Genomic DNA, 69425 nt, shown 5'->3' with positions numbered 1-69425 from the left:
ACACGTCTTATTTACAAGTCAATTCTAATCAGTTGTTGAAGAAAATGAGACTTTAATACTAAAAATCCACCTCAGGCTTCCTCGATTTCATTCAGTGTTTGCAGGTCTGCAAAGAGGGAACTGTCCATGGAAAGTTAAGCTCGGGTATTTTGAAAATATTCAAGTGGACCTGCAGGAAATCTGGTTGTTTTAGTCAAGATGATGATAAAATATATTTCCCCAACTATATTTAAGTTGGTTTATTCCCATGGAAAGTTTCCAGTTTTGAAAATTCTCAGCGTACACATGGATGTGAACAAAAAAAGTGGCTGGTTGTCCACATCCTGAAATTTGAAAGATTCCCAAAAAATGTTTACTGACGCAACAAACTCTGTAAATTAAAAATGACTGTCGCGTGTCCGTGACATCATCCTGGCAGTCCTGCCTCATTTTAAAAATCAGCAAAGACGAATCGGATCACAGGCAGACCTAAAGATTCCTCGGGGTCATTTGGTCGCCTGCGATTCACGTCTTGGCCGAGGACTGCTCACAGACAAAATATGTTCGTCAACGAGCCTTTTTCTCTGGACTAAGACGACACAAAGTTCTAAAAATGTGTGTTTTTGTTGAATAAAAATGAGATGAAAAAGTCATGCAAGTACAAAAACGTCCTCCTTGTTTTAGTCTAGAAAGTCCAGTCCTGCTGTCATGTGTTTGTGCCAGCACTTCTTTTACTGTAGCAACGTCACGTCAACGCCACACGTTTGAGATCCTCTGGCTGCTCTCGCACCTATGGCTGAAACAAACAGCGCGATCATGAGACTGGACGTGTGCTCCATTATTTAGAATAGGGCTGCCACAAACGATTATTTTGATAATCGACTAATCACTGATTATTTTTTCGATTAATCGGATCATACGTAAACTGACTGTCCCGGAGAGGAAATGGTAAATGAACTGTACTTACATAGCGCCTTTCTAGTCTCCCGACCACTCAAAGCGCTTTTCACTACATATCTCATTCACACACTGATGGCATTGGCTACGATGCAAGGTGCCAAGTGCTCATCCGTTTTAGGAGCTAGGCATTCATACGCATTCACACACTGATGGCGCAGCCTTCGGGAGCAATTTGGGGTTCACTATTTTGCCCAAGGACACTTCAACATGCAGACCAGAGGAGTCGGGGATCGAACCGCCGATCATCTGATTAGTGGACGACCCACTCTGCCTCTGTCGGGCGCTGTAAAGCTTGCGGACGGAGCCTGACGCCGATTACCACTACTGCGCATGTGCGTCTCTACTAAATGAGTTGTCAACGATTTTGTTCGGCGACATAATCTCGACTAATCGTGGCAGCCCTAATTTAGAAGCAGAGAAAAAGTCACAATGCCTCGTTTTGATGGATGGGAATATGTGCGGGAAGAAAATAAATAATCAATGTGTTAGCTGTGGAAGTGAACTGGAATTAATGAACAAACAAAAAAAAAACTCAAATGTTTTGACAAAAACTGGACTAAAATTTTGAGACTCTTTCAGAAATCATTCCTCATTTTAGTCGACTAAACCTGACTAAGACTAAATTGACAAAATGAACACTGACGGATCCGTCTGTAACTGATCACCTCTCTCTCGTTCCCAGAGTGCGTACTGGAGGAGTGGGATGGCGTTCCTCGCCTGCTGAAGACTCGACACTTTCTCATGAAGTTTATTTTTTTTGTTCGACTGTTTCTAATAAAGACTTTTCTGTAAACTCTGTCGTTGAAAAGAAACTTTATTGGTCACTAATACAGAAACACAAAAGGACTACTGAGCATGCTCCAAACTCAGCTGGTGGCGTCATAGCAACATGTAGGCGGGGCGTATGTGAAAATTGACAGAAGTAACGACGAATCAGAAGAGCGGCTTTGTTTCTCACAGTTAGCTTCATGTGTGTGTGTGTTCAATATTTCTGAGCGCTGTTGATGAGCGCCTCCCTCTCCATCAGCAGCTCTCCATATCTCTGCTGAAGCTCTCGCTCTCTCTCCATCTGCCTCTCCACGTCCTCCCGCAGAGCCTGAAACACACAGACAAAAACAATGAGGTGAGAACAGGTCCCATTCAACACAACGGAAAGAAACTCTGCGAGGTCAGACACAGACAACCTTCAAAATAAAACACCACGTACAGACGAAAGAAAAATATATTTACACATGTAGAATCGTGGAGTGTTGTATGGAGAAGTGCACGGTCTCTTAGATTTTTAAGAGTGAAACTGGTTTTATAGTTGACGTGTCAGATTATCGGTCTATAATCTGATTTACAGGCCGACTGTCCTGCTACAACCTTTCAGTGTTAACGTTGATCAACGTGGAGAATAAAACGGAGACGTGCCTGGTGGAGTTTAACAGAATATTTGTAACTTTGGAAAAAGTACAGATACGACAGATCAAATTATTAATTAACTGTGGAGTCTTAAAAATGTTTTGAGTTTTGTCTGAAGCTACCGCACACTTTTTGCCTGAAAATCAGCCCAAAAGTAAATGGAGTCTCTTTTTTTTTTTCCCCGAAAAAATCGGCAGCGTTGACTTTGACATGCCGTCACGCCCTCTGATGAAAAGTTCTGGTTATGATAACTTTTCATTGTCGAGGCCTTGAGAACACACACGCCAAGTTTCAAACACATCGGATAAAATTCCTAGGAGGAGTTTGTTCCAATGCGACCCCTGGAAATGACCCGAAAAACACTAAAAAGGCCAAATTTGACAAAAATTGGACGCCGCCTGGGGCACCAAGAGACTTTTTTTGTGTCTGGGCATGTTACATACTCCCACCAAGTTTCGTACACGTGGATGAAACCGTGGCAAGGGGCACCCCTGAAAACCCCAAAATGCGTAATTTTACACCCGACTTTGGGAGGGTAGGCAAGTTTTCATGAGTTTTCGTCTAAAATGCGATTTACTGTTAAACGTTAGAAATCCAACAGGGCCTCGCCCAGCATGCCGTGCTCGGGTCCTAAATACACAGAACAGGAAATTTAAACTAAAACCAGATTCATACACTTGAATATCTGCTAGTCCTCATCACATCCACACACTGCACTGTGTAGGCCAATTCACATTAATTCCCATGGAAAGTTTACGACTTGGAATATTTCCATGTGTGTGTACCTCTTGTCTCCGGGGGATGGCAGTGTCTTCCTGTTTCTTCAGCTGAGTAAACGTCTGCAGCTCCGTGGCTGACTGCTCCACCTGGTCGACACAATGAGTATTACACACACACGTTACAATAAATCATTCATAAAATGCTCGTTAATTAAAGTTTCACGGCTCATGTTGGGAGTAAAATTCCTCCAGGTGGAAGTCGTACCTGTTCCCAGAGTTCACTGTGCTGCTTCAGGAGGCCCAGCGCTCTGGACTGGAACCCCCCCAGCAGGATCTTCAGCTTCTTCTCCAGTTTAGCCGCTTTGCGGGCCTCTGCGGTCATGTGACCACGGTTCACCTGTAGAGAGACGGATGGACAGTGACAGGGTCAGTGTTTAGAAGATGAGATCAGCCGTGTGTGTGTGTGTGTGTGTGTGTTCGTACGTCTAGTTTCTTCTCCAGACTCTCGATGCGGTCTTTCTTTGAGGCCAGGTTCGCTCGGGTGTATCGGTTCTGAGAGGGGAGATACAGAACCTGCAGAGAGACACAGAGCGCGTGAACAAACGTTGATTTAACGTGAACAAACGTTGATTTAACGTGAATGTGAAACACTCTCTCACCTGTCCGTAACACTCCTCCCACACCTGGCTGTAGGCCTCCATGCTGAGGTCACCGTGGCCCATTCCCGCCTTCACCACCTCCATCTCTGCTGCCAGCACCGCCTTGGCCTGTTCATCGACATCATTAATAACCACGTATGAACTCCATCAAACACACTATGAACGCTGTGTGTGTGTGTGTGTGTTACCTGCTCCATGTCCTCCGTGCTGACCGGTTTGTACGGGTGTGTTTCCAGGAACGCGATGTGCGACGCGTTGTTCGACGTGGAGGCGGGGCCTCTGCTTTTGCCGCGCTGCAGCTGACTGCCCGCGTTGGCCGACGGGTGGTGCAGGCAGTCGTGATGCAGCATGGTGATCATTTCCTGTTTGATCAGCTCCTCGGCCAGCTGGAGGTCCAAGAGCGGCTCCATGGAGGTGGGACGGAGGACGGACTCGTTCACCTGAAATCATGGCGATAATAAAAACGATAAAACAGAGTCAGTCTGCAGCTGCATTCAGACACGACCCTGTGTTATCTGCCAAAAAACACAGTGAGACGCTCAGACGGAGACCATCTAAACTCTGAAACTCCACCTGTGGTTCCGACTTTGTTTACTTCATGAAGTTTAACTCGGCTGAGCGACAGTGAATGAGAGCGAGCGAGCACCGGCCTCGATAAAGTCGGTAAATCAAATAAAAAGTCGATTGTTTCACAGCGGTTACATTCAGACACACCGCCATGTGCTGCGGTTCCTACTATACTAGAAATTCTACACGACGGTCCAACCGTGGATTACTAAACTACCGGTGCCAGTCTCCGCCTCTGCTCTCCTCTCAGCTTCTCACTGCATGCTACTCCTTTGTAAACAAACCAACATGGAAACTACTGCAACCGAACTACACAGCTGCTGAATGATTGGCTGTTTTCCTGTTACTGGTGACGTCCAGGGATATGATTGGCTGTATGTTTCTGCGGCAAGAACGAACTCCGTGAAGACAGCTCCGCTTCGAGAGAAACTCACTTCAAAACAAACAACAAGCTAAAGTTCTGTCTCGCCCAGACGTGCACGGCTTACAGACAGAAACACGAGACGACGCGCTCACCACGGCAGAAGCACCGGGCCCGAGCAGCGAGTCTGCCGCGTCGTCGTTGTCAGTGGCTAATTTTGCTCAAAAAACCCAAACTCGTTGTTTCAGTCTAATTCTTACTTCAGCAGTCTTCTGTTTATCATGCACCAAACAACATTATAAGTCATTAATAAGTATCTATAACTTGTACAAATACAGTGCAGTTCATAAAAATAATAATAATAATAAAAAAAGGTCGCAGTATCGCGATAATACCCGGAATCGTGACAACTCGACTTCAGATTTTTTTGCTCTGTGTGACACAAACCTCTTTAAAGTCAGTCATGTGATGAAGTACTAGATTACTGATCGGACATCGGACACGGCGAATACTCGAGTACCAGCGGTGTTCAGATTGTTGAGGGTGTGTTTGTTACCTCGGTGGGTCTGGGGAGATTCCTCTGTACGGCAGTGTGTCGCAGCTTCAGCTCCTTCTCTCTTTCAGCATCCCGCTGAGCCTGACACACACACACACACACACACACACACACATTGAATCACTGTTTTGTCTTTGTCCACTTGCTGTGACTCTAAAGTGTGTGTGTGTGTGTGTGTGCGTACCTACCTGCTTGCGTGCTTCGATGTCTGCAGAGTCTTCGACGAATCCCGTGTCCGTCTCCGTCTCTTCGAGCTCTTTCTCTGCGTTTTCCGGAAGAACGATCTCGAAGTCGTTCTTGGGAACAGGAAGTGACATCAGGCCCTGCCGCAGCTGCTGCAGGCTCTCTCTCTGCTGCGGGACGAGCGAGAGAGCAAGAGTTAATTTTCTCTATCACTCTTAATGTCACATGTGTGAAAGAGTGTGTGTGTGTGTGTGTGTTTACCATGTGTTTGGCGTAGGCGGGGTCAGCCAGCTGGTCCTCACTGTTGATGTTCAGTTTGTCTCTGAGCGGCGTGCGGCCGGGGGTCAAACCCGGGGTCACCGGCCCGCGTGGGGTCATTCCTCCTCCTGCTTGAGGCGTCATGCCTTCTTGCCCCGGAGCTTGTCCAGGAGTTCTGTCAAGACACGGCGAACGTTAGCAGCTGGTTTGTCTCACACACACACACACACACACACACACACACACACACACACACACAGTTACCTGAACGGCGTGCTGAGGACGGTGTTCGGCGTCTGTATCTGCTGCCGCTGAGGCGTCACTCCGCTGAAGTCGCTCTCGTGGAGCGGAGTGTTGAGGCCGCCCTTCAGCGGCGTGTCGATGTTGGTCAGAGCCATCAGGTTCTGAGCTTCCTGCGGACGCAGAGAGGCGGGACGTGTTTGACACAAACTGTGTACGCAAGACGACATTTTATATTTGGGAAAACAAAGACATGAATCTCTAAATGTGAGAGTTGGGACCAAAGTTGGTTTAAATCTTTCATGTTTTCAGGTTGGCGTCCTCTCTACAAACAGAACTTATGTTCCGTACACGGTACAACCAGACGGATGATTCAGTAAGACAGCAGGTCACTGCTCATTACGGTGGCAAAATTCCAGGAATTTATGGGAATAAACCTAAAATTCACCAAACAACAAAAAGGGAACTTGAATATATAAAATATATTTTATCTTCATATTATCGGCCGATATTAGGTTTCCCTGTTGTGAACAAACCAAGATACCACTTCTCTTTTAAAAAAAAATATATTTACACCACGGAAAACCCATAAACAATGTCCACCTCAGTTCAATTTTTAGTTTTCAATAGTTCAGAACAAACAAAAACAACTGGCTTCTTTTTCAGTTTATTTCCAGCCGACACACGGGGACTCCTCCTCCTCCGTCATGGGAAACCAAACGTCCTTCGTAGAGGGTCCGATCGGACGGATGCGTAAGGGAGACGAGGACTAAGCTGCCTCAGTACTTTAATCTTTCTAGAATATCGGCAGTGTGCAAACTTGATAAAGTTCCACTTACAAATAAATCTGTTGGAATGTTGAAAATTCCTGACTTTAACTTTCCACGGAAAGTTTCCAGAAACTAAACTTCATCCTTCAATAAACCAGGTGTCCACATGTTCAGTGTGTGTGTGTGTTACCTGCAGTATCCGGTCCTGGACCGCGGGTGTGCGCGGGGTACGCAGCCCCGTTGCCATGGTGTTGGTGACGCTGTACTCCGACAGCAGCGCGGAGGAGGCCGAGTTTCCGCTCTCGCTCTCCTCCGCGGCTTGACGGGCGACCTCGCTGGCGACGCCCAGTTTGACGACTTCCTCCAGCTCGACGTCGCTGATCTGTGAACGAAATATTAGACGTGGATAAACACGGAGCGTGGACGAGGAGCATCGGGTAAACGTGCACAGGCGGCGGTTACCTGCGGGGTCGGTAAAACCAGTTTGGAGCGTTTCTTGGTGAACTCGGCGACGCCGCTCGTCTGCAGGATGGCAGACGGGAGGTCGCTCTCCTTCTTCTTCTTGATCTTCTGCTTGTCTTTCTTCCTCTCCCTCTCCTCCTGCTCACTACCGACGGACAAGAAAACAGTTCATGAATGAAGAAGGTCACCGTGTGTGTGTGTGTGTGTGTGTGTGTGTGTGTGTTCTGCACTCACTTGCGCAGCTCTCCGTCCAGGTGCTGCTGCCTGAGTCTCTTGAAGTTCGGCTCCAGGGCGACGTACTGCTCCATGCTTGTGTCGTAGAAACCCTTCAAGGAAACAAACACGGACTCAAACGTTGTTCTGACGTTGTTGGTTCTGCTTTAACGTTAACCGTTAACGGCGGGTTACCGGTGCAGGTTTCTTTTCAAAGGGGATTTCAGCGTTGTAGTCGACGCCTCTCTTCTTCTTCCTCTTCTTCTGAACGTCGATGCCGGCAGCTCGCAGCTCTCTGCGCTTCTGCAGAGCCGCCAACCGTCTGCAGCACACACACACTCAGTCAGGAAGGTTCTTATTGTTTTTTTTTAGAGCATCAGGTGTTCAGACATGATTAAACGTCTCACCTGGCTTCCTCCAGCTGCTTCTCTCTGGCCTTCCTCTTGGCTTTCTTGCCCTGGGTGTTGGCCAGTCGAGCCCTGGCCTCGGACAGCATCTCCAGCTCATCTATAGACCGTAAGAAGCCACACACACATAACTGATGACGGGTTTGTCCACTGGGTTGGAAAAAGTCTCATCGGTGCGTTAACAGACCTTCGTCCATGTCCACCGGGTCGGGTCTGGCGGGTTTGGTCTCAGGGTTTGGGTCGATCTCTCCTGGTTTTAACTTCCTGGGGTCGTCTCCCACTTCCTCCTCGTTGTCTCTTTGTGCTGCTTTGTCTCTATAAACACACACACACACACTTTGAATGAACAGCATTTAAAAACACACTCCATAACAGCGCGTCACAAGTCGTGTGAAGTCGTACAGCAGGTATTCGTAGTGCTCCAGACACTGGGCGGCGGTGCGTCCTATGATGGGAGCGATGGTCCTCCACTGTGTCGGCATCAGCTTGGCCAGGTGGAGCAGCTTCTCCTCCTCCTCTCTCGACCATTCTGTCTTCTTGATGCTCGGATCCAACCACTCGTACCTGCAGACCAGCGTAGGACGGTGAAAAACTGTTTGAAGGTTGACTTTTTTTTATAAACGTGTGTCGCATGAAGACTCACCATCTGGCTTTGCACTGTTTGGCAGACTTGCGGTGCAGCAGGGACGCGATACGAGACCACTGGTTCTTCCCATATTTCATCACCGCTGCCTTGAGGATCTCATCCTGGATTAAAGACAGACAGGTATTATGTTTCTTCAAACGTCTCAGCATCATGGACAAAGTGACACGAGAGTCCACGTGTGGATGTTTTCCTCCTCAGAGTTTATTCTGTTTATTCTGCTGTCACTGACTTTTAGCTCACACCTGAAACATTTACAGTGTTTACCTGTTCTCTGTGTGTCTGTGTAAAGTCTAGAGATAGCGCCTTTAACTGGATTATTTTTGTAAGCATCAGTAAATATTCTTTGTTATTAATGATATGTTCAGAGTAATCGTGTATCTGGAGATATCTGATGCTTCAAGATGATATTCCTCCTTTTAGAGTTTAATCTCTCGGTGCATATTTAAATTGAGATCTATCTCTTTGTTTTTATTATGTCAGTTCTTATGTCTATCGCAGGACCTGACTGGATTCTGTCTAAAATGTCGGCAGTTTGGAAGTACTTTAAAACCTCTGAGAGCGGTTTGCAATGAATGCAACACCAACATTTCTAGAGGGGGTTCCTCAGCTCAATCGTTTAGCACTTCTGGGTTAATAAGCCGTTTGAAAGCCAAGCATCCGCCTATATACGGGAACAAGGGACGGCTGCAGTTTAGAGCAAAGCTACGCACGGCACCGCAACTCCATCCGTGCCCGACCCGTTTGAAAAAAAGAAAACATTTATGAAATAATAATTATACTAACTGGAAATTCTACTGGGATATTTGAAGGATATTAAATAAACATTTACTTTCTTTGAAAAAACATGTTACATACAAATTTATTCTAGGCTATTTTATGCAATAGTGAAAAATTTAACAACCGCATTTCATATTCGGTTTCGGCCGAAAATTTTCATTTCGGTGCATCCCTATTGGGAACCGAAGGGTGGCGGGTTCAAGTCCAGCATGGACCAAAAAAGATGGAAGGTGGAGACTGGGCACTGCTGAGGTGCCCTTAAGCAAGGCACCAACCCCCAAACTATGAGCCTTTGTACTGTGTGTGTGTTTGGATGTAAATAAAAAAAGATTGAATAAAGTTTTCTTCTTCAGCTGCTGCTGCTTGCATTTCCCTCGGGATCAATAAAGGATATATCTGTTATTCCCTTTGTAATCCAGAGTTTGAGTCCTGAGCATCTTTGACCACAGTTCATAAACACGATGAGCCACACAGCTCATCAGACTCATCGTTAGCTCAGCTGCTAACGTCGCAGACATCTATCAGAACTAAACATGTTGCTAATTATTATTAATTATTGTTATTAGCACGATCAAACTCCTTGGAGGTCGCCGGAAGTAGCACAAACACAACAAACAAGCTAAAGCGGCTAAAACTTCAGCTCATAGACTTTGAATGTAGAGTTAGCATCGTGCTAACTTCAGCTCATAGACTTTAAACGCAGAGTTAGCATCGTGCTAACTTCAGCTCATAGACTTTGTATGTAGAGTTAGCATCGTGCTAACTTCAGCTCATAGACTTTGTATGTAGAGTTAGCATCGTGCTAACTTCAGCTCATAGACTTTGTATACAGAGTTAGCATCGTGCTAACTTCAGCTCATAGACTTTGAATGCAGAGTTAGCATCGTGCTAACTTCAGCTCATAGACTTTGTATGTAGAGTTAGCATTGTGCTAACTTCAGCTCATAGATTTTGAACGTAGAGTTAGCATCGTGCTAACTTCAGCTCATAGACTTTGAACGCAGAGTTAGCTTCGTGCTAACTTCAGCTCATAGACTTTGAACGGAGAGTTAGCATCGTGCTAGCAGCTAGCCGTACCTCCGTGTTGCGCCACACGCCTCCTTTGATCATGATTCGCGGCATCCTGGCGGCTCGGTTCCGTCTCTCCTCTCCTCGGTGAAACTGTTAAGCCCGATTCGGAGCCGGTTCTGCAGGTAAATGACGCGCACAGGTGAGACAAAGTCCAAACACTCTCACGCGACGATGAGCGTGTCGCAGGACTCAACGGCTGCGCCGAAATGTATTCTGGGTGTTATTCTACTGCGAGTGTTACGAGAAAATCTGTACCCCAGCTGATTAGTGTTTTCTGCTTCAGCCTAAATTTAGCGAGTTATACACATTTATATATATTTAGTGATGTTTAAACTAAACACTAAATTAGCTTTACACAATCTCAGCTGTAACATAACCCCGCGTTAGCCCCAAACACAGAGAGTAACGGCTCAGGGGACACTATTCGAAGCGGGAACAAACTTCACCGTAACACCGATTCTTTTCCCCTCTTTTACGGAAGCCCCGAGCGGCCATGCCTTCGTATTTTTTATTGATTTTATTTGTTTTCTCTAACTACCTATATTAAAAAACAGCTAAGAAGAAATAAATAAATAAATAAATAAATAAAGGCTATTTTAATTTGTTTTCCTGAAGATCTCCAGTTATTTATGTCATTATTTTGAAATAACGCACGTTATCCAGAGATCCAGTCTAATTTTACCTGCACTTGGCAATATATTTACATATATATTTAGCTTATATTATATTATATAATATAGCGTGTATAGCTTATATAATATATTTAGCTTACATTGAATATTTAGACTAGTATTTGGGATTTAATAAAATAAACACATAATTTTAGCATCTTAGCCTACAGTTTTTCAGGGGTTAAAGGTGAGTTCCCACTAAACTCTCTGTTTATATATTATATAACCTAAAATCCCCTTAAAGGTCCAGTGTCAGATTTAGGGGGCTGTCTAACTGTATAATCACTTCAAAATAAGTTGTTTTTTAAATGTTTTTGTTACCTTAGAATGAGATTTTTATATCTGCAGTTGCACATAGTTCAGAGTTTGAATCCCCTTGTTATATATTACATCAGACGTAGAAGAGGAAACTTCTTGCTTGGAAGGAACTGGTGACACGAGAGGGTTGCAATCTGCAGCTACAAAGCCAACAGACCGGCCCTTAAATGAAGTGAATGAGCGGAGTTCACGCACAGATTTAGTCCAGGCTCATAACATAGGATAAGTTGCATTAAACAGTGTTTTAAGTCCAGCCTATATTCACACTGAATACCCCAAAAATAAACCAAAAAGCAGTCGGACATCTGGAGCGATGATGTTTTTATTTCAGCTCGGCATCTTGAGGTACATATTTACCGATTTCACACACATGACACCAGGCTACATGTTGTGGTCTTCACACGTTAGCACGACACGTAGAACACTTACATCAACATGACAACAGACATGCACAAACGAGGCGGGGACGGGGGCGAGCGCCGGCGGTGGCGACGGGCTGACTGCACCGACCAACCAGAACGTTCGACCAGAACACAAAGAGAACCGACCAATCACGACGGGTGATATTTACCGACTGACTGACTGTGAGGGGAGACAGAGGAGGGAGGAACAGATGAGAGAGGGGCTAATACCTAAAATATTAAGACGAATCGTAACACTGAGCACCAGAATAAACAATAAATTATGTCTTCAGTATCGACAATAAATATTCATAATCTCATAAATATCCTTTTTTTAATAACATCTGCATACTTTCCCATCAAATATTAACTTACTGCAGTGGACACACACACACACACACACACACACACACACACACACACTCACACCTTTCATTTCCAGTCAGTCCAGTGTTACGAGAGAAATACTGTCACGGGGACACGGGGTCGTCTAAAGGTGGATTAAAGGTGATGCTTAGCTAGTTGGGGGTCACATGCAGACTGATATGTACAACTGTAAACTCCGTCAGTCCCACCCTCCCGTATACACACCCCCTGCCCTTCTTTCTCCTCCACCACCTCCACCTCCACCCTCCAGGTTTGTCTATTTCAGGTCTCCGGCGTCTCCCTGGATGGTCTTTTTGATGCGCAGCAGCATCGTGGTCAGCCACTGGTCCAGACGGGACACCGAGTCGAACTCCTTGACGGCCTCCGTGAACGCCTCACTGTTCTGCTCCTCGTGGGCTTCTAGGAGTTTCTGTGAAGACGAAACATGAAAGTTATGGACCAGCACCACCCAGACGTGATGCTTTCGTCATGCGTGGCATGCCAATGTCAGTGAGGAGCAAAATCATGCTTGTTAATTTACGAAATTCATGCAAGGTGCCAACTGCTTGTCAGTTTTAGGAGCTAAGCATTCACACACCAACGGGAGCAAAGTTGGTGGTTCGACATGCAGACTGGAGGAGTCGGGGATCGAACCACCGATTATCTAAATAGTAGGGATGGGAATCGTTTGGCATTCGATTCCAGAAAGCACAAATTACGTCACGTAACTTCCACAAGAAGTTACGTACGCTCGATTCCAGAAAGCACGACTAATTACGCCACGTAACTTTACGCAAGTTTCTCACGTGCAGTGCAGTCAGTAGTTACAATGTCACCCACTCGGTTCAAACGCTCCAAAGTTTGGCTGCATTTCACCAAAACAGACGGCAACAGGGCGACTTGCAATCATTGCAAAGTGGAGATAACAGCGTCGGGAGGGAACACGACGAACATGCAGAAACATTTGCGCACACAACATGCAATATTTTGAAATGAATGTCGTGTTACTATTATCCAGGCTGTGGGCCTCTGCTGACCTCGCTGTTGGTTTTGTAAGGTCGTGATACTTCTAACTAAACAAAGTTGATGCTGATCAAGCAGTTTGTTTGAGAATCGATAAAGAATCGAATCGTTAAGCAGAACCGATAAAGAATCGAATCGTTAAGCAGAATCGATAAAGAATCGAATAATAAAAATCTGATCAACTCCCATCCCTACTGATTAGTGGACGAGCCGCCCTGACCCCAGCTCGCCCGCCCAGAGGACGACATGAGAAGAATACAATCAGAACAGATCATTTACCTTTAACAGTTTGAGCTCTCTGGAGTCTGAGAAGGCGGGAAACATCTCCTCATACTTCTCTATGGCCAACTGAAACACACACACACACACACACACACACACACACACACGTTTAGTCACTGAAATCCTGATGCTTATTTGTAAATAACACAGGTTGTGTGTGTGTGTGTTACCTTGGCGTTCAGTTCGTCCACTATGAAGTGACACAGTGAAGCCTTGAAGAAATACTCTTTAGCGTTATACTTCAGCAGAGGATTGTCCATGGTGCTCATCGCGACCTGAAACACACACACACACACACACACACACAGAATTTCTTCGTTTCACACACTGGGCAGTAACTTTGCTGAGAAAAGTTCATCTAAAAAACAATGCGATCAAATAAAACAACATGTCAAACACACGTCATGAAGGTGTGTCTTTACCTGCTCATAGATTTCAATAGCTTTCTGGTACTGCTCCAGCTGAGCGCTGTAGTGTCCGACCTTCAGGAGACATTTGTTGGCCGAGCTGAAACACAAACAGAGACGCACACAGGTGAGCGGCGAACGTCTGAGGATGACTCACAAGTCCTCACAGATCCAGTCTGAGTCTTTGTGGAGTAAATCCACCTCTCAGTGTCAGTCCATGTGTCTGGAGGTCTGTGTTCTTCACCTCCTGGGTCCAGACCACACCAACACCTGGTCTCCGTCTTCTGTGGAGTCAAACTGGAGCGTCTTCAGGTCGCTGTCAAGTTTCCTCTTGATCGACTTCCTCTGGAGCTTCGTACTTGTTGATGCAGCACGGGTAACGATGGTGCCTCCACCTGTCTTCATCCACTCCTAATCTTGATGTATTCTAATTTAGATACTTACTGTTACGTGCATGATTACTACTCATCATCACCAACTTGTCTGAACACATTAGAGAATTTAGGAATCAAATATTTTGGTATTTTTGCCTCAAGTTTGACTGAAATAATTAACAGATATTCAAAGTAGCCGCAGGATAATGTTCCACTGATGAACGGACAACTCGTTTGAGGTCACGTTGCTCACCAGGAGACCGAGAAAGTTTGGTACAGACGCCTTCTACAGGTGCACCGTCGAGAGCTCTCTGACTTCACTGACTTCTTCAGAACATCAGCACCATGCAGGACATTTTTCATCAACAGTGCCTGCAGATGTTACACAGCACCTTGAAGGAGCTTGCAGACGGTGCAGGAGCACCACCAGATGAAGAACTCCTAACCTGCTGTAGCACAGCGTAGTTACCTGTTTGATTCTTCTCCCTTGTAGTAGTCTGCTGCCTGCTCGTAGTGGGCGATGGCCTGAAAACAAAACAGCGATGAGAAGATCGTCATTTTTGTTCTAACAAGAAGAAACTGAGCTCAAAGCGCTCGCGTACCTTCTCGATGTCGACCAGCTCGGACTCGTAGACCTCTGCTATAGTGATGTGATGTTTGGCTGCGATGGTAAACCGACCCTGTGACACAGACAGACGGGTTATCAATCACAGAGAGAGGAAGCAGCTCGACGGTGGAGGTGGAGGTGGAGGTGGAGGTGGAGCTTACCATGTCAGTGTAGATGTCGATGGCCTGATTTAGACAGTTGATGGCCTCTGGAAGAAGACAGAGAAGAAAGACAGAGAAGTTCTGAGTCAGTCAGATTAAAACTCTCCGTTTCCTCCCCCGTGTGACTGCTAACCCACTAACCCACAGTGTTTTATTAAGCTCAGCGCGGGAAGGCAGCGCAACCCAGATATCAATTCTTCTTCTAAGAGCAACCCAGGGACGTGTTTAATCTTCCAACAATACCACCTCAGGGTCCGGACTCGCTCCGTGAAGGCTTCCCCTTTTCATCACGCGCCGCGTGTAGGAGTACAAAAGAGAAAAGAGCTGAACACCAGCCGAGGAAAAGCTGTTACTCTGATTACTCGAGTAAAAACAGAAATACCACGGAGTTGGAGCTACACACACACAGCTGCTTATTCACTGATTATATTTTAGATGATTTGTCTTGAAGGATTTAGCAGCATCAGCGATGTAGCTGCTGATCGCAACAACAACAACATCTAAACCATGCAGCGTCTGCAGATGTCTCCTTCTGAGGCAATAAAAATGTTATTATTATTATTACTGTTCCTATTTTCAGGTGATTATACACTCATGAAAACAAAGGTAAAAAGTAAAAAGAGCATCTTGCAGCGTGCACACTGGAGCTTTGATCTGCTGCAGTTAGTTTAGCGCACTGAATCGGAGTCTGGACTTAAGATATGAATGTGTGTTTTGAGGTTTCCACTGCTCGGTAACATCTTGGAAGTCAAAGAAAACAACAATATGACTCATGAACACCTCGCAGAGCTGCATACTGTGTCTCGTGTCTGGCCGCGTTTTGATTAGTTTGGCAAAAACAGACAATTCTGGCCAGTTTTTAGAGTCTGGACACTTTTTTCAAATAGTTCCAAAGGAAAACGACGACAGCCTTACAGATCTATTTATGGATCTATAGATCTGGATCTGCGGCAGCCCGGTGATCTAAGTTCTGACCGGACAGCTCAGTGATACAGAGGAATAACCTGAACCTCAGATCCAGCACGTTCCTGCACCATCCATCCATAATCAATCAGGCCGTGCACGAGAAAGTGACAAAACTCTGCAGAGAGAGCCGATCTAAACGTCACGTGCACACATTATCTGAGCTCCCTGTTGATACGGATCTGTGATTTCATCTCCTGACTGTCGGCAGCAGCAGCGAGACGAGAGTACAGACGCTCACCCTGTGGGTCGGCCTTCTTGTAGGCGTTGCCGGCGTCGACGAAGCTGGTGGCGGAGTCCAGTTTGTTCTGCAGCTGCATGTGGAGCCGAGCGGCCTGACAGAAGGCGTTCCCTGCAGCTACACACACACACACACACACACACACACACACACACACACACACACACACACACGGTCACAGTTTTGATGGGATGATCAAACAATTCTCATTTTTTAAACGGCATGACTGCGCTCACGGCTCAGCATGAGATATTATGTCTGTGGTTTATTTGTCTAAATATGAATCCAGTGTGTGTGTGTGTGCGTGTCTGTGTGTGTGTGTGCGTGTCTGTGTGTGTGTCTCTGTGTGTGTGTTTGTGTGTCTGTGTGTGTGTGTGTGTCTGTGTGTGTGTCTCTGTGTGTGTGTTTGTGTGTCTGTGTGTGTGTGTGTGTGTGTGTGTCTGTGTGTGTGTGTGTGTTTGTGTGTGTGTGTGTGTGTGTCTGTGTCTGTGTGTGTGTGTGTGTGTGTGTGTGTGTGTGCGTGTGTCTGTGTGTGTCTTCGTGTGTCTGTGTGTGTCTTCGTGTGTCTGTGTGTGTCTTCGTGTGTCTGTGTGTGTGTGTGTGTGTGCGTGTGTGTGTGTGTGTGCGCGTGTGTCTGTGTGTGTCTTCGTGTGTCTGTTTGTGTCTGTGTCTGTGTGTGTGTGTGTCTGTGTGTCTGTGTGTGTGTGTAGCTGCAGGCTGGTGAATCATTTCTATTCTGTTAAAATGTCGACTCATTCAAATAAACATGTGTGTGTGTGGGTGGAGTTTGTTTATTTGTGTGCAGATTTATGTGTTTATTATGCAGCATGTGACATATATAGGTGTGTAGGTGTGTGTGTGTGTGTGTGTGTGTGTCACCTACCACTCCAGTTCTTTGCCATCTTAAACATGTTGGCTGCTCTGGCATACATTTCACAGGCGTCCTCCACCTTATGGTTTCCCCTTTAACACACACACACACACATTAGAGACAAAATGAATAGTTTTAACTCATTTTTAAAGTGAAGAAATGTTTAATTTTCTCTTTAATGTTCAAACTATCACACTCTGCATGCAGCGCTGTCCGGCTGAAGGACATCACGGAGGAGGCCAGCTGAGGATACGCTCACCCTGCAGCTGAAACTCTCTAAAAATCGAATAATTTGCCTCTGATGAGACGTAAATCAGGTATTTTATGATGCTGCATGGACAGAAATAAAACTTAAGTGGACTTAAGTTTCACATGTTTGATTCTGTGTCTGATCTGTGGCCACGTGACTGCAGCATGAACTAGTTCACGTAGTGTTGACGTCACTCTCCACGGGACAGAGCTCCGGCTTTCGGCGCAAACTGTGACTTTAATAATCAGGTGAACGGTGTCTCTGTCATTCGTACGTCTGTCCTCACACTATGTAACTTTGAGAAGTACGTAACGCTTCACGGCACTAAGTCACACAGCAGCAACTATTTCACTGATTCTGGTGAAACTGGATCACATTTTATGGAGGAAATGTTTTCTGGTTTTCCCTCTGATGTCCTCCGGCTGCTCCGCCTCAACTCTCTGTGATTTACAGAGTTTATGATGGACAGTGAAGTAAACTGCTGACAGCTGTAGCTGCTGTTAGCTCATGTTAGCTCAGTCTGTTAGCTGCTGTTAGCTCATATTAGCTCAGTCTGTTAGCTGCTGTTAGCTCAGTTTGTTAGCTGCTATCAGCTAATGTTAGCCAAGTTTTGTAGCTGCTGTTGGCTCAGTTCGGTAGCTGCTGTTAGCTCAGTTTGTTAGCTTCTGTTAGCTCAGTTTGTTAGCTTCTGTTAGCTCAGTTTGTTAGCTGCTGTTAGCTCAGTCTGTTAGCTGCTGTTAGCTCAGTTTGATAGCTGCTGTTAGCTCAGTTTGTTAGCTTCTGTCAGCTCAGTTTGTTAGCTGATATTGGCTCAGTTTGTTAGCTCATGTTAGCTCAGTTTGTTAGCTGCTATCAGCTAATGTTAGCCAAGTTTTGTAGCTGCTGTTGGCTCAGTTTGTTAGCTGCTGTTAGCTCAGTTTGTTAGCTGCTGTTAGCTCAGTTTGTTAGCTCATGTTAGCTCAGTTCGGTAGCTGCTGTTAGCTCAGTTTGTTAGCTCATATTAGCTCAGTTTGTTAGCCGGGCTGCCTTGACTGTGAGCTCAGAGCAGCGATGGAGTGGTAGAGTTTGTAACGCAGGAGTTTGGGGCTCTGTAAAGCTCCTCTTCTTTATAGATCTGGATCTGCGGAGGCCCTACGATGAAGAGGAGGTTTACAGGGAATGCTGAATGCTGTCATGCCAGAACCTGAGCTGGGCTAAGCGGGTAATGTAACCTATGCCTTTATGAGCACAATGACAGAGGTGAAGAGGCCAAAGGCGACGCTGACGGAGGAAGCTAAGAAGAGAAAACGGGACAGTGACCGAAGAAGAACGCGGACTGACTTTTAGTCGCTGGCGAGAGCTTCGAGCTGAAACACAGCGGCTCCCCACAACCTGACAAAAGCACTAAATGACCTCGGCGTGCTTGCTTGGGTTTGCTTCACTCGAGGGCTGAGGCTCATTAAAAAAACATTCTGGTACCCATACGGAGAGAACAGATGTGACCCCCTTTAGTTCTCAGGTCTGAGGCCCGTTTACAGAGAGACGTTATCACGTTATTCAACCAGAACACGGAGTTCATGTGACGTTAAAATAAGATGGAAAATATTGATTTCATGAGCGACAGACAGACGTGGATCATCGGTGGCCGAATGACGCCTGTTTGCTCCGTCCACGCTCTTAATCCTGCATAACTTTAAGCCTTAATATAATGTGAACAGGTGAGTTGTATATAAATTCACCCTCAGTACAGTTGTCATGAACGGGGAAATTAGCTACAGAGACCAAAACTGTTTTTTGTACCAGGCTGTAAACATGTTTATTTCTGCTGTCTAACATGGGGACTTATGGAGACTGACTCACTTCTGGAGCCAGCCTCAAGTGGACGTTAGGGGGACTGCAGTTTAAAATAAAACACAACGTGGCGTCTTTAAACGTCTGGTTTCGTCCCAGCATTTAGAGAGAGAGGCCTGCAGACTCATTAATTGATTAATTAAACTCTTAACTGAGCCTCGTGCGTCACTGCAGCTTTGATATAATGTGTTTTTCTTTTTGAAAATCAATCAGCTGACCATCCATCCATCCATCTGATTACATCATATCAGATTTATATCCCAGTGTTTCCATTTCACTTGTAAACATCCGCCCACTCCCACACACACACACACACACACACACACACACACACACACCATGAATAAAAAACCAAACAACCCCCGCATCACCGTCCACTGCTGCACGCTCACGTACCTCCCCCTCCCACACACACACACACACACACACACACACACACACACACACTCCTTTCTCCCGCAGCAACATTAACATTTTGTGTTGCGTGACAGGCCACGACACGCACGCACGCACGCGTCATTATCTGCGATGACAGGTTTGTTTGACGCATCACAAATAAATGAGAATAAATTATTGAATTATCACAGGAACGCAACGTTAAAGGAACATTGTAAGAACATTTGTGCGTGAGAGAAAACGCAGAAGGCTGCGGCGGGCCCTGCGTGATAAAGAGAGAGAGAGGGAGGGAGGGGGAGGAGGTAAACATGGAGACATGGAGGAGAACCGGAGCATCCTTTTTTTACCCGAACATTCCTCCGAGGAAGGATCCGGACGCCTTGACCTTCTTGTCGGCTTCAGCCATCAGCTGCATGGCCTCCTTCTCTTTGCCGGAGTTGTCCATGGCGAGCGGAGTGATGAGGAGGACGGAGGAGGACGGAGGAGGACGGGGCCGATGTTCCGCAGTGAGATCAGAGAGAGGATGGATGAGGCTGCTGCTGCTGGAGGAGGAGGTGGTGCTGATGCTGAGAGGCTGCAGCTCTTCTTCTACGGGGAGAGAGAAAGGTCATACACGGCTCACCGACGCCATCTGCTGGAGGTGGTGTCGCCTCCACCTCCACCCAATGACAGCAGGCTGCACTATATGTGGATTTAAAGGTGCACTGTCACACCTGGCCACCAGGGGGCGGTAACACCTCACACCTGTGATCAGGTGAACGGTGTCTCTGTCATTCGTACGTCTGTTCTCACACTATGTAACTTTGGGCTCCGGGTCGGGAGAAGTACGTAACGCTTTACGGCACTAAGTCACACAGCAGCAACTATTTCACTGATTCTGGTGAAACTGGATCATATTTTATGGAGGAAATGTTTTCTGGTTTTCCCTCTGATGTCCTCCGGCTGCTCCGCCTCAACTCTCTGTGATTTACAGAGTTTATGATGGACAGTGAAGTAACCTGCTGACAGCTGTAGCTGCTGTTAGCTCATGTTAGCTCAGTTTGTTAGCTCATGTTAGCTTCTGTTAGCTAATGTTAGGTCAGTTCGTTAGCTTCTGTTAGCTAATGTTAGCTTATTTTGTTAGCTACTGTTAGCTAGTGATAGGTCAGTTTGTTAGCTACTGTTAGCTAGTGATAGGTCAGTTTGTTAGCTATTATTAGCTAATGTTAGTTTGTTAACTGTTATTAGCTAATGTTAGCTTATTTTGTTAGCTACTATTAGCTAGTGATAGGTCAGTTTGTTAGCTACTGTTAACTAGTGATAGGTCAGTTTGTTAGCTACTATTAGCTAATGTTAGCCCAGTTTGTTAGCTGTTATTAACTAATGTTAGCTCAGTTTGTTAGCTGCTGTTAGCTGCTCATGTAAGCCCAGTTTGTTAGCTACTGTTAGCTAGTGATAGGTCAGTTTGTTAGCTAATGTTAGCCCAGTTTGTTAGCTGTTATTAGCTAATGTTAGCTTATTTTGTTAGCTACTATTAGCTAGTGATAGGTCATTTTGTTAGCTACTATTAGCTAATGATAGGTCATTTTGTTAGCTACTATTAGCTAATGATAGGTCAGTTTGTTAGCTGCTGTTAGCTAATGTTAGCCCAGTTTGTTAGCCGGACTGTGAGCTCAGAGCAGAGTGTTAGTGTTTGTACTACAGGCGTTTTGGAAGAAGAAGAAGAAGAAGAAGAAGAAGAAGAAGAAGAAGAAGAGGTTTACCCGCCCAGGACTCATGAAATTCTGACCTCAAGTGGAGCCGGTACTGTGTCAGAACCACCTTCTTGCCTCTGGTCCAGGAGATCCTTCCTATCTTCCTGCCGTATACGTTTATGAGACGTTATCTTCAGGATTTAGTGAAAATTAGAGCGAAACTTGAATCCATCAGGACACAAACGTCTGCGTGAGCAACCAAGGTAAAACAATGTACTGCGGAGGTAAATAACCAAATAAAACAAAGAATCCACCCACAATAAGAAAGAAAACAGACATCTGCAGGCGGAAGCTGACAGACTCTCAGCTTGAAGTCCCTCCTCCACCTTCCTCCACCATGACAGCTCCAGCACACCGCCCACACCATCGTGCAACAAAGCAAAGTTTTGTGCACTGACACGACGAACGCAGCGGGTTTGACTCGATGTGGCTGACAACAGTAATTACCTCCTTTCCTACGTGGCCTCTTAAGTGCAAGTTAAAACTCAAAGAACATCGACTAATAACACCTCGTTTATTTATTTATGTTTTTTAGACCAAATACTTTTAATAGTCTTTCAGTTAAAATGGCATTCAGTAAATCCAATAAACATTTCAACCGGCGGAGAAATCCAGACAACAAAGCATGCTCAGTTTAATCGCTAAAGCAAGGGGTGCGTTCAACAAGGCGTTTTGTTGGAGAACCTCAGCCACTTTTAAAACGTCCTTTCAACGGGTTAGTGGTGACAGAATAGTGAGGTCGGTTAATCCCAGATATCAAGGCAGCATTGATTCAATGTTGAAATTCCATCAGAATCATCGTTTTTGGTGGAGGTTGAATATTCAAGGATAGATGACCGTAACAATGCTGATAATTCTTTTTTTCAATGCTGAGAAGAGAAGCATTAAATCAATGCTGATAATTCTAAGTTTTTTCAATGCTGAGAAGAAAAGCATTGAATCAATGCTGATAATTCTAAGTTTTTTCAATGCTGAGAAGAGAAGCATTGAATCAATGCTGATAATTCTTAGTTTTTCAATGCTGAGAAGAGAAGCATTGAATCAATGCTAATAATTCTTAGTTTTTCAATGCTGAGAAGCATTGAATCAATGCTGATAATTCTTTGCTTTTTCAAGGTTGCAAAGAGAAGCATTGAATCAATGCTGATAATTCTTTACTTTTTCAATGCTGAGAAGAGAAGCATTGAATCAATGTTGATAAATCTGTTTTTTCAATGCTGAGAAGAGAAGCATTGAATCAATGTTGATAAATCTGTTTTTTAATGCTGAGAAGAGAATCATTGAATCAATGCTGATAATTCTTAGTTTTTCAATGCTGAGAAGACAAGCATTGAATCAATGCTAACAATTCTTAGTTTTTTCAATGCTGAGAAGAGAAGCATTGAATCAGTGCTGATAATTCTTATTTTTTTAATGCTGAGGAGAGAAGCATTGAATCAATGCTGATAATTTTGTGCTTTTACAATGTTATGAAGAGAAGCATTGAATCAATGCTGATAATTAGTTGTTTGTTCAATGTTGAGGTGAGAAGCATTGAATCAATGCTGATAATTCTTTGCTTTTTCAAGGTTGCGAAGAGAAGCATTGAATCAGTGCTGATAATTCTTTGCTTTTTCAAAGCTGAGAAGAGAAGCATTGAATCAATGCTGATTCAATGTTGATTCAGTGTTGGCTATCTGAGATGTTAGCACGCAGAGTGTAGGTTACCTTCACAAGGTTCTCTCGGTTCTCTGCAAAAAGGTTGTTGAACGCAGCTCAAGCCTTAGTCGTATAACTCCAGAATAAAAGCAAAACATGGAAAACGTGTCCGACAAATATCTTCTGGAAGAGATCACTGTACAAAGAGTGATGAGCTTTACATTTTTACAAAAAGAAGGTCGACTTTGCACTCAGAGACAATTTGTTAATAAATCATTTATCATCCTTAATTTATCGTGAAAATAACAATTAATAAATAAACAGATTATCAGTGTGATAACTTTCACATCAAAACAAATAAATCATGCAGCGGCAGCAGCAGACTTTGAGGCTCTTCCACGTCTCACGGGACCATCAGACAGTTTGTGTAGCAGTCGAGAGGAAACTGAAGGGATGTCGCAGAAAACGCGTTAAAAAATAAATAAACTAAAAACAGGTGATTTGTTGACATCCCATTAAAGTTTCTGAGCTCTTCACCTGGTCCAGAAATAAATATCTTAGGCTAACAGTCATGCTGTGATATATAATTACTAAACAGAAACTGCCACTGAGATTAATGTTTGCCCAAAATCTCATCAGTAAATAAATAAATAAGAGAATAATCAAACTTATTGAGGACGGGATAAACGATCCAGTCTACAGCATAAATCTTGTAAAGTACAGACGTTCTCTGTCCTCGGTAATCAGATTAAACTCAGATTGAAGTTTTGAGAGTTGGAAAAACGAAAATCTGAAGCTGAAAGTTAAATTTTGATCAACATATTCAAAATAAAATTAAATAAGAAAAGTTTGAAATAAAAAATCTAAATAATAATCAAACTAAAAATGAAAAAAATAATTGAATCAAACTCACAGAAACTTCTTACGCTTATTTTTATTTTTCAAGATTTTTCAAGTTCAAGATCGAAATTTTCGTTTTTCAGTTCTCAAAACTCTTGGCTCTCTTTTGTCTCCGTACATTCACTGATCTGAAGCGTGTCAACACACTTACATACAGCCTGTTACATGTTATATGGACGACTGTCAGCTTCTAGATGAACAATTAGGTACAAAAAAAACATTAGATGCATTGAAAAACTGTGTGTGTGTTATTTGTCATCCTGGCAAGCGACATTATTTCTAATTCTACGTTCTTTACTTAGATGAACATGAGATGTGGTGGTGTTGTAGGAGGAGGTGAAAGAGGAGCATCATTTACCAACCACTGAAGCACTGAAGTGCCCTTGAGCAAAGCGATTAACCTCCAGCTGCTTCTTCCAGCAGATCAGACCGGGAAGTTTCTGAGAATGAGTGCAAATAAGAAGAAAGGGCATCGCTAACGACGATGAAGGTGGAGGTGCCGGCAGTGATACTGTGTGTACCACTGTGTAACGTCTCTCCATGTAGATAGATAGATAGATAGATAGATAGATAGATAGATAGATAGATAGATAGATAGATAGATAGATAGATAGATAGATAGATAGATAGAGTTGTCATGCAGTACAAACTGTTGGCTTTCAGTTGTCTGTCAAAATAAGAGATGACAGAAACAAAAGACAAAATGGGCTGAAGGACAGCAAAGTGCATGCTTGAATCATGAGTCAAAAAATAAATCATTAAAGCATTCTCCCATTAAAAACAAATTAACAGTCTTCATTAATCCTCGTCAGTGCTTCCCCTCGGATGTCTTTCTTACTTCCTCGTATCTCGGTCTTCGGTCTTCAGTCTTCCTCCGACAGAGTCTCGTGTGGCGTCGATGGTCGGGACTTGCTCTGACCTCTCACCTCTGCCTTCCTGTCCTGCAGGAAGTCTTCGATCTCTCCGGGCAAACACTGGAACCGCTCCTGGAAATCGGCCTCCACGGCCCCTTGCAGCTGGAGAAAGACAATTGGGATTCACAATCACAACAATGTACAAAGAGACAAGGACATGTTAGTGCAGCAGTAAGTACTGTGACAGTTGTGTAGGGATAGATTTATTGTGTCCAGTTGTTGGTAGTGTTGGAGAGGAGGTCCTCTCTGAAGAGCTGGAGGTCTTCAGGAGGTTTGTGAAGGTAGAGAGGGACGCTCAACCAACGGGGAACAACAAGTTTGGATTATCCTGAGCGTACGGGTGGTAGAGCCAGGAGGAGGTAACATATGTCTGTATGAGGACGTTCAAGAACCAGAGACTGCTTTGTAGGGATTTTAATTTAATTTGGCAGGTAGACAGAGGAGCTCGATGAGCAGCAGAGTAACATGTGACCTTGTGGCTTGATTGAAGACCAGATGGGCCGCCGTTTTCTAGATCATCTCAATATCACGTTGTATTGAAGCCCGTCAGGAGGGCGTTACAGTAAATCGAGTCGTGATATGAACATGGCCTGTATCAGGAGTTGGGTGGCATGCTGAGTCATGTAAGGCCTGATTTTACTGACGAACGAATAACTGAGAAGTTAGCTGGTCATCGATCATGACTCCTAAGTTTCTCGCTGCCCTGGTAACGGCGAAAGGTAGGGAGTCAAATTTGATGCTGATGTCATGGTGTATAGGAGGTTTGTCTGGGAAGACGAGCAGTCGAGAGATTCAGCTTGAGGTGGTGTGCCTTCAAACATATACATATATATGTCTGAGAGGCATTCGGAGATCCGTGCGGGTCGTCAGATAGAAGTGTGTGTCATCTGCATAGCGTATAATCGGTGGTGTAAAAAGCAAAGAGAGGAAGTGAAATACACAGGAGATGACTCAGTTTTCAGTCAAAAAACAACAGAAATCTGCCTCGTTAACTTCCTCCCCGTTGAGACAGATTGGCTGTACATTTCGAAAAGGAACCAGCTGTTGTCAGCCATTACTGCCAACGTTATATCACTCAGCGTTGACGTCGGTACTGATCCTCAAACTGTGTGTGGGTGTGCGAGGAAAGGCAAGAGAAGTTCAGAAGGAGGCGATGACAGGAGGCTGTTTTTTGTTTTTTTTTTACCTTTGGTTTCTGGTCTTGTATCTCCTGCAGGAGCTCATTGTGCTGCTCCACCAGCTGATCATGGCGCTTCGCCTGAGTCTCCTCAAGCTGGAAAGAGTAAAACGGACAGTTTGAAGCGTTTTATGAGTGCAGAGATATAGAAACATGAAAGTTTCATCAACATCTCGACAGTAATCAAACCATCAAAAGATGCTTTAACTCTCCGCTCACCCGCTTTATGTTCTGGACGACTTCATTGACGTAGGACTTATTGATCTCGATCTTCTCCCTGGGAACACACAGACGGGTTGAGTTTGAGAAAAGACTAGCAGCTCATGGAGTAGATGAGGATTAATATCGGTGTGTGTCTGTCTGTGTGTTTATGGATCGTACTCTTCGGCCAGATGTTTCTCTTTGGTCTTCGCTTGGTTGATCTTCTCCGTTCTCCTTCGATCCATCTGCCTCTTCAGCTCTTTTTTCTCTCTGCAGCGGCAGGAAACATTGGGAATTTAAAAAAAAGAGAGAGTGGTTAGAAATGTTTGAGTCTGCAGCAGGAAATAGAAACAAGTGGGAGAAGATGCTTCGTGGATGACCCAGAGATGTTCTAATGGCCACAAAATATCGAATATGAAGCCTAATGTTGAACAGATTGGGTTTGGTTTGGCTGTTGATTGTTTTAGTTTAGCTTTAGTTCATGGTAGTTTAAGTTAGCACACAGTTTCATAACACCAAACACCCACACTCATCACAACACAGTATGGTTTGTATAACAAGCGGGGGCTCGTCCAATTTCGAACCTTTAAACTCTAAATATATAACTGTGGGGAGGTTTGTAGCTGGACAGCTGTGCTGTTTGTCTCGTCCTGCTGTAGCAGCACTCATCTCTCTGATTTTGTGTTTTGTGTATCTTAAAGCATTCGACTTTTAACGATGTTCTGGAAATTTCAGATTTGTTCCGTGTCATGGCATCTGACGTTTGACTCGTATGAGAACTCGTCAAGCTAGATCTGTTATTAAAAGTAAGATTAAATATATGTTCTGAGTTTGTCAGACTTAAAGAAGAAAGTGTTATTAACCATCCAGCCAAATCTGAGTGGTTAAAAATATCGACAAGTTTATGAAATTGGGTAAAAATGAATTCTCAGCTCAGGGTGGCCTCAGCGTGTCATCGAGCCACCCCTTTAAGGACCGCCCACAAAATCCTGAAAACTGGTGAAAAACCTCTAACTCCACATCTCAGTAACATATCGTCTCTTCACGTGTTTTCAGCAACTATTTTCCAACATATGTTTGTATCTTACTTGTCACAGATGTCTTTGAGTTTCTTCATCTGGGCGTTGTGACTCTCCTCAGCCAGACTGCTCAGTCGCTCTGTCAGCTGGAGGGAACAGAAATTATATTTTACATTCACGTAACGCAGCTTTCATAGACATCGACGAGGTCAGTGTCAGACTTTACCATTTTAATGTGCTCTCTCTGTAGATACTTCTGACTGTAGTACTGTTCCTGCCGCAGAGCCAGAAGCTGCTGCTGCTGCTCGTCTCTCAGCTGCTGGAGGCGTTCGTCTTTCTCGCTGTCCGAGCACGAAGCTCTGAGGAACATATTCACATGTTTACATAAACACGGATGAGCACGGGGCAGTGTAGACTACAATATCTCACTTCATACACTTCAAACAAAAGAGTGGTGATGGTTTGAGATCGTTGTGTTTTTCTCGGTTATCACACAGAAACTGATGTTTGGAACATCAGGGAGGATGAATTTCAACTTTGTAACATGGTAATTATCAGTTTTGACTTTTATTTTGAAGGTATTAGGCTGATCGTAGCCTGTAATATTGAGAAAACATGAACATTAATCATGTTATTACCCCTTCAACGTCACCACATTAATGCAGATATTGCACTGATGTAACCATTTTATTGTTGGTTGGTAGTTAAATCAACGTCGTGTGACTTTTCTTTCATAAAATAATAGATGAATGTGACGCGTGCACACCTGCTCTTGCTGCACTGTCGGGCCGTCTTCTTGTACTTGTTGTTGAACTCTCGGAGGAGCTCGGAGGTCTTCTTCTGGTGCCTCCTCACTAACTCCTTCAGCTCTTTAAACTGACGTCTCTGCTCCTTCTGGTAAACCTTTGACTGCTGCAGACTCTCGATGGTGCACATGGGGACATCTGTTACCGACAAGTGATCACGCGGCTTAATTTAATCGACCTTTTATAAGAGTTAATAAAACTTATAAGATGAACACTGACCTATCAAAACACTTAACACCAGATCTTCAGTCTTTGCTGCTGGTTTGGCTGCATCTAAAATGTAGAGAACACGTCGTCATCAATAAAATCAACTTACTTTTAGTAACAGGAGCTATTTTTTGTGAGAGGACGCTACCTGTCGTAGCTGCTTGCTGATTGGCCGCGGAGGCTTTGGGCGTTGTGGCGACGGGGGTGTGGCCTACAGGTCCAGAGGCGGGGCTGAGTCCGTTCTCCAGTGGAGCTGATTTCAAGTCGTTCTTTCGCTCTGCAGACGTCTCCACCTCGTCCTGAATAACACCGAGCACAGTTACAGACAGACGCTCCGCTTCAGAGACAAAGACAGAAGAACAGGACCGACCTCGGGCTGCGTTTCCTCCTCCACGTCGTCCAGCGTCAGAGCCGCCAGCTGTTTGGACCTCTGCTCCAGGAGGTTGACATATCGAATGGGGTTGGACAAAGCCTCAATCACATCTGGAGAGGAAGTACAAAGAAACAGATAAAGCTGTCTGTCTCATGGATGTGCTGTAAGATACTGACAAACATATTTGTAGTTGTCATTTGTCTCTTGGACCTTGTCTGTTTTTTGGATTTTGGACTTTGTCTGCCTTCCTTGGGTTTGTTTGACCTTTCTCTTCATGTTTGCCATCTGTGGTCTGTGTTTGGGTTTATTCCTCGTGTTCTTGGTCTTCACACTTCCTTGTGTGTCTTGTCTGTCTCTGTTTTTGTTGTTAATGGTCAGTTCAGTCAGCGAAGAGAGAGTTTATTTATAATGACATGATGCCGCCTCATTTCTGAAGAAACCGTACTCGATGTTAGGTCATTAGTCTCCAAACAAGGAAACATGTTAACCCTTAGTGGCCCAACAGTTAGTCTGACTCTGCAGAGGCTTGTCCGTTATGTATCTGTTGTGTCATGGCAGTGAGACAGTCCTCTGACTTTGGTTAACATCGTAATGAATAAAAATGCTGCATGCTTTCCTGAACACAAACATACAGCTGCTCCATAACCATACTCAGATTTCACACTCTCCCGACAGTGACTTCAAGACGTGTGCACGTATCCACGCGTACTCTGAGATCATGAATCTGTTGAATCTACTTCACCAACCAAGTGCGTCCTTAAATAATCAGGTAGAGTTTTAGGAGTTTGTCTAGAGAGCTGTGAGCGCTCAATAAACAGAAAGAAATCACTGAAATGTTGTTCGTACCTGCGAAGGTGTCTGGGACGTAATCTTTGACCACGATGTAGACAAACACAGCCGGGAGAATCAGAGACTGGTTTTTCTCATTCCTCAATCCAATGTAACGATAACCTGAAGGAAACGTTGATGTCAACATCATCTGGGTTATTTAGGGTGAACGATAATCTGCAGAGAAGAGAGACGAAGTAAAATAAGTACCTGGTCTGATGGCTGAGACTGGAATAATCCGATGACCGATGAACTTCCCTCCTTCTTCAAACGCAGCGATTCTCAGCGAGGCCAGCGTGGGAAGAATCACCTGTCACGACGTGAACAGACAGATCATCACCTTCCTGTTTCTCTCTCTGTCTGTCTCTCTGTCTCTGTCTGTCTCTCACCTTTTTGAAGACGATCGGCTCTTCGTCCCACACTGGGTTGATGGCGTTGTTGTTCTGGGAGGTTTTGGTCTTCAGGGCTTTCCTTCTGGTGTCTGCAGGAAGTCCAAACATCTCCACCTCCACATAAACACCCACCCGCCGCTCAGTCAGAAACTGGCCTGAAATCACCTGAGACAGACAGACAGATACAAACACGTGTCTGTCAGCGAGTGAATACACGCATGTAGCGACAGTCTGGAAGCTGCAGCTGCTGCTGTACCTTCACACAGAGAGTGTTGGCCACGATGCCGTCCACTGTGTTTTCTGTGAAGGGGTCAAAGTGTTTGTCCGGCCGTCTCATGAACTCCGGCTTCAGTCTGTAGCCGCTTCGACCGTTGTACTCGAACATGAAGAGATTCAGCTGCATGGACAAATCTGCAACGGGAAGCTGATGTTAAGTTCAGGATGGCGTCCCAGCGCCTGAAGACACTTTCGTCTGACAGATTCCTGATGTTTGCATCAAGCAATAGATGAGTCCAGAGGACACTGCAGTGAAAAAGTAATTTCACTTCAAGATTTTGGATAAATTTTGGGTAAATTCAGCAACTATGGTGCAATGATTGCAGAGATCGTGGCAACTGCATTATTTAGAGATGGACAGATCGTGTGACGATGGTTTAGCCTCTGGGGGGCAGCGGACAGGTATCCAGGCCAAGACTTCCTCCACAGTCTGATTAGCAGCTTGATCCACACGAATAATGAGGAAGACACATGCCTGCTCATCTCTACAAACTTGATTTCTGCAGACGGATGTAGATGATTAAAAAAAGACGATAGCTGTAGGGTTCTACGATTGTATCCACACAGTTTACCTGCATCCAACCAGACATGACGACTTCTCTGCAATCTCGGCCCCTCGCCTAAAAATTCTGTTTACAGAGATGATGATCTTATAAGCAGTCTTCTAACGTGGCCCTTTCTTGTGACTTTGTGATCATTTCAGCTCGTTATCCCTCCAAAAATATTAAAATAAAGCAATCTAAGGACTTCCGGGGAGGACTTAACTCAACCAAGTCGGTTGAAAACAAAGTGCAACTCGATAAAATTTGTAGTATGAGTGGAGGTAGGAAAAATACGAAGCTGGAAAAACATCAGAAAACTACCCAAAACAGAAGAAACCTCCGAGTAACACATCAGAGGAAGACGAGTTGGACTGGCCACTTTTAGTAAAGACATTCAAGAACTTAAACAAGATTTAAGACACGGACTGTCCACCTTCAAAGACGAGCTGAAAAGAGAGACGAAAGAAGAAATCACGACGCTCACAGCGAATAATAACGAGCGACAAACAACAGAAGGTTTGCATCACCGAAGCCCAGGCAGAACGACGTCCTGCTGGATGTAGGGAAAGATAACCGACCTCGAGGGGAAATAAAATAACCCGCAACCTTTAATAAAGTCTGATGGTAGACTGGAGAAAATCTCGGACTCTCACCTATAGTTTGGTAGTTGAGAGCCACCAGCTGACAGCCGGCGTTCCAGAAGAGCTGAGGCATGAAGTTGGACGAGTCGACTCGGGTTCCTTTCGGATAGATACGACTCAGCTGGGATTTATTATATCTGGTTGACGGAGGGGTTAAAGACAATTCTTAAGAAACTTTTATATCATACATTATGTATGAGAACAAAAGAAAGGCATCAATCACACACCTACAGAGACTTTGAGAGAAAATCCTGAAATTAAAATAAATATTAAAAACTGCCAGGAAGCATCAAAAGAGGGAAGAGGAACATAAAAAGTATGGAGGCGGTTGCCATGGCGTAACTGTTGCCAAGGATACTCCACAAACTCCACTGGTGACTTTGTGAGGTGCTCCAAAGCTTTGGTCTCCACGAAAGACGACATGTGGTAACAGCGAGCTGTCTCTAAACACACACACACACACACACACACACACACACACACACACACACACACACACACACACACACATTTTTCAGCAATTATCTTGGTTTTCTAGATGATTTTTGCAGATTCGTTTCAGCCTTTTGTGATAAAATGCAAGCACCCAATCTCTGCTTGATGATGAAGGTCAAAATGACACACGTCAAATCATCCTCGACACATGAAATGCTGATCCCCATACAGAGAGAGCCCAGGCACGGCATGAAATTGAAGGATTTTCCAGCTTTGTGGGAGAGAGAACTATAAAACAGACTGTGTGTGTGTGTGTGTGTGTCGAAGTGTCGGCGTCTCATCTAGCTGTTCTTACTCTTGGAGGCTTCGAAGGAGTTGAACTTGGTCGGCTGGACGTAGTTGACCAGAGTCGACATCTCCTCTGTAGCCACGGCTTCACGCTCTGCTGAGCCCTGAAATAAACGACAACAACGGGAGTCAAAGCTTAAGAGAGCTGAGTTTACTGAGCAAACGTTGGGAGGGAAGCAGCTGTCGGGTTCAACAGACAGTATCCAGGAGCATCGACCAGTAATGCTAACATAACAACAACAACAAGCGTAAACATGAAACCAGCTCCAACAAGACATCCACAAACACAAACACGTGCGGACAACGTTCTCTGAATGTTTTTCTTGTTACCGTTTTCATCCGTCTTCATTCTATTCTCAGTTTCTTCTCTATAGGGTCTTACTACAATCCTCCCAGATTGCACCTCTTCTTGTTTACCCACCCTCACGTTCAGCTTGGTGTTTTTTTTGGACACATCATAATGTGTTTACAAGTCATAGGAAGCACCAGTGATGTCCTTTTGGTCAGTGTTGGCTGGTGTTGAAAAGTTTCCTTCCTCCTCCGCCTACCGGCTAATCTATAAATCGGCAAAGAGGTGGATCATCGATGGACCTGAGGCGGGCTGAATGAGGTGTGGGTGTTCAAACAAGCCACCTGTCAATCACGCTCTTAATCCTGCATAACTTTAAGCCTTGAGTTGTATAAAAATTCACACTTGTTCTGGAATTTTCTCTCCTGAGATAACACAGGTCCCGTGTGGGCCTCGAGGTCCTCAGCAGTATTAGTTGTTTGGCTTTGGTTGGGAACAGTAGGTGCCAGTCTATCTCAACACTGTGGTGTCCAGGGTCACAGAGACCTGTTGCTGCCTTCATAGACATAACAGATAGCTTGTTGTTGACGGTCCAATCTGCGTAAACAGACATCTGTGTCTCCAGACTAGAACATGCTGACAATAACACCTCCATGGGTAAAGACATTCTCTGTGACTGATTCTGGGCGTGTAGTATTTGTGGTGTTATCTTGGGGTTTAAAGTCGATCCACCAGGATGAGTTGGGCAGAATGTGAGACCGACTCAGGCACTTCTGATGAACTTTGAGAGTGTCTCTAATTCTCCTTGGGCCAAGCGTCAATAAATAAGACAGCATCAGACATCAGAGGCTCCTGAACACTTTCTTCCTTCCTGACCTCACCATTGACCTTTGACTTCAGCAATTTCTCCACAACAACCCTCAGTACAGTTGTCATGAACGGGGAAATTAGCTACAGAGACCAAAACTGTTTTTTGTACCAGGCTGTAAACATGTTTATCTCTGCTGTGAAGTTGGACATTTGGACATGGGGACTTATGGAGACTGACTCACTTCTGGAGCCAGCCTCAAGTGGACGTTAGAGGAACTGCAGTTTTTTAGCACTTCTACTTAAGCTCCAGGTTTTGACAAAGAAGACGCAACGTGCTACTTCAATGGAAACCAGGACACAGTAGTCGAAAACAAAATAGCAGCGACAGTTCACATCAAGAATAAACAACAACAACAACAATGGCAGCAAAAATGACTCAACAGCAACACTGAGAGACAAAAACAAAAAAAAAAACGACAGCAAAAAGTGTCAAAAACGACCGACGACATTTAAATATCAACGATGATGATGACGTAAAGAATAAACAACAAAACAATGAGCAACACTCGTAAATAACATCAACAAATGGCGACAGCAGCGAGGGAGCGACCGCCCCTTTATGACGTCACCACTGACCTTTTTACCATCATCATCTTCATCATCATCATCTTCCTCACTCTCAGCCTCCAGCTCTGTTAAAATCAGAGTTAAACAAATCTTCATCCCCAAAACTCAGAAACACTCTTTACACCAGGTGGAAGACGTGTTCAGAGCCTTTACTGAAGTAACAGTACTGTGAAAAATACTCCTTAGTCGGCTTACTTAAATAAAAGTACGCAGCAGTAAGTATTATCAGCAAAATGTACTTTAATTATTTAAAGATTTTTATTATTCTATCTGATGTTTGCATGTTGAAGATATTAAAGACGGAGCTTGCTTTAAAGGTCCAGTGTGTCGATTTATTCATTATCATGGCAAACAGAGAATATGTACACACGTGTGTTTTCATCACTGTGTTTCTACAGCAGGGACAAACTGAAGCCTGGCTCTGATGAGCTGTGATGGCCGAGTGGTTAAGGCGTTGGACTCGAAATCCAATGGGGTTTCCCCGCGCAGGTTCGAATCCTGCTCACAGCGATGATAATATAAATAATAAAAGAGTTCTAGTTCAGTATCAGAAAGAGGGTTGGCCAGTTTGATCCCTGGCTCCTTGAGCAGGATACTGAACCCCAAATTGCTCCCTATAAGTCACTAACAGATGGAAGGAGAGGTTGAAGCGACATGGTTGCAATCAGCAACTGCACTGCTAGATGCCACTAAATCCTTCACCATCCTTTAGTGACTTTAAATCCTGCAGCAACGTAACGTTCACATCACTTTGTATGAGAGAAATGGTTTTCAGCTTAACGATGCATTTATTTTTAAACTAATTAATTAACTATGAATGCAAGGAAATCAATGAATTGGAGATGGATGGATTTTACTGGACAGGGAAGTGTAGATAAATCTGAATCTGAAGGTTTAAAGTGACGTAAAATGGAAAGTATTGTACAAATACCTCACATTTATACCTAAGTACAGTACATTCCACCACTGTAGATGACTTACAGGTCTGATTACAAGACCCCAAAGTGTTGAAAAAGTCCTGAGTCAGGGTTTAAAAAAACACTTTATGGCAGTTTAAACAGGAGACAGAAACCTGTGCTGGGATTTCAGGTAGAAAACACACGACCCGCTGCTTTAAGGGCGCAGCTCTGCTCTCAGACCTGTTTTCAGGATTTTTCTGCACATCAGATGTGTCAATAAGACTTTCTAATTTCCCCGTGCACCGCCGTTGTGTTAATTGCTGCTCTGAGCTGCCGACCTCTTCTGGGATGTCCTGCTCATTACGGAGACATCCCTGATGAGGCGCCGCGGACCGCGGAGGAAAGAAAAATCAAAAGGCATCAGCGGCGAGGAGGCAGGAGGAGGAGAACTGACCAAAATCATGGCTGCAGAACGAAACAGAGGACACTCTGAATCCAGAAAATATGAATATAATTTTATGAAGTAACTCAACTCGTGACTTTCATGTCTAAACTTCAAAAACAGAAACGATGCTCAGCCTGTGACATTTCTCACATTTTGCCCTCTTTCTCTCTGATTTGTTCAGTAAATCTGTAAAATAACTCGCTGCTCCATCATCGTGCCTCTTCAGAATGATCCTAATTTGGTGGTGACTCATATTTAAGAGGACGCACGTCTGCTGTAAAAGCCTGAACACAGTTTAACAGCCGCAGGGCCGCTCTCGTGTTGTCGTGCTCCGACATAAAGACTCTCACAGCTGAGCACATTACGCATGGATTTCTTTGTCCTTCGTGTCTTTGTGTCTTTACCTCCCGTGTTGTTGCTAGGAGACACTGGATCGTTGCTCTGATTGGCAGGTTGGTCCGTCAGTCTCTTGGTGTCTGTGTTGTTTGAGGGTTTGTGGGATTTCTTGTTCTTGATGAGGATTTTGCCCATCAGCTCCTGAGGGCTGGGCAGGGGGACGCCGGACTCCAGCTGCAAACACACACACATACACACACACATTGGCAACAGAACACACAATTTGTGATATATTTAATATAACCTGTGTGTGTGTGTGTGTGTCACTTACAGGGTATTTGTCCAGAGGGTCAATCAACAGAGCTTCTCCAAAAATAGACTGACAATATTCAGCCATTTTAGCCTGCTGCTTCAAACTGACAGGCAGACAGACAGACAGACAGACAGATATTTCAGCGTTCGTTTAGTTCACTTGACACGTGAATTAGTAAATAAATAACGAAATGATTCTCACGAGTCGACGTGGTTTTCGAAGGAGAGTATGACGGGGAAAGGTGACGTCTTGAAGGCGCACTCTGCGATGGCTTCAATCACCTCCTGGAAAATAAATCAAAAACACAAAGACACACAGACCACGATGAAAGACAAACTAGAGGATCCAAAAGTGATTTTTAATAAATGTTTTTGGTCGTTACGTTTTTACGCCTGGCACCTTCAGATGCTTCAAGAGAGAGAATGCATTAACAGGTGTGATGAAGTACCAAGTACACAAGTTAAAGTCCTCATCAGGGTCGCAGAGAGGACCGGAGCCTATCCGCAGAGACTTACAGGGCGAGGTAGACTCTGGACAAGTCGCTATAGAGACAAACATTCACATTTACCCATATGAGCAATTAAGAGTCGCCAATTAACCTGCTGGGCGCATGTCTTTGGAGGTTTGGAGGTTCAAACCAAATGTACTCAGAGTATTAAAGTAATAATACTTCTTTCACCCCTGTGACTGATTTATTATTATATTTCAAATGTTAATACTGCTGCATACGTGTGTACTGTTACTACTGTAGCTGCTGAAGGTTGAACTTTACTGTCAGATTACACACCTTAAAAGAGATCTCTGATGTCATGGTGAAGCCGTGCGTGATGACGGGTTCCTCCTCTGCGGTTCGTCCTTTCCACACGTCTAATTCCACACAGCGGCATCCGGCCAAAAGAACCTGCCGGTACATCTCAACTGAGGAGCTCCCCGCCAGCTGGCCCGCTGCAACGCGAGAAGAAGAAGAAGAAGAAGAAGAAGAGGAAGATTAAACTGCAAAGCTACCGCTCGTCTCTGCTGGACGTCAGAAGATTCTGATATGTTGATGAATGAATAAGAACTAGAATCGGTCCAGACTCTGAGTCTATTATTTTTCAAGAAACAAACCAGAGTTGGCTCCGGTTCGTCCAAATTTGGACTTTTGGATAATTTACAACCCGAGGACGGGGTTTCTGTCTGCCTTTGCACCGGTATCAGGTCCTGGTTCAGGACTTTTCATGAGCCTGCAGCGTCTCAGAGCCTCGGTACAACGCTCTGTCACCAGCTCCTTCAGCATCATTTTGGACTACATTTATGGTTCCCAAGCTACATACTATAGTAGATGTTATTCTCACAACCAAACAATGCAAACAAAGACTAAACATCAAAATGGAATATAGAAAATAAAGTGCTTTTTAAAAATATGTTCCAATATATATATATTTTAGCACATTTTCTGCAACAATCTCACCTGTAAAAGTTTCCTGTAGAAGGTTTTTACATCTTCTATCAAACAGCCTTTGAATGCATCACTGCAGCATTGTGTGTGTGTGTGTGTGTGCGTACCTGTCAGGTATGTATTATGTGACGAGTTGATGAAGTAGTGGGACAGGGGGAAGTTCATGTCTTCAGACTGGTCCAGTTTCTCTGGCGGGATGACGCCGTTCTCATCGCTGGACAGATAACTGGAGAATGCCTGCAGAGAGATGACGCCTACATAACACACACACACACACACACACACACACACATGCACAGAAAGGGTCAGTCATACCGAACACTGCCTTTCTTATTAGGGATAGAAACGTGACCGTACTTCTTGCTCTGCTACTTGTTGGAACAAATAAGCACTGGCATGGTTTTTCTGGACATTTTTGGACACAACTTTACCATTTTTAGACTCTTGCTAAACCAAATTTGCCACAAAATAATTTCCATCAGTGTCTGACCATCATAACAGCTTCAGAAATGCCGGATTTCAAGTCTGTGCCACATTTTCTTTTGGCAGGATTCAACCTGGATGTGAGCACCTTCAGTGCTTTTTTTAGTGGTTTCCTCTCTGTGGGGATGTGGGCGGTTTTTGGTATCAACCCATGTAAAAAAAACAACATGTACCTTGCTTCAGCTGTGCCTGGTCGTGTTGGTACCTCTCCATCAGGGCGTTCGTCTGCGCAGGACGAAGAGGCGGGTAGAGGATTTCGTTCAGCCTCGGGTCTCTCTGCTTGTTGTTGATGAACTCTGTCATCTGGTCGACTGACAGCGCCCCGTTATCGGCTCCTCTACAGACCAGAGCAGGGTGAAGGGATGAGGTTACACAGGAGGTCCTACAGGATGTCTACAGGTCCTCCAAACTTCAAAACAACCTCTTTTTCTGGTGCATCAACATCGATACACTTCCATAAGACACAGCCTCTCTCTTTAATCCTTCTCTGTGTACAAGTGGGACAGAAGATGAATCGTTATTCATCTTTCTTCACATATCAAAGAAAATGGCCTGAAGCAAGTAACAGCAGCTTATTTTGTGGAGTAGCTTGCAATATTTATAAGTCTCAGAGCTGATCAGAGGTCAGTGACTGCAGCTGTAAAGGATCGTGGAAATACTTACTCCTGTTTGAAGATGTTGCAGAGCTCAGGACGAGGACACAGACTGTCCAAAAAGCTCTTGTAAACCTCAAGTGTGAAGTCTTCCAGTTTGATGCTGTCACCCTGTCAGATATACAACCACGTTTTAAAAACCAACAAACCATTCCTCCTCAAGCTTTTATATTTCATTTCCCCCAAAACTTAAAAATCTTTCTGCGCCCGCAGGAATATTCGACGTGAGATCGAGCAGAGAATTTCTGTTTTTTCTCTGGTTGCCTCTCTTCTAAAACTTGATGACCCAGATATTTGAGCTCATTTCAACCCTCCGTGCACTGTGAGTCACTGTGGACAAAAAGCCTCAGATAAAAGCCTCGAGAACAAACAGAAAAAAGAAAGACGGCTGCGTGCATCTTGCTGTTACGCTGTTCTGAACTATAAACTCTCTTGTTTAGATATTTGCAATTAAGAGAATATTATATTAAAGAAGTAAAAAAGGGCGGCGTCAGAGGGAAGAAATCCAGCGGTAGAAGTGTTTATTAAGGCATACAATAAAAAAACATTAAGGATTATCTCTATGCTTTAATGGAAAGTCAACCTAAAACTACACTCACATCACAACTCTTAAGACAGCAAACACGTTGGACATACAGATCATACAAATCATTCACATAAATCTGGAGTTATCCAAAAATAAAGAGAGCCATTCTGGGAAAAGAGTGAATGTAGCATCGAACGAGGTATCAGGGCAAGTTTTATATCTAGGTAATATAACTGATGTGGTGCTAAAGGAAGATAATTATTACTCACAGCTAGTAGAAAGGCCCAGACACAGTCAGTGGTCAGATAAAGTACGGGAAATATTCATGATGGAAAAAATGACTTCTTATTCTTTAAGAGTGAAAATGTGTTTAACAGAACTAATGGATTGTTAAGGTAACAGTACAGTAAAGTGTAACAAGGGATGTAAGCTGCCTTCAAATTTGAGGAAATCAAAATGCCGTAAACTACAGTATCCTTCCGCCGTCTAGTTTTTGTTCATAAGTTACTGTTAGTACATTAGAAAACTGAAATTCAAGAAGGAAATATGCCAGTTATGTCACATTTGATACCACGTAAACTCATATTTTTAAAGAATTGTAATCGTCAGGGCTTAAAACCAACGACCTCGTCATCTCTACAAATCAAAAAGTTTAAATCGAATTGTGGATTTGGAGACTCCCGACAATAACAATAACAATAATTATTATAATAATTACCCGACTGTAGGGCAGCCTGCAGTTCTCCAGGGCATTCTCCACTCTCTTTCTGTCCGAGGAAAACAGTCGAACGATGCTGCGACAGACAACGACATCACAACATCATCAGCTCATCCCCAAACCTGCATTTTGACTTCTTAAAATATCTCCTCTGTCTGATTAACTACCCACAATTTACTCCTCTAACTCCCTCAAACGTCCTCCTCCGACAGCCACAAAATCCTTCACCTTCCCCCAAACCTCCTGATCTCACATTAACTGTAACTAATTTCACCCTTAATCTCCAATCTAAAACTTCCCTTTACTGTCAGGATACATCAACTGACCTTAATTCTCCTCCCGGTTCCCTCCTAAAATACAGCTTTCCTTCATAACTGTATAATCCATCTCATCCTCTGGCAGTGGTTGATTACCAGGTCAGTGCTGAATTAAGCACCTTCATGAATCCTGTCCCTGTTTTTGCTTTCCCAAGTGCACATGGAATTAAGTTTATTTTTGGAAGCGAGGGACAGGAAAGAGCAAAGTTTGAGTTTGTGCGCGTCTCTGCAGGTTTCGTCGGGCTATTTTCTCACATCCTCAACCACGTGTCTGAAAGTGAACACTCAGACAGAACCACTGATTAAAGATTAGGAAGCTAATAATAATAATGATGATCAGGAACTCACTTCTTGACAGGGATTCTCCCCTCTGCGTTGGGCTGGAGAGTTAACTTAACGTACCTGAAACAAAGAGAGTATGAAAGTTCAGACTCCCAAACATCCACAGAGGACGACCCGGCAAACTGAGGAAGAGTTTAATACAACTTAACCACGAATACATGATGATAAATATAAGAGCAGACAGCTCCTCTCGGTGTCCCTGTTGCAAAACATTCTTCTGAGTCCTGAGGTAATATCTCGATTTAGTTTTGGTTATTATCTCTCAAATTTAAATTTAACATGCTACATGCAGATGGGCCACCATCGGTGTCTCTAATGCCGGATGCTAACAAACTGCATACATCTTTTATTTTTATTGATATATTCATTCTGCTAGATCTATGCTGTGAATATCTTTCTATGTTTGCCATATTTATACCGTTTATACCTTTTTTAGATTTGCTGGATTTTTCTTGGATCTCTTTAAGCTTGTGTATGTTTTATATTATATTTCATGTTTAGTGATGTTTGCTGAAGGCAGCGCTGACTTGACTTTTTCTGTTTTTTCATTTGTTTATTTAATGGGACCATGTACAGTATTAAACATAAACATTACACATTTGATGCACTGCAGCTTCAAGCTACTTTTTCATCTGCAGACACAATGAAAACATATTACAGCACAAAGCAAGAAACACAAAGTTACACACAACAGCACATAACACACACCCACAGTGTCAGTGGCTACAGAGCTGAGTGTCCTTTAGCAGACTGTTTCATTTGGTTTGAAATGTACTGATGGAGCTGCAGCTCTTTATATCGTCAGGGAGGGCGTTCCACTTTCACAGTGAAGGCTGATCGCCCAAATGCAGAGCGACGAAATGGTACGGTCCAATCTGGTACAGAGGATATTCCGGAGGATCTAACAGAGCTGACTGAGTGAGTGGAGGACGGGTCAAACCATTTAAAGTTTTATAGACAAGGCACAAATTTGAAAATAAGATAAAATTCTCAAAGCTCAGTAAATTGTATTTTTTCCAGCACAGTGATGGAAACTGGCTTTTTGTTTGTATATGGATTCAAGAGGTCTTAAGGTTGTGTCTCCAGCCTGCCCCCAACATGTAAAAAAGTAAAAAGAAAACACTATTCTACATCAGATAATAGGATGTTTACATGATTTTAGGCTTATTTCAATAATCTTTTAACCTCAAGGGCCTAAACGTGACTTCCTCGTCTTTTAACGGACACACAGTAGTCGTATAACTCTCCGCGTTAAATATAGGCTGGGTTGCACCATCTCAAATCAAAGTAAATCCAGATTCAAAGAATTAGGCAGAGCCCTGTTACAAACTGTTATTGTGTAAACTGAAATGACACAGTATGGAGATGCTTTCTCGCTTAAAAGAAATGAATGAAAAATAAATGTTTTGTTCGTCTCTGTGTGTCCGATCTGGTTCCAGCCCACCGTGACCCTGATGAAGGGATGAGCGGTTACAGATAATGGATGGATGGATGGCCAAAGTTAGCTGTTGCTCTGCACGCGGCTGAAAGTTAAGTAGGTCAAACAGGTCCCCATCCACCCTCCGAGCCAGCAGGAGTTGAAGCATCAGCCGTGGTGCAGCTACATTTCTGTCACTGCCACGTTTGACAGTCGATGCTTTGAGCTTCCCGTGTTCAGTCTTAAGTGAGTTAATGCTGGATCGCATCTTAAACTGGACTTTAAACAGTTTAATCCACATTTGGAGAAGAATTAGGAGGTCTAAGAAGAGAGGTGAAGTTTGGTGCAGCATAATTTAAATTTAAATCATGATTTAATCATCAGGTTTATGCTGCTATATTTTTCTTCATCAACAAACAATGCATCAGCCCTAAAACAGCTGGGCGCTGCGTTTTTTTTAAGCAAACGTTAGCAGAAAGAAATAATGCATTTGTTTTGGGGGACTATTTTCAGCGGTGGATGGATTAACACACATTCGATGCTCTCGAGTGTGAGTATTTATGGCAGCGGGATCACGTAGGTGGAATCGACTGGAAATAAACTGCAGCGTTTGTGTTCATGGTAATAATAAAATAATAAGAGATGCCACTCAGTGCCACAGCGTGGCTCGCTGATGTGTCTCTAATAGATTTTGGAGCAGAGGATTAAAATATATCAGGCTCTGAATACACAGTGCATCGTAGTGCGGACACAAACAAGGCACACACACGTTTACCTCCGATGTCGGTAAGTGTGTCAATAAACAACTGAAGCAGCAGGTGGGGGTGGTGCACAGGTCTTGACCAATGACAGCATGTTGACCTGTGTGGCGGCTGTCGCAGTGCGTTTGTAGAATGAGCGGTGGGAGTGTGATTTACCGGCGGGCCATTAATAATAGACGTATGAAATTATCTCGCGGGCCGAGCCTTGAGTTTGACAAGTCTGCTTTAAATAGACTTAAGTGTGTGTGTGTGTGTGTGTGTGTGTGTGCCCGCGTTGGTTTCACCTGTAAATGAGGACATTTCATCAGAATATGCACCAACACTGTGAGGACGTAACGTATTGTTAAAGACAGTTGACGTGTCCTCACAAAACCTTCTCTGTATGTGTGTGTGCGTGTGTGTGTGCGCACGTTGGTTTCACCTACATACGAGGACATTGCATCTGATTGCGCAACTCATTGTGAGGACACCGTGTGTTTATGAGGACAGTTGACATGTCGTGAAGTGTAGAAGCACTTATCTAGTGTGTGTGTGTGTGTGTGTGTGTGTGTGTGTGTGTACTCACGCCTTCAACAGACTGTGGTCTCTGTTGAGATTGTGGCTCAGCAGGTTGGAAGACAGAGAAAACAGTTCCTCACACCACACCTACCGAAATCAGACACTCACATCATCACCATCATCATCATCATCATCATCATCATCACCATCATCCGCTGCAGTGACTTCGGTACCTTCGCCTCGTCCTCCTGCGAAGCGATGAAGTTGAGCTGGTTGACGTTCACGAGGTCCGAAGCCGTAACCACGGTAACCATGCGGTTCTCGAGCCGGCCAACCAGGTTCCCCACGTCGAGCAGCTCCCGCAGCTTGGCCTCCTTATTGGACGACACAGAGTTAAACGGTGAGAGCGTTATATTCCTCACAGATAAACCAAAGATCATCTTTGGACAACTTAATTTAATTTAAAGACAACATTATTTATGTGTTCCTATGAACCCTGTTTGAACTCAGTCATCTCACGTTGTTTAACATCTTGCCGGTACACGTGGTGTTTTGTCAGTTTAAGTTGGCACCAGCGGCGTTTGCCATTTCATGCGGAAACTCTGCAGATCCCCTGCAAACTGCCAATGTGTTCGCACACAGGATTAGGTCTGCGCTGTCCGTGAATGTCATGAATGTGCAAAACAATATCAGGAACATCAACGATCAGATAATATGTGGTATAATAAAACCAAAACAAAGTGTTAATGTCCCAGATATCATCAGAAAACGGTGAAGAGTGTTAAATTAGTCAAATTCCAAGCCGGCTTTTGTGTATTACTTTTACTTTTACACAGAGTAATCCATTACATTCTCCTGTTCGACCTCATCTTTCATGTTTTTTCGTAATATTACAAGTTTAATTACGTCCTCATCGTTGCACATAGTTCTGTTATATTTGTATTTATTTTACTTTTACTCTCTACCTTTAATATAGTATTTTATTTGTATATGATGTTAACACAGGTTATATATTTAATTTCTATCTAGCAAATAAGAACATCAGTTTCTGGGTGACAAAATAAACGCGGAGGTAGTTGAGGAACAAAGGGAGGAGGTCTGTGAAGGAGTTGCAGTAATCATGATTTAACAATATAAAAGGTATTCTTTGTTATTTATAGAGCACATTTAAGGCAACACACACAAATAGCTTTTCAGGACAGGACATAAAAGTATTAAATGCAACTCTGATAGCAGGAAAAAGATCTCACAGTGAATGAATGAAACGTAAAGAAAAGCCAAACTCACTTTAAAGGAAGAAAATAAAAGCACAAACCAGAAAACCGAACGATGAAAACATCAGCTGCTCTGCATCAGTGTCACTGAGAGGTCACGGCTCTCTAAGCAGAGAGGTGCAGGCATGAGACAGCACACACTTGACACATAAAAGGCTGGAAGATAAAGTGGAGTACCTACCTTGGGTGTTTTGGTGCTTCTTCCCGTTCTGACATCTTTTACGAGCGTCAGGTCCAACAGTTCTGTCTCCTAAAGAAGAAACACACACACACACAGTCAGCTGTTATCTGGGAGGTAGGTGCTACATCCTGTTTCCTGCTGAGGATTTAAGCCCACCTGAAGAGAAAGTGTGTGTGTGTGTGTGTGTCAATCAATGCTCGCTCGGCTTGCTCTTTGCAATACCTATTCAGTTGTTCCTACAGTCTTTAAATTGTGATATTATCTGTGCAGCTCTTGTTTAAACAGACTTACAGTTTGTCAGATTTAGGAATTTAATATACATAACTATGTTTTCCTTAGTGTGTAATCACCTGAAGAATGAGGCTTTGTATTGCAGGTGAGGAGGTTGCAATCAGCGACACACGCAACTTAAACACGACGATGCTGCGAGACCTGAACATCTACCTGGAGATGTAACTGAATCCTACACACCGGTTCTTCAAGTCAAAGGTGAAATAATAATTCTCACGTGTTCGTTACTTTTCTATATCACGATATTTTGTGTAATTGTCAATAGTAGCAACTGTAGCAAGACTTGTTTCTCGATACCTGCAGCTGGTTTGGCTGCAGATGTACAACAAGAGTCAAGTTGTTCGATGGAACTCATATTTCAACTAGTATGTAATTAATTTAAATAGGAAAATATCACATTGTGTTATTTTATTTAGTTATTGTTCTTGTAAAAATATGGTACACATCTTCTCACAAATGAAGATTTGAAGGTGTTTTTTCTTTGTATTATTATTGTTATTTTATTTTTTTAACATATTTTTTTAGGGGGCTTTTTAGTTTTACATACAGTAATTGACCAATTCAATGCATTCAGATGCTCCCATTAACAGGTAGTAAGATGAATGCAATGTACAAGGAGTACTGACATCAACAAGAACCCATCATCTCTTCCAACCCACTTTGAAAATTAAAAAAAACAACAAAATTAGTTATTGAAAATTCTTTGAATTATTGAGACAGCTTGGATTTGTTTTTAATCATGTTGAGGTCTGGACTGTTCAATCAACTAAATCCATTTTTTTTTAATTAGCAAAAATAATCTAATATTGTCACATGGGACATCTTTCTGCATTAATTATACTTACAGTAACATTTTAAATGCAGGACTATTTTATTACAGTGTGTGAGGATGTGAATACTTCCTCCATTACTGGAAATGTATTCATATTTGAGAGGGTAAGGTGAGATTTCAACTAATATGCAATTAGTCTTTGACTCAGAACTGTGTCTGACCCGAGTCCCGATTCTGATGACTAAATATTGATGAGTCCAATCTGGACTTAATTAACTTTCAGCATGAGGCTGAATTTGCTCCTCATCATCTGAGGAGATACTTAACAACAGAGGTGATTTGATTGTGTCTGTGCGGCTCGACCTTGTTTTGGTCCGTCCAGTAGAGGTAAAATCCATGAGCATCCACATGCAGAGTCACTGGAGTCACGGTGGACAGATCCTAGAGAGAAAAAGACCAGTGCGATCAGTCCAAAAACATTTTCTACACTCATGTGCAAACAGAAAGCACTTCTTCATGCTCAAAAATCCCATCTCATAATATAATGGATTCTCTTTGTTAGTGTCATATTAGTGCAAATGACTATTATGCAACACTACACCTGTCTGTGCAGAAGTGATGGCCGTGATTCATCAATCTAATTTTCCTGCTCAACTTTTAAAAACGTGCTCGTCAAACAGGGAACATGGTGCGACTGAACAAAAAGGAGGATTCTGGACGCCGTGTAACTCTTACGTGTTACAGACTAAAGTTCTGTTCGGTTGTCATGACATCCAACTATTGTCCCAGTTGCCATAGTAACCCACCATGACAGCTCGCACTGGGTTGCAGGTGGAATAAGGCAGTGCAGCTGTCCTGATGTTCAGCCTCTGCATTGAATTCTTGAATCTAATACTAAGCCCGTGTGTCGTTCCGGGAAGTTATTTCATTTAAAATCTTGGCAGCAAACGTTGCAGCCATCAGAGGAGTTGCAGTGTTATGACGTCTTTGAGCTCGCAGCCAGATTTGAAGTCGGGAATAAAAAGATGACAAGAAGGCAGGAATCAAGGCTATTTTTGAATAACGAGTAAACAAAAGATGCATGCTTTTGAGAAGTTTAGTATAAAATCCAAATAAAGTCTATGTTTTAAATGTTTCCACGGCTTAAATTCGGTGTCAGACGTTCTTTTCATTATCTATGCTCTCTTCAAAGCTGAAATTTGTACGAGAATATCTAACGTCTCACTTGGGGAATGGAGGAACTTTGATCCACTAAACCAGAGCAGAACGGTGGAAAGAAGAACAAAATCTTTAGTTAGTCCAACGACGAGTTAACATTCAGCTGATCTTAGATGTTGGGGGAGTGTTTGTGGATGTAATTAAACTAGCAGCTTGCTGGTACTTCAGCTACACTCATATTTGCATAATTATTCAAGTCGTCTGTGTAGTTAGCTGCAAACTATTTTATTGTACCATTGTTTCTGTACTTTAACTGAACCCCCCCCTGGATTCTGTCTTTGCACACATTTGACCTTTGCGTAGTGCACGTGTGCAGAGTTTGTAAAAACCAAACGTTAGTCAGTTGGTTATAAATATTGATTATTTGTATTTAGAGTTGTGCAGTATCCTTACCTGCCCTCTAGTTTCTGGAAGGCAGCTGTGTATATACCTGAAGCTGACATTTGTTGCACTTTCCCACACAGTGGGACATTTTCAAACGATCTGTGTGTACTTACAAACTCAACCTTTGAGGCCTTTGACATGTGCAGCACATTATCACATTTTTTACAAAGTTTAAACTCCTTTTCTGAGCTGAACAAATTACATTTCCCCGTATAGCTGCTGTTGCTGTAGGTCGACTTCTACAACTGAAATAATTGGCAGCTTGTGATGCTGTGCACTCAGGAAGGAGCCCAGACTAATTCCGACAAAGACAGTGCTGTGTTAAAAAGTTAAAACTGTAACTTTGCATCTTTTAAACATTTTGCATCTTTTGTTTAATTATGCTCCAGCATATGATGTTAATAAAACATAAAGAATCCATGTCTGAGTGACAAAATAGGTCAATTTTAGTGTAAATGACTCTTTTGTTAAGTTAAGGAAAGATTCTTCTCATGACAAATTGTTAGGGTATAATTAAGGTATAAGAAGGGAGCCTCTGGTGTTTGCTTTGACTGACAGGTGGGTGTCGTTACAGATGGATTGTTTGAGCACTTTGAGGACTAAACTATATTCTGAGCTCCGAAAATGGCTCGTCAGAAAACTGTGGGTGACGTCGTGGATACACTGTCCATTCTTTAAACTGTGCACGGTTGGAAAAGCAACAAATTCTGGAGTTTTTCAGTGAAGTTTGGGATCTTTTGGAAATCAGAAATACGGTTTGTGACCAGCTTTAGGAGTCCAGTCGTTAAACACTCCGCTATTAAACATCTTGTATGGACGTCAGCACTAAGGTTGTGTATATATATATATGTGTGTATATAAATATATATATGTATATATGTATTGTATTTCCCTGCATGTGTTATGGAAAGGTCATGGGTTCTGCTGTCTGTGCTGCAGCCCGCATTCAGAAAGAAGAATAAAAAAACTAGAGGAAAAGAAGATGGTTAACTCGATCCCTGGTTGTCACTTGTTGGCATGGCAACCGATTCTATTTTTCATAAAGCTCCAGCTCTACATGTTGGAGAAAACACACACACACACACACACACACACACACACTGGTTCAATCATGGTGAACGGATTCAACAGTATATTGGATTAACTCTCTCCCGTGAGTATGATTCATCATATTATATGGCTCAATACATTTGATTCACACACACACACACACACACAAAATCTGTTTAGGTGGTGGTAACCATGCCAGTTACCATGGCAACCGGACAGCACGTTTTTCTTATAGTCAAGGACTTCAGCATACCAACACACACACACACACACACACACACACACACCTACAATTATGTGTTTGTTCTGTGTGTGCACATAACAGCATTGGGGGAGTTTTGCAAGTGTGTGTTTTATACACATTTAAACACACACACAAACACACACACACAGTACAGTAAATGCATACTAATGGACTCCATACCAACAGGTGGCAATAAAAGAAACTGCATTTCACACGCACACACACACACATTTAAACACACACACAGACACACACACACACACACACACAGGTATTTACTGCCAAAGCTCAAACAAATAAAGAGTCCACACACCTGACAACATGACACATTTCCTCCTCCTGTCACTCAAATTGAACTCATCTGGATTCAGTTTGTGTGTGAGAATAATTAAATAATAAAAAATATGTACAAACATTATATTAAATTTAAAAAGCTAAATAATAATGAAGATAATCAGCTTGTGTTTGTGTGACTCAGAGAAAATCAGCGTCCTTACCTCGTCCCATTTAATGAAGTTGCTTCCGTTCCTCAGTGTGTGTGAGACGGCGGGAGGCTGGAGTTTCAGTGCATGGACCCCCGGCTGAGCGCTCGCCATGGCTTCACACACACATTAACACACTCTCTCTCTTTCTTTCACACACACACAAACAAACTAGAGATGCTGAGACTCAGACACTTGGATGCTGCATCTCATGTCATGTCCGAGCCCAAACTCCTTCAGAAGTCAGACAGAGACGCTCAGCGGCAGCGGCGGCATCCTCTCCTCCTCCTCCTCGTCTTCTCTTTCTCACTGATCACTCTTTTTTAATTTCAGCCTTCTTCTCCTTCTCCTCCTCTTTCTCTTTGCTCTGTCTCCCTTTCTCTATCCTCTCTTTTCTTTAACGCTCCCTCCTCTCTTTTGCTTCTCCTTCCTCCCTCCCTCTGTTTGTCTCCCCCTCTCTCCTCTGTTGGTGCTGCATCTCACAGAGAGACAGACTGAAACAGATGCCTTTGTGGGAGACAGGATATATGTGTGTGTGTGTGTGGAGTGTGTGTGTGCACGCACTGCCTCCACAAATTGACTCATCGGTGACATGCGCACAACGGCAGCTTCCCACAGATGGGGGAGGGATAAGAGAGGGAGAGCAGGAGCGACGGGGAGAGGCAAAGAGAGAGAGAAAAAGAAAGAAGAGAGTGGGAGAGATGGAGAGAAACGAAAAGAGAAGAGGAAGGAGGGAAAAGAGAGAGAGAGAATATAACGCTAGTGGGAGAAAAAGAGAAAGAGGGTGGGCGTTTTAGTTCTGGGCGAATCAAACCAAACCAGGAATTCGGTCAAATGAGGCCACTTTTGAATATACACTACACTGACATAAGTATGTGGACACTAACATGACAGTCCTGAACCATCGGCACCAATCTGCTGCTGCTCTAACAGCCTCCACTCTCCTCGCTCCATCAGGTTTTTGCAGGGATTTGCTCTCGGACAGCATTAGTGAGGTTTGCCACCGATGTTGGCTGTAGAGGTCACGGCTCTCTGCAAGCCACAGAAAATCTTCTACACCAAACTGGGAGAAGGAGTTTCATCGCTTTAGGGTAGAGGGGTACAAGGTCTTATTTTGGGACGGTAATGAGGATCTCGTCTGCTGCTGTTGTGTGCATGCATCGCCTTGTTAGTTCAGGACATTCACACTGACAAACAATCAAAATACAGCGCGACAAGGACATGTTAGTGCAGTGCTACTCACATAGAATCAAGCTCCAGTTGTATAGGGGCACAGATGTATCATGTCCAGTTGTTGTGTTGTAGAGGAGGTCCTCTCTGAAGAGCTGGAGGTCTTGTGAAGGTAGAGAGGGACGCCCCTGATCTAGTAGGAACTGGTAGGACGTTCCACCAACGGGGAACAACAGACGAGAAAAGTTTGGATTGTCCCGAATGTACGGGTGGCAGAACCAGGAGGAGGTAACATCTGTCTGTATGAGGACGTTCAAGAACTGGAGACTGCTTTGTAGTCAGCGTTAGAGATTTGAGTTTAATGTGGGCTGCTGCAGGTAGACAGAGGAACTCGATGAGCAGCAGGATAACGCAACCTTTTGGGTTGATTGGGCGTTACAGTAATCGAGTCGCAAGATGACCACAGGCCGTATCAGGAGTTGGGTAACGTGTTGAGGTCATGTAAGGCAAAGCACAGGTAATGTGATCACCTTTCACCTCTTAATCCTTTATGACACACGGCTCTCCTCTACATATTAGAACATTTGACATCTTTAATTATAAAATATATCTTAAATAGTCTGGATAAGAATGATTCTGGGGTATTGCTTGGTGTTGGATGGAAACCAAATTCGGTGGCATTAGCCACCCCAATGAGTTGCTATGTTGAAACAAGAAAGATCTTTCCCCAAACTGTTGGCACTATTAAAATCATTTTATGCTGTAATAATTATAATCATCCTATCAGAATTATAAAACCCCAAAAATATGTGTGATGGTGTCCACATGCAATATAATCTACTAAAATATCTAAAAATACGCTGGTTGGAATGAAGTTATTTTATGTTTACAAGCAAAACTAATTATAACAGAGGAAGGAGGAGAGTAGGCGAGACAGAGAAGATTCAATAATTGAATATTGGAACAATATATATAGAAAAAAAATACAATAACAAACGGTAATGTGTCTCTGCCTACAAACTCATATCCAGTAAAGAGAAACATGGTTTAGAGTGTGAGCATGTGAGTAGTGATTCAGAGGACAGTCTAATATCTGCTCTGTGTGTTGTCTTTAATAATGAGCAGTCAAAGTGAAACATGCTGTCAAGTGTTTGCAGAGCAGCAGACAAAATAGATCCATAAATACAATAACGTGCTCATAAAAATGCTTCATGCTCTGATATTGCACAGATGTCTATGACAAAATGTGTTCGCTGATGCATCTATCTCCTTTTTTGCAGATACGAATAATGATTAACCACAGCCTGCAGTTCTCTAAACTAGTTTTTGGTCTGTTGATTATCCAGGAGAACAAAGACAATATGTTTTCTATTCGTGCCAGAAGAAGCACAAACTGGATGAAAAGTTGAGAATGATAAAAACAGAAATCCTCATTGTTAATTTTTTAGAAGACCTGCAGACCTGAAGACTTGAAGACCTGCAGAACTAAAGACTTGAAAACCTGCAGAACTAAAGACCTGAAGACTTGAAGACCTGCAGAACCAAAGACCTGAAGACTCGAAGACCTGCAGTACTAAAGACCTGGAGACTTGAAGACCTGCAGAACTAAAGACCTGCAGACTTGAAGACCTACAGAACTAAAGACCTGAAGACTTGAAGACCTGCAGTACTAAAGACCTGCAGACTTGAAGACCTGCAGAACTTGACGACCTGCAGACTTGAACACCTACAGAACTAAAGACCTGAAGACTTGAAGACCTGCAGAACTAAAGACCTGAAGACTTGAAGACCTGCAGAACTAACGACCTAAAGACTTGAAGGCCTGCAGAACTAAAGACTTGAAGACATAAAGACTTGAAGACATTAAGACTTAGGGCAGCAGATAATGTTTATATTTTTAAAAACAAACTCATGACTTATCTTTTTAAATCTGGGTTTTACTTGAACTATTGTAACTGTACTAACTATAACTAACTGTTTTGTTTAATTATTGTTCATTTTTAGTCTTTTATTATTATTTATTTTATTTTCTATTTTGGGGGGTCACTGTGTACTTTGTGCTACATGAAAAGTAAAAAGTGCTGTACAAAAAAAGTCAGAATAACAAACTATTGTTTTATACCACGAGGTGTATGAGAATGTAATTTGACCCGTTTTGTCTGACCAATAGCCCAAAAAAACCCAAAAATTCAGTTTAGAAAGAAAGAAAATCATATGTGAATAGCAGCAACTTGAGAATGTGTGACGTTTTTGCTCAATAAATGACTTGAAAGACTTTTAGATCACCAAATCTGTGAGAGAAGTGACTAATTGATTTCAGTACTTGGTAGATTTTTGTTTTCCAAGAGCACAATAACGACAATAACGACACGCACTCCTCCTCTTTTCCCTCCAATCACCTTTTGCAATTGATTAAAGCATCTTTAAGTGCCATTAGTCAATGTCCACTGTTTGTCCTAACACACACACACACAGCCTACACACTAACATTCAATCAAAATATTGATTCCCACGCATGCATTTTACAAGACATGAGACAAAACAGCATTCTGTCAATGTCACAGTGTGACCCCTTAACCTGCGCCACTGCCTTACACACAAATATCACATATTTGATACACTTTATATGCTCTTTCAAGGCCCAGTTTATGAGCCTGCAGCCTCCTACACACTCACACTTAAATGCATACAAAGACATGTGCAGAGACTCATGTTGCCATGACGCTGCGAGATACTGTTAGTCACCGCCAGAGCCAAATATACCGGCAAATATCCAAAATTAACATATTGTTTGATACGACCTTGGCACTGCACCAAAATATGAATGTATCTGACATCATCAGATCATATTTAAACACAAATATGAAGCTGGACTTTGCAGTACAAATGCTCTTTAGTCTGCATAACAATCCAGTATTGTTCACAGATACGCAGATAGACACAGGGGAAGCATTGCAACAGTTTTATGGCTGTCAGCACAAAAGAGCAGTTGAGGTGCTCTGTGAGATGAGACGGAGGCTTTAGAGGAGCTCCCACAGCAGAGGTGGGAGGTTTTGTCTCAGATGGATTCACTTCAGGATCTTCCTGTTGAATTTACATGTGAACACACACACTCCTCTGGTACTGCTGCACCTGTAGTGCCTGTTAATTGTAGTTTTGGAGTGTGCTGTGATTCCCAAATCATAATCTGAAAAACAGTCAATGGATCCCCAGTCAGATCATCATTCTTTTCAGTTACTATTCATTTAAATTTAATTTCACTTGGTTTTTGTATCAATGCACAAAATGTACATTTCTTAACCAGCTCGTAATATGTTTCTGGTAACAAATGCACCAGAGACTCTCTATGGAACAGCTAAACTACAAAACTGCAGTTCCTCTAACGTCCACTTGAGGCTGGCTCCAGGAGTGAGTCAGTCTCCATAAGTCCCCATGTCCAAATGTCCAACTTCACAGCAGAAATAAACATGTTTACAGCCTGGTGGTGGTGGGTGTCGTCACAGATGACCCAGGCGCCATTCGGTTCGACTCAAGTCCACCAATCTTCAAGAGGCAGAAGAGGCCGAATTACTAACATGTGCAATATTATTTAAATCATTCCGCTACAGTGGTCCCTCGTTTATCGCGGGGGATACGTTCTAAAAATAACCCGCAATAAACGAAATCCGTGAAGTAAGTTTTACAATTATTATACATGTTTTAAGACCGTAAAACCCCTAACCACACACTTTTATACACCTTTTTACACGCATTTTGTACAGTACTCCCTTAGTTGATCAGGACGCAGAACACAATGCACGTTCATACTGCACAGTACGCTGTAAAAAAAAAAAACATGTAAAATTACACTAAATAAATCCAAGAAACAGCAAGTCTGTGAAAAGTGAACCGCGTTATAGCGAGGGACGACTGTACTTTTCTACTTTAGTACTTGTTTTGAAAATCTGTACACTTGCCTGTGGATTGTCTGTCTTTGTTGTGTTTTTTGCACCTTTATTTGATTCTATTTCTGTAGTGTATATTACACTTTCTGCTGTAACAAGTGAATTTCCCTGTTGTGGGATAAATAAGTATTATCTACTCTAATCTAATTCTTTATACTGTCAGTGACTACAAATATGATTTTACAGAGTTCTGCTGTAATTGAGTTTTACAGTGTAACTGATAATCATAATGCAATCATTTTCCTTTTCCAGGGCTTGTTCATGACCCGTATCATTACATGACGCCATGCTGGCCGATGCCACCAAATCTCTAAAAGCTGTATCATACCAGTCGGAAAAAACCCCAAGAAGGCTTGAACAAAAACTGCAATTTTTCTGCCCGGAAATTGTTTTCTAATTTGCCACGCGCCGCATTACCATAAAAAAAAAATCCCACTGACAGAAACACATACACATGTTTCCACACAAGACTCTCAAGACACTCCTACTGCCCACACACTGGCACTCACACAGACAGAGGCGCACACGTGCACACACATAAACAAGCACACACACCCCACAGTCTTCACCAGCAGATCTCCGTGCTGGGAGCTTATATAAGGGAGAGTGGGAGGCTGAGAGCTATTTCAGGACCAGAAAAGACGTAAGTGTGCGTGTGTGTGAGCGTGTGCATGTGTTTGTGTGTGTGCATGGCTATAGTACCCATATGGATTTGTATTGGACGCTGCTGTGTGTGTGTAGGCCTGCTGTAAGAACTATAAGGACTCTGATTCAGTGAGTTTCATAACCAGTCAAGTTTGAAGTGAAGTTTGGCTCAGAACCTCTGGCAGCTCAGAGAGTCTCTGTGCCTACGATGCGTTCAGCCTGCACACCACATTTAATAAAAGCAGCGAACGCACAGAGCTGCATAGCAACTGGAAAAATGCCTACATGTTTACTTGTTGTAGTCACAGACATGTCAAGTACGCCCGGATGTTGTGGCAGCAGCCTCTTTTGTCTCTCTGCTGTGATAAGAGCCTTTCCAAAGCCTCCTTTTAATTGTAGTCTTTCCCCCCCAAAAAAAAGCCTGATCTCTGGGATACATTTCAAGTTGTCGGTTGACTAACTTCCACTGAAGAAATAGTCCCTCTAAAAACTGTCTGCATGAGTACAAAAGTATTTGGACGCCTGACGATTATACCGACAGGGACATTGTATTGAAATACATATACTTTAATATGGAGTTGGTCTCCCTTTTGCAGCTATAACAGTTTCCACTCTTCTTGGAAGGCTCTTGGTGTTTCTATGGGAATTTGTGCCCAGTCAGCTATGAGGTCAGGCACTGAAGTTGGACGAGAAGGCCTGGCTCGCAATCTCGGTTCTAGTTCATTCCAAAAGGTGCTTGATAGGGGGTTGAGGTCAGGACTCTATGCGGGCCAGTCAAGTTCTTCCAAACCAAGTCTTTATGGTCCTTTGCTTTATGCACTGGGGCACAAAAGGGTCTTCCCCAAACTGTTGCCACAAAGTTGGAAGCATAGCATTGTCCAAAATGGACAAATTGGTATGCTGAAGCATTAACACAGCCCTTCACTGGAGATAAGGGGCCCATTCCAAACCCTGAAAAACAGCACCGTACCATTATCCCTCCTCCAACAAGACATGTGTGGCCAAATACTTTTGTCCATATAGAGTAACTCTTGGAACGAGTGAGAAAATATGTCTTTTCAGCCATGCTAACAGTTAGCCTCTAGGGATGGCAGCGTTGGCTGGTTGGTCCACCACTTCCAGACTGAAATATCTCCTCAAATACTGGATGGTGTTATGCAAAGACGTTCAAGGTCCCCAGGACAAATCCTATTGACTTTTGTAATCCACTGTTGCATGATGTGATTGGAGAAGAGAGGCCAAAGACGGACTGCCAAGATAGAGAAGATCAACTGGTACAGCGTAAAGAAGCATCACAGAAAATGACACACCGCGCAGGATAAAGCCGTCGAGCCAAAGATCAATTCGGTCCGTTGTTGGGCTGGATTACAGAGAATATATTTGGACTAGAGCTGGAAAACATGGCACTGTATCTGATGAATACCGAGGGTGGAGGCTGGCGTTGGTGTATCGAGGTCTGAAATGGACTGATGGTGCTCAGAAAGGAAAGGTTTTAAATGTAGGAGTGTAACGGTTCATGTATTTGACCTCTAGTTAAATGTGTTCTTGCATGCCACGAAATATTTATTGGTGTATCGGACCAAAGAAATCCCACACAGTCTTAAAGAAGTCTTTAATAAGGTAAAATATATTCAGACTGAAGTTTTTTGAGTTGTAAGTTCAGGTTCTACCTGATTGACCTGATTGGCTACACTGCCGTGAAGTCCACAGTACTTTCCCAGACGTATACTGTGTATTCAGCCAAAAACTACAGTAATTATAGAGTTACTGTGAAATTTACAGTAACCAATAATGCACTGTAGAAAATGACAGTAAGAAATTATGTACTGTAGATAATTACAGTAACCAATGATGTACTGTAGAAAATGACAGTAACCAATAATGCACTGTAGAAAATTACAGTAACCAATGATGTACTGTAGATAATTACAGTAACCAATGATGTACTGTAGAGCTGCCAGTTAGTTACTGTGAATATCACAGTAACCGGTTTACAGTGTAAGCTTCATGCCTAACCATGTACAACTGCAAAATAAAGCTATCCTGTTGAGCACAGCTAAGCTTCCTTTAGCTGTCGAGGAGACAGGATTCTCTCACTTGATGCAGGACTGACTGCAACAGCGAACGTTAGCCGGAGGGCCGGTGCTGACATAAGCATATAGATCCAAAGTTTGTCCTTGTTAGTGTGATTCAGCCTGTCTGTGGGTTCTGGAGAGCTGGGCTATGAAGTGTGAAGGCACATTTGGCTGCTCCCGCCTCCATCACTAAATCATCTGTATCACTGTTAGACTCTTACTCGTTCTTGCAGCCGATTTAACGCCGCGCCTCATGTTCTTAAAACAAGAACGGTCTCTAGAGATCTGAATCTCTTTTTCAAGTGAGTCTTGCTGGAAGCACAGATGTGTTACGTGATACCGACACTCAGAAACAACCATATGTTTCTGAAAAACTATTTTGAACGCTGTGAGTTTGGGCCAAATTAACATAATTTCCATCTTCAGGTTCTCCCGATTTATTTCAACAGCCTCTTTGTGGCAGTGCAAGCACATTTGCCTGCAGCTTCTCTCACAAAATTGCAGTTTTGAAACATTTTAGTACGTCAATAAAGCATGTTATGCAATACTGACTGACAGCAGAAGTTTCAATTAGAAATACACAGTGTTCCTGTCATGGTGAAAAAGTCTCAAATTAAAATGTGAAGTTGGTTAGTGATGTTTATTTACACACAACTTATTTACAAAAACAACTGTAAAAAACTGGCAGCTGTGGTTTCCAGAAACCTTTTTTACTATTACGGTAAAAGGACTTAGTACTGTTGATTTTATGGTAAAGGTTGGTGTTTTATTCCATATTTTACTGTATAAATACACGTTTTTTCCCATTACATTTGTGCCATAATTGACATATAAAATATTAGTATTAATTAACTGTTTCTAATACAACATATTACGTTATTCCATATAAAATCTCTTAAAATGCCATAAAAAAGATTTCGCGAGGAAATATGACACTGTAACATACCGTAAAAATACTGTACTGTTACTGTAAAAAATACTGTGAAACTTTTTCTACTATTATGGTAAAAGAACATTAGTACTGTTGATTTTATGGTAAAGTTTTATTCCATATTTTATTGTATAAATAGTTTTTTCCATCAAATGTTTTGCCATATAATTGAAATGAAAATACCAATGAATGCTGTATACAATACAAGTTTTGCCATGAAATATTACAATTAACAGTGTCTGATAAAATAAAATAAAATACTACTTTAGTCTGTATATAAGATTTAAAGTTCTGATGCACTGAAGCATAATTTAGACATGGTTTTACTTTATTTGTACAGAAACTTACAGATGAAAAAGGTTTCATTACTACTTATACTATTTATTATTCTGTAAATGCTGCTACAGTTGTGGACCAACAGATAAAAGTCCATCTATTTTACATTCAATCTACTCAAATATCAAAAGGCGTGTCTGGATCATTTCCTGAGACGAGGGCATTAATTCCTTTTCAGTATGAGTGGACTTTACCAAACATTTATATCAACAGAGCAGCATTAGGCTAATGGATTCCTAATTGCAGCATGCTAATGTGATTTACAGAATACAGAAGAATTTCTGAAGAATTACAAAGTGGCCATCCATCCATCCATTCATCTGTAAGAGCTTAGTGGAGCCCATCCCAGGTGATGTAGGGCGAGAGGCGGGGACACATTTATTCTATTAAGTGCATGTCTTTGGACTGTGAGTACGCAGAGAGAAGCCCAAAAAAGATGCAGAAAGGCAGCATCAGCAGTAATCTCCACGTACCGGACCATTGTTGGAAAGCTGAGCCAAGAGGCAAAGCTCTCGCTCCTCCAGTCAATTTACGCTCCAACCCTCACCAATGGTCATGAGCTTTGGGTGGTGTCCTTAGAGATAATAGCTTGGTCTAAAGGAGCCAGCTGAGGTGATTCATGCATCTAATCAGGATGACTTCCTTTGGAGGTGTCGAGGTTATCCATGCAGACACATGGGGAGAGCATACAAACTAAGCCGAGGTTCGAACTGGGAATTGTATTATTGCATTTTGGTTGGCGGATGTTCATTTTTAACCAATGAAATCTCTCTTAAAGTCCTAAAATAGTGACTGAATCTTACTGAAACATCTGTTGAACAAGTCTGGATCAAATTAAATATTTCCAACTAAACTCACTTCACTAACACGGAGTACATGTTCCCCAGATGAGAGCAGTTTGAAGCTTTCATCTCCGAGACATCACTAATTAAAGAGCTTTTCCCAAACACTACATGAAAAGCCAGTGGGGGCATCATGGAGTACTTGTAAATTATACACTTCCAATCTGTGTTTTCAAATATGGACTAAAGTTACTCTGAAAGTTAAAAAAAAGAAGCAACAGAAGTTCTTTAAACAGTCAATTAATGAGCGTAGTAGGTATCAATTTGTTCCCCGTGATGGATATCTCATTTTAGAATGAGTCTTTAAATTATTCAGCGAAGAGATAATGAGCAGACAACCCACACAAGGCCACGAAAACAACTCGCACAAGCCTGGCAGTCATCGGCGCACGGTCGGTAATGAAACAGCATTACCCAAGTGGTGGAGAAAATTGCTGGGAAAATAAGTGGAAGAGTTGGAAAGGTTACGCAGCCTCGTCTCTCTCGTCGTACTAGTTTCCTTGAGGGGGGAAATAAGTGGTGGAGTCAGATACAAGCGCCAGAAGAGTTCAGCTGGGAAAAAAAAAAGGTCCAGTAGAAGCTGCTTGTTCTACCCGAGCCTCCAAATAACCTCTGGCTTATTGGACGTATTGATCTAGAGGCTGGAAGAACTTGAAAGAGGCACTGCAGCAGATGTGATTCTTTAAAAAACCATAGCAGTGAAGGCATCTAAGACCTGAGTACGAGACATAAACAACACAAACACTAATGTCAATCATTTACTGGAGGAGCGTCCAACCTTCTTGACATACTTCGTTATGTCAACCCAAAAAAGCCAAATCTGGCAACCATACAGTATCTGATGATCCAAGCAGGCCATAAATTATATATTATAAAAATGAAGCTTAAAGCTGCATGAAATCTGACCGTGGGCCGTGATTGACCCCCCGAGCCGGACTTTGGACAGCTCAAATGTGATGTTTTTCTGACTTGATATACATGGAATATCTTTAGATGTTTGGCTGCTAACACCTCGTGACCACCAGATGGATCAGGACTAAGGCGGCGTGCTGGTTTTATGCAACGCTGTCAGCGTGTCATCACATTTTTTATACCATTATTTTTTTGTTTTAAATCCTTCACGCGGATTTAAAACAGATAAACTGTCAGATTTGTGTCTCTCGTAAGATTAAACGTGTCTTCGACGGTTCAATCCTGCTTTTATCACCTGAGAAACATTTCAAGGGTCAGAGCATTTCTGTCTGCTGGAAATCTGGAAATTGTCACTCACACATTCGTGACCAGTCGGTTAGATTACAGTAATTCGTTGCACACTGGCATCAGTAAAAAAAACAAAATCCTCCGTCGTCTACAGCTCATCCTAAACGCTGCAGAAGAAAAACCATCGCATCACACCGATTCTGGCTGCAGAGATCCTGAGATGTGTTGTTTTTTAATTAAACACAAAGGTGACAAGAGATTTTGCAGTCAGAGCTCCAAAACTGTGGACTGACAATCTAGAGCCTGTGCTAATAATAAGCAGAGAGTACATGAATCTAATGGTCAAGTCTTCACAGAGTCTGGAATGCATTAAGAAAAAAAAAAAGACGCCACGCTTTCTGAAATCTCCCACTTGATTGCTGAAGTATCTAATTTTCTCCAATTTTAGGCAGGACGTGATGTCAGTCGTCCAGCTAGAGACAAAGGATACAGTACGGTCGTTTTTCTACTCCATGAGCCCAAATAGAGCAACCAGAGGACTTAGTTCCAACCTGACACCAAACACCAGAGAGAGTGTATGGAAAATTTCCCTCCAATGATTGGTAAGGCTTGAATAGGACCAGTATATATGAACTTTTTATGTCACATTTTATTCTAAACTTCATTGATTTGTTAAGTTTTTATGTTACTGTGCTCTTTTTAAAAAATTGTGAATCACTTTGTAACTGTGTTTTTAAAAGGTGCTATATACGTTTATATTATTTACCCTAACCCCAAAGAAACACATTAATAATTCACACACACGCAGACAAACTAAATCAGATTTTCATTTTTAATCATAAATCATTGGTTTACAAAACTGACAATCATGTGACAATGATCATGAGACATTACCACTGCTTGATTGAAAAACTAAGAAAAATAGAAGCTCTTGCCAGATCACTTGACGTGTGCGTGTGTGTGTGTGTATGTGTGTGCGTGTGTGTGTGTGTGTGTGGTCTATATTTGTGTTTGCTGTTTCTATCTGTGTGCATCTGTCTCTACTCCACAGCCAGTCCAGAGGCAGAGCTTCGCCGCTCTCCGTAGTGTTGCAGTGAACCATCTGCGGCCTCGGTTGGTTTTCTGCGTGTGTGTGTGTGTGTCATTGCCATGGCGACTCATAAATGGTTGTCACAGCTACTTGGTTTCAGAGCTCCTGGCGATCATCCATCTGTCTGTCCGACTTTGGACGCCGCTTGTCAGCGTCTCTCTCCGCCGCGGCTGTTCGCTGCTTTCTCGTTCTGCTTTTCTGGCCTGTTTCCTGGTGTGGTTGTCATGGCGATCTGGTGTTTAGCACCTGCACGGTCTTGCGGCCGTAGTGCCAGTAGCTGTAGCCCGACGCCGCTGTGGTCACCGCTGTAACATACCTGCAATGTAAAACAATGCATGACGTGTACTGTTTCAGATCAAACATCATTCTCCACATCAGTTATTGTTATGTGAGGACTTCAGCGACTTCCGAAACAATCTGTGATTAATGTTTATTAAACAGTCTGTGCCAGAAAGAGTATTCCTAAAATTACATCTAATATTTGAACATGCTGCATATAAACCTCACAGCAGCGATGACGCCTCTCATAAAACATGGGAACTATTCTCACGAGAGGGTTTGAATCAAAGCTCTGAATGTTCTGCCTTACTTTCATGTCTGCATTCCTTTATTTGATTTCAAATGTATTCTTACTTGTGTAGGGTTTAACTCCTGAATCTCTTGCCAATGCATATTATTAAATTTGAAAAGTTAATTAAATAATGTGCAATAAAGACAACCAGTGAAGAAGTCTATGATTGAGAGAGAGGAGGCCACAGGTTGGGCTCGATGAGGACTGAGCTGCAAACTCCCTCTAGTGGTACGTAGAGGAACCTCTTGCTGTCAATCTATTTTTATTTGTAAACATATTATTCTATTAAAAATAAAACAATCAACTGAAATATTTGATTCTAATATCAGCCTGTTATGTATTTACGTTCATGAAGCGTGCGCATACATCCGTGATTAGTTCTGAGCTATAAACTTGTCGCGGAGCAGTTCAACAGTGTGTTGAGTTTGTAGGAAAATGTAGGTTACTATGACAGTGAAATGTTTGTCCTGAGTCGAGTTTCTACTCCACTCAGAGTCGTAAATTGAAATGAGTCAGAGCTCTTGACCTGAACCCTCGGCTGGAACAAACTGCATTTATGTGCTTGACAGAGATGAAACCATTAGCATTTAAAAAGCCCTTTTTGTTAGAAGCACTACATCGGAAAGTAAAGGACATTATGGATATTAAAGTCAAGTGGACGGGATCTGTGTGTCTGTGCATATATAATATATCATGTGTGGTTTACCATAAGCACTGCAGCAGGACGCTGTCTGAATACTGGAAGACCGGGGCAGCCAGAGAAGCTGCGACCAGTAAGAGCTGGATGGCTGTGTTCACCTGACAAAGAAAGAAGTAACAAACACACACAGTCAGAATAAAAACATCTCACCTTCTGCTCTAACCAATGAAGTTTGGCTCGTTATTTTTTGGGGAAACCTGTTGAGCCTGGAACACTTTGAGTCGAGGCTGCGTCCAAGAACTAAAACACTTTTTGGCAGCACTTCTGCCAGCCTACATTTCTTCCAGGACTGTATTCTACGCGGTCAAAGCTCTCGAGATACACGATGACAGTGAATTTTAATGTGTTGGACTCTTCACAACAGATTTCTGCATTAACGCTACACAGTTAAAGATTCTGTAAAGACTAAAACTAGCTGCAGATTCTAAATTTAAAGACTTTTACATCTACAAGTTTTCTACCACAGCAGGTCATGTCGTGGTCCGTCGTCCACGGGACCTCACACCCCACCAGGAGCGTCTCAGAAACGTTTCGCCCTCCAGACTTTGTTAACTTGCTCAGATTTGTTTATTTTTTTCTGCTTTATGTAAATATGCCGTTTCTGTGTTTGACTTCCGGCCAGCTCGAACTGCTCTGAAATCAGAAATAGAACAGCTGCCGTATTCTGGGCAAGACGGAGCATAGACCCGCTTCTAGGACGCTTCTGGCGAGGTTCGGCTAGTACGGCACAGCTTGAGTTGTTTGGTTAATTTCCTGACCGTTTACAAGCCGGTATATTTACACGCACAGCAGTAATCACATGTGTAGTAATAAACGGTCAAAACCGGTCATCAAACTGTAAATCTGATTCGTCTTCTACCTGCATAAACATAAATCTCTAAATTTACAACAACAGTAATCACACGTACTCGTTAAATCCTGCTATTCAAGGCTCCATTGTTGCTAAATCAATACAGCAACGTACAAAATGTTCAAAGTCCAGTGCAAAGTGAGAGTGGGTGGTTGCTTGTGTGTGTGTGTTACCTTGCTGAAGAGTGTGGGCTTGAGCTGAGCTGTGGTGTAGCAGGGGTTAAAAAACTTACTAAGGGTCACCTGGAGTGAAAAAAAGAAGGAGAGCTTGTGAAGTACAGACACTGTAATCCAGAGTGCAGCAAATATCGAAGCTTACAGTCTCAGATATTCTGAAATGAACTCTGTCACAGTGTTGGTTTGCGTTATGAATGTGTAACGTGTCTCACCGGTGGAGGTACAGTCTTATATCTGACCCAGAAGACAGCAGCTATCAAACCGATGTCTCTGAAAATCACTAAAGCCGTCAGCGGAGCTGAAACAGAACAAACATGATGAATCACCTGATGAGCGACGCTGCCATACACTGCTACAGCTGTCACGTGAAACACACGAGTCCAGTACCTGGTATGAGCTCAGCGTAGGTGAGACTGACGTATAAAATACTGATGAGGATCTTATCAGCCAACGGGTCGAGAGCGCTGCCCAACGCCGACTTCTGAGTGGGCCACGTCCTCGCGATGTAACCGTCCAGCTGAGTTAGAGAGAGACAGAGGCAGAGCGAGTTTTAACGAATGCTGAAGGAGCAGAGGGTTTAATTTAGACGTGCCGATAATAATAACCCACATCAGCCTGGACGCCTTACGTCAGGTGTTCTCTACATGTCAGGGTGAAATTTCAGGGTCATTATGGAGTCTAGTAGCAGCAATAAGCTCAGCACATCTGACACTGAGTGTGTCTGTCTCTGTCTGTGATTGAGTCAGAGCGTCTGCGTCTGTATTACCAGGTCAGTCGCTCCGGCGAGTGCAAACAGGGCGAGGCTGAGGTGAAAGTGCTGCTGGATGATCAGATGACCGAGGAACGGAGCCAGAACGATCCGACACACACACAGAAAGTTGGGGATCGTCCACGGGTTCTCGTACTGCGAAAAACAGATCAGATACATGTGTGTTAGTCTGCAGCACCGACACACGTTAACACATGTTCCTGTTATTATTATTTCATTTATTTATCTTTAATTTAATTCTTCACTCTTATTACTTAATTCTTAATTTACGTGTGGTTTAATACTATTGTAATAAATATATGAAGTTCTATGTCAGCCTGTTAGATACATGAAACACACACACATATTTACTGCAGTGAAACTTGAACACAGGTCTTTGTACTGATGACAGAGTCTGTTTACATTGTTGGATCTGACCTCACTGATTTTCTGTTGGGTTAGATTTTTATGCTGATTCCAAAATTGTCCGTTTTTTTCTAGCACGTCAAGTTTTTTCTCCACAGCTGATCAGCTGTAGTAAGACCTAAACAACCCTGACTCCTTTTGCTGTATTTGTGCAAGTCAGAGGAAAGCAAACATCAATGTGTTTGTCCAACAAGCATATTTTACATATTTTAAAGTCAAACTCGGTGATCAAGACAACAAGACATGGGCCCTAACAAAGTGTGCAAGCAGTGTGTGGAGAGTTTACGGATGTGGACCAAAGGAACACATGTAAAGTTTGCATTTGATATCCCCGTGGTTTGGCGAGAGCAAAAAGACCGTTACGTTGGTTTCATCAGGTTTTAACAAGAAAAATAAAAGTCAAATAGAATATCCTAGTTCCAGTTTTCGAACAACTACCTCCTCTAGAAGATCTGAGTGATGTTGAAGAAAACAGTGACAGCAATGATGCAGATTTTGAAATTCACAATGATTCAACAAATAAGCACATTGTCTGTTAAGTCTTATGGAATTTTCTCTCCTGAGGTTACACGAGGTCCCGTGTCGGCCTTGAGGTCCCGTGTGGGCCTTGAGGTCCTCAGCAGTATTAGTTGTTTGTCTTTGGTTGGGAACAGTAGGTGCCAGTCTATCTCAACACTGTGGTGTCCAGGGTCACAGAGACCTGTTGCTGCCTTCATAGACATAATAGATAGCTTGTTGTTGACGGTCCAATCTGCGTAAACAGACATCTGTGTCTCCAGACTAGAACATGCTGACAATAACACCTCCATGGGTAAAGACATTCTCTGTGACTCATTCTGGGCGTGTAGTATTTGTGGTGTTATCTTGGGGTTTAAAGTCGATCCACCAGGATGAGTTGGGCAGAATGTGAGACCGACTCAGGCACTTCTGATGAACTTTGAGAGTGTCTCTAATTCTCCTTGTCTAAGCGTCACTAAATAAAACAGCATCAGACATCAGAGGCTCCTGAACACTTTCTTCTTTCCTGACCTTTGACCTTTGACTTAATTTTTCATATTTTCTAAGAAACGGGATCCTGTGGTTCACAAACTGAGATCACTGAGTTACAACCAGCTGTCAGACCTGACTCAACAAACACTGAGCTCCCCGGTGGAGTTTACCGTTTCTATCTGAACACACCTGGCAGGTGTGTGTAACGTTACAGTAACGTGACGGCTCGGTACTCACCAGCTCTTTGAACTTGAACAGTCCTTGTCCCGGTACCGGGCTGGCCTCGCTCTGCTCCGGGTTGCTCTCCGGTGTCTTCTCGGTGTTCCCGGTGCAGAGCGCACGAGCCTGCGGGGCAAGCGCAGCCCGGAAACGTGCCACCGACCTCTCGTGACCTCCCCGGTGCACGTGGAGCACGTTTCCCTGCGCGTGCCAAGGTGTCGCTTTTACCTGCCAGCACGCGACCCGGCTGAGTCTGAAGAGGCACGAGCCGCTGACCGGGGGCTGTTGGAGCCTCGCGCACTCGTTGACAGGTGTGTGTGTGTGCCGCCATGACGCAGGCTCGAGCCCACACACGCCAGCAGCGCGCGCGGACAGCAGGCTGCGGCACAGCGGCCGCCGCAAACACGTCATCAACGTCATCCTCGCGAACCCCCCGTTACCGACCTGCCGGTCTCGAGCCGTCGGTGCCCGTTTTCATGGTGACACGATCAGAACCGGCCGAACCACAGCTCGAGCCAGCAGGCTGCCATGTTGCCGTAAACTGGCACACGGTGTCGTAAAACCGCCAGCGACAGTTTCGTTCAACTTTTTTTTAAAGGCTTTTATTTTGAAAAAATGAGAATGTGTTTTTTTTAGGGCTTTTATTTTGAAATATAAGAATAAATTTGAAAAGAAAGCGACCAGAGAGAAGTCTTTAAAATATTTGTGATAAACAACATGTTCAACATTTTTTTTAAAGGCTTTTATTCTGAAAAATGAGAATAAATTATTTTTTTAGGTATTAATAAAGGTGTATTGTGGTATTTTATTTTGAAAATATAAGAATACTTATAATAATTTGAAAAGAAAGCTATCAGAGAAAAATCTTTAAAATATTTGTGATATGAAAATAGTAAATAAAAACACATTTTAGAGCGTTGCTGTTAATAAAAATGTATCGTGGTATTTTATTTTGAAATTTGTAGCATTTTCTAAGCAGTTTTTGGAGAAAAAAAAAACAAGAAAATACTGAAAATTAAAGGAAAATATAATAATTTATTTATTAACTGTATGTTAACTAATAAAGTGCACACCATGTTTGAGCAAGATTTAAGTCAAACAATCACGTCTTGTTTGGTTTCAACGTTTTTTTTCTATGGAAATTTCATCAGAGGTGTGTGTGTGTGTGTGTGTGTGTGTGTGTGTGTGTGTGTGCAGAGTCAGTTGAGCCTTTAGGAGGAAGTTTGCGCTCATTCAGGAAGCTGTGGTTGCTGTTCGGTTGCACAGATGTTCTCTGTGCTACGTCCCGTCTTTGTTATTTGTTCTTAGAGTCTCTTCAAAGACTCCTGTGCTGGTTGGTTGGTGGTTTGGTGGAAGTGGTCTGGTTAATGGGTTCCCCATCCAAGTTTTTTTTTGTCTCTCGCATCATCCCACACACTGACCTTGTAGTGAGGTCTGCAGGAGAGGGATCAGATAGTCTGGAGCTTGTACAGCTTGGGTCCTTTCTTCAGCAGGAAACCTTGTTCGTTCAGAGAACTCACCAGACCTTCAAAGTCCATCACCTGGAAGAACCAACGCAGGAGTAAATCATACAGCAGCAGTGTCTCACTGACTCCTGCTAAAGTTCATGAGATGATGAAGGTGCTTCTGTTTGTTCACCTTGATCTTCATCCTGTCGGCCACAGAGCGAAGCGTCTGCAGGTCAAACTGCGTCTGATTGGTCCTCTGAGAATGCGCGTGCAGAGCGTTGACGAGTCGCTTCGCGGCGCTGCGCTGACTCATGCCTGACCCGAGCTGAGAGCGCTCAAAGTCCAGATTGCCCAGACCGTCCGAGTATGTGTCAGCCAGGCTGCAGATTACACACCAAACACACAGGAGGAGAGATAAAGTACATTCAGGACAGTTCTAATACCAAGTTTCTGACTTTCTATCATCTTTTGAAAGACTAAATTGAAGTGAACAGACAAACGTAGCTGGCTGCAGGTGAGAGCAACACGTTTCCTTCCCCTAAATCTCTTTAAATGTTCCAGTACACATGAAGACTCCTGTAGCATCACCTGTGTTTCATGATGTCCACCACGTCCTCTGCATCACTCTTGGTGGCGGTCTCTCTGAGCTCCAGTCTGGCTCTTGCCTGCACAAAAAAAAAAAAAAACACACATCTGGAGTTGGACGTAGCCTGAAACTCGAGTGTTTCTCCGTCACACGTCACTGATGGGTTCTTACACAGAACATAGAGGAGCTCACCTCGGTCAGTCTGATTAAAGACTCGAGCTGTCGCGTGGTGATGGGCGTGGAATCGGCTGAATGAGACTGAGACCTCAGCGTCAGGTAGAAGTCCTGGATCGTCTGCGCTGCCTCAGGAGAGATCGTCGGATGGACGTACTGACGAGCGTAGCTGACGTACTTCCTTAACAGACACGGTGGAATCGGGTCCACGGGTTCACCTGCAGGGATCTTCACACACACATTAGATAAATAAAATGGTTGCAGACAGACTTTTAAATGGAGCACGGTCCGTCATGTTTTCACCTGTAAGCGTTCAGACAGCGGCATGTTGGAGTGATCCAGCAGGATGGAGGTCTCTAAGTCATTGTTAGTCCTGGTAACCACGGCGCTGCTGGTTCTGCCTCTTCCAGCCCGGTTTGCCATGACGTGTTCTGACAGGTGGCGGTCGTGGGACTCGTCTGGGATGTCCAGGAGGAGGAAGACCACGTCGAAGCGAGAGAGGAGAGCTGAGCCCATTCTGTAAACACAAGTCAGTCACTCGTGTGTTTACACAGACGTACGATAAAAAAAAACACCATTCACCTCGAGGTGACTTACTTCAGGTTTTCAGACACAGTCTTGCCTCTGTTGTAATGTCCCCCGATCGGGTTGGCAGCGGCTACGACTGAAGTTCTGGCAGGCAGAGAGGAAACGATTCCAGCCTTAGCCAGACTCACAGACTGCTGCTCCATGGCTTCGAGCAGAGCCTGCTGCTGGCTGCCCAACTTATCAAACTCATCGATGCAGCACAGGCCTGAGGAGACGAGACCAAGGAGAAAAAGTGATTCATGTGTAGTCATGCATGCTTGCTCACTGTAGGAAACATGCATCTTCAATTGTTTGAAGGTTTATTAAATTCTTAGACATTAAAGCAAATATTTTCCATCAACTGTCAAATAGTTGGACACGATATTTGGACTTCTAACGGATGTGAGGAAAGCCACCACAGTGAATCAATACACACATTACATAAAGCAATGACTCCTCTCTCTCTCCGTCTTACCTTGGTCGGCCAGCACCAAGGCTCCGGCCTCGAGAGCGTAATCCCCTGTTCCCGAGTCTCGGGATAAACTCACTGTTAATCCTAAACAGATTACAGAAACACGAGCATGTTGGAACGGATCCAAATGACTGTCATCACCACCTGCACGTAACATAATTAGGAAGAGGCAGTTTACCTGTGGTGCTTGTGCTGTTGCCACATACATAGATTCCTCTGGGAGCCACATTACACACCGCCTACACACACGTGAATGTTTACGTATTAGAAATGAATCGTACCACAGCTGTTAAGAGAAAAACATCACGATCACGACCTTAGCTGACATCGCTGACTTACCTGTAACATCTGACTCTTTCCCAGTCCGGGGTCTCCCACCATCAGGATGTGCGGGTCTCCTCTAACCGGGACGCTGTTCTTGTCTGTGTGTTTCTGTCGGCCTCCAAACAACGCCAAGGCAAGAGCAGCTTTCACCAGCTGGGGACACGCAAGAACAACGAATGTTGGACTCAATCTCAACAACCCTTGACCCCGTTTACCAGGCGAGTGTGAACGGATGTGTGGACGGATATGTTTGTAACTTGAGAGGGAAACACTGCTGGTGCTCTTGATCTTGTTTAAACTCACCAGGTGGCCGTAGATGACAGGACACAAAGAGCTGAAAGAGGCGAGAA

The 69425-nt window shown here is 43.3% G+C and overlaps 6 protein-coding genes and 1 non-coding gene across 7 annotated transcripts in view; 2 read left to right on the top strand and 5 right to left on the bottom strand.

Moving 5' to 3' along the window:
- supt3h (SPT3 homolog, SAGA and STAGA complex component) overlaps positions 1–1735 on the top strand; it is a 9762-nt gene extending 8027 nt beyond the window's left edge. The window contains exon 12 of the mRNA XM_019266930.2: positions 1622–1735. Coding sequence (XP_019122475.2) covers positions 1622–1663 — 42 coding nt within the window. The 3' untranslated portion in view covers positions 1664–1735. The remainder of the gene's footprint in view (positions 1–1621) is intronic.
- Positions 1736–1737: 2 nt separating this feature from the next.
- cdc5l (CDC5 cell division cycle 5-like (S. pombe)) lies at positions 1738–10468 on the bottom strand. The gene is made up of 19 exons (XM_027280866.1): positions 10239–10468; positions 8382–8485; positions 8141–8302; positions 7926–8053; positions 7739–7838; positions 7527–7653; positions 7353–7444; positions 7119–7263; positions 6847–7038; positions 5911–6059; positions 5650–5821; positions 5394–5558; positions 5206–5286; positions 3910–4161; positions 3722–3829; positions 3546–3635; positions 3328–3459; positions 3129–3209; positions 1738–2035 (listed from the first exon to the last, which is right to left on the bottom strand). Exons 1-19 carry the CDS (start codon positions 10281–10283, stop codon positions 1922–1924), a joined length of 2439 nt encoding a protein of 812 aa, XP_027136667.1. The 5' UTR covers positions 10284–10468; the 3' UTR covers positions 1738–1921.
- Positions 10469–11525: 1057 nt separating this feature from the next.
- Positions 11526–19988, bottom strand: napba (N-ethylmaleimide-sensitive factor attachment protein, beta a). The gene is made up of 10 exons (XM_019266931.2): positions 19741–19988; positions 16930–17009; positions 16047–16163; positions 14843–14889; positions 14677–14754; positions 14544–14599; positions 13716–13800; positions 13464–13568; positions 13291–13359; positions 11526–12418 (listed from the first exon to the last, which is right to left on the bottom strand). Exons 1-10 carry the CDS (start codon positions 19836–19838, stop codon positions 12266–12268), a joined length of 888 nt encoding a protein of 295 aa, XP_019122476.1. The 5' UTR covers positions 19839–19988; the 3' UTR covers positions 11526–12265.
- Positions 19989–23660: 3672 nt separating this feature from the next.
- Positions 23661–48928, bottom strand: plcb1 (phospholipase C beta 1). The gene is made up of 32 exons (XM_027280865.1): positions 48607–48928; positions 45577–45654; positions 44151–44219; positions 42929–43069; positions 42763–42842; positions 40026–40079; positions 39361–39436; positions 38127–38227; positions 37637–37800; positions 37088–37234; positions 36330–36487; positions 35744–35826; positions 35561–35645; positions 35298–35463; positions 33559–33614; positions 31831–31927; positions 31399–31483; positions 31053–31177; positions 29838–29992; positions 29579–29746; positions 29400–29499; positions 29208–29312; positions 28359–28471; positions 28137–28287; positions 28001–28054; positions 27742–27919; positions 27202–27334; positions 27045–27121; positions 26137–26226; positions 25975–26032; positions 25765–25851; positions 23661–24680 (listed from the first exon to the last, which is right to left on the bottom strand). The coding sequence occupies exons 1-32, from the start codon at positions 48703–48705 to the stop codon at positions 24528–24530; spliced, it is 3486 nt and encodes a 1161-aa protein (XP_027136666.1). The 5' UTR covers positions 48706–48928; the 3' UTR covers positions 23661–24527.
- On the top strand, positions 33978–34059 carry trnas-cga (transfer RNA serine (anticodon CGA)). Its single transcript has one exon. It is a non-coding gene; the product is annotated as a tRNA-Ser (tRNA).
- An 11635-nt stretch (positions 48929–60563) lies between the features above and the next one.
- Positions 60564–66076, bottom strand: crls1 (cardiolipin synthase 1). The gene is made up of 7 exons (XM_010750774.3): positions 65523–66076; positions 63888–64025; positions 63509–63638; positions 63334–63419; positions 63119–63187; positions 62102–62193; positions 60564–61140 (listed from the first exon to the last, which is right to left on the bottom strand). The coding sequence occupies exons 1-7, from the start codon at positions 65922–65924 to the stop codon at positions 61047–61049; spliced, it is 1011 nt and encodes a 336-aa protein (XP_010749076.2). The 5' UTR covers positions 65925–66076; the 3' UTR covers positions 60564–61046.
- A 443-nt stretch (positions 66077–66519) lies between these two features.
- Positions 66520–69425, bottom strand: part of mcm8 (minichromosome maintenance 8 homologous recombination repair factor) — a 6200-nt gene continuing 3294 nt past the window's right edge. Inside the window, exons 12-21 of the mRNA XM_027280345.1 lie at positions 69379–69409; positions 69091–69228; positions 68930–68990; positions 68755–68835; positions 68310–68505; positions 68016–68229; positions 67731–67940; positions 67541–67617; positions 67143–67332; positions 66520–67045 (exon numbers count right to left, since the gene is read on the bottom strand). Coding sequence (XP_027136146.1) covers positions 66953–67045; positions 67143–67332; positions 67541–67617; positions 67731–67940; positions 68016–68229; positions 68310–68505; positions 68755–68835; positions 68930–68990; positions 69091–69228; positions 69379–69409 — 1291 coding nt within the window. The 3' untranslated portion in view covers positions 66520–66952. The remainder of the gene's footprint in view (positions 67046–67142; positions 67333–67540; positions 67618–67730; positions 67941–68015; positions 68230–68309; positions 68506–68754; positions 68836–68929; positions 68991–69090; positions 69229–69378; positions 69410–69425) is intronic.

The sequence above is a fragment of the Larimichthys crocea genome, chromosome VII (assembly GCF_000972845.2).
Source record: "Larimichthys crocea isolate SSNF chromosome VII, L_crocea_2.0, whole genome shotgun sequence".
Lineage (NCBI taxonomy): Eukaryota > Metazoa > Chordata > Actinopteri > Sciaenidae > Larimichthys > Larimichthys crocea.
Note: the sequence above shows the minus strand (reverse complement) of the source record. Positions and strands in the feature narration are given on the sequence as shown.

What these genes read in the sequence shown, in the direction of transcription:
- cdc5l (XM_027280866.1), bottom strand. Translation starts at nt 10,283, where the DNA reads ATGCCGCGAATCATGATCAAAGGAGGCGTGTGGCGCAACACGGAG. An exon ending in TGGTTTTACCGACCCCGCAG is followed by an intron (nt 7,039 to 7,118) that starts GTAACCGCCGCC and finishes TTTCGTTCACAG; the next exon opens with ATCAGCGACGTCGAGCTGGA. An exon ending in GGGAGGAGTGTTACGGACAG is followed by an intron (nt 3,636 to 3,721) that starts GTGAGAGAGTGT and finishes GTCTCTCTGCAG; the next exon opens with GTTCTGTATCTCCCCTCTCA.
- napba (XM_019266931.2), bottom strand. Translation starts at nt 19,838, where the DNA reads ATGGACAACTCCGGCAAAGAGAAGGAGGCCATGCAGCTGATGGCTGAA. An exon ending in AGCTGGTCGACATCGAGAAG is followed by an intron (nt 14,600 to 14,676) that starts GTACGCGAGCGC and finishes TTTTGTTTTCAG; the next exon opens with GCCATCGCCCACTACGAGCA. An exon ending in GAGAGCTCAAACTGTTAAAG is followed by an intron (nt 12,419 to 13,290) that starts GTAAATGATCTG and finishes TCGTCTTCACAG; the next exon opens with AAACTCCTAGAAGCCCACGA.
- plcb1 (XM_027280865.1), bottom strand. Translation starts at nt 48,705, where the DNA reads ATGGCGAGCGCTCAGCCGGGGGTCCATGCACTGAAACTCCAGCCTCCC. An exon ending in ACTGGACGGACCAAAACAAG is followed by an intron (nt 44,220 to 45,576) that starts GTCGAGCCGCAC and finishes TTTCTTCTTTAG; the next exon opens with GAGACAGAACTGTTGGACCT. An exon ending in TACAAGACCAGAAACCAAAG is followed by an intron (nt 24,681 to 25,764) that starts GTAAAAAAAAAA and finishes GTCTTTCTCCAG; the next exon opens with CTGCAAGGGGCCGTGGAGGC.
- crls1 (XM_010750774.3), bottom strand. Translation starts at nt 65,924, where the DNA reads ATGACGTTGATGACGTGTTTGCGGCGGCCGCTGTGCCGCAGCCTGCTG. An exon ending in TCGCCGGAGCGACTGACCTG is followed by an intron (nt 63,639 to 63,887) that starts GTAATACAGACG and finishes TCTCTAACTCAG; the next exon opens with CTGGACGGTTACATCGCGAG. An exon ending in CTACGCTGAGCTCATACCAG is followed by an intron (nt 63,420 to 63,508) that starts GTACTGGACTCG and finishes GTTCTGTTTCAG; the next exon opens with CTCCGCTGACGGCTTTAGTG.